Source organism: Cajanus cajan, chromosome 10, assembly GCF_000230855.2.
Source record: "Cajanus cajan strain Asha chromosome 10, NIPB_CcT2T_4, whole genome shotgun sequence".
In the NCBI taxonomy this organism is placed as follows: domain Eukaryota; kingdom Viridiplantae; phylum Streptophyta; class Magnoliopsida; order Fabales; family Fabaceae; genus Cajanus; species Cajanus cajan.
Genome location: NC_138526.1, coordinates 19,320,205 through 19,392,293, shown reverse-complemented (window position 1 = coordinate 19,392,293; position 72,089 = coordinate 19,320,205). Strand labels below are relative to the sequence as shown.

Genomic DNA, 72,089 nt, shown 5'->3' with positions numbered 1-72,089 from the left:
TCCTCAACGCCTATTTGTAGAGGTCAGGAGTGGCCAGAACAACCTATTTCGAATCCGGAACGGCCCGTTCTGGGCTCCTTCATTATGTGAAAAATTCAATTGCAGAACGGCCCATTCTGCCACATCTAGAACGGCTCGTTCCTAAACCAGAACGGCCCATCCTGGAGTTAAATTTAACTCATAATAACCACGTTTGGAACGGCCCATTCCAGTCTAGGATTTTCAGGCTTAATTAGTAGTCTAGAACGGCCCGTTCCAGTTTGAGAACGGCTCGTTCCAGTTTGAGAACGGCCCATTCTAGGCTACTAAATCACCCTTGTTTTAGTAGTTTGGAACGACCCATTCCAATCTTGGAATGCCCCGTTCCAGTCTACTAACTATGTTACAATACCCCCCAAAAAATAGGAATTTTCGTCCCCAAAAATAAACTTACTTGGAAATAAAGAAGGATACTGCTCTCTACACTGCTACTCAATTTTCCCAAGTAGCCTCCTCACCAGTAGCTGCATCCCAAAGAACCTTCACCAATCCAATGGACTTTCCCCTCAACTCCTTCAACTTGAAATCAATCACAGCTATTGGTGTTTTCTCATAAGTCAGGTTCTCCTTGACCTGAATCTCACCCAACTCAACTACATGACTCAGGTCATGGATGTAGACCCCTAAAATTGTCCGGGTCGGAAATAAAGCTTGAAGACTCTCGAAGACTGAAGGAAGATCAGCCAGAAGGACTTCCAGAAGGCCCAAGGAGGGTTCTCTATAGGTCTAGAGGTCTTAGGATAGCTAAAATAAGAAAAGTGGGAGGAATGAAGCCCAATACGGCCTCCCAGAGGTTCAGTACGGCCGTATTGAACATTTTGAACTTCAATACGGCCGCACTGAACTCAATACGGCCGTATTGAAGTTTCTGGACTTCAATACGGCTGCATTGAATTCAATACGGCTGCACTGAACTTCAATACGGCCGCACTGAACTTCAATACGGCCGTATTGAGGTTTTTTGAACTTCAATACGGCCGTATTGAATTCAATACGGCCGTATTAGTTCAAAATTTCAATGTTGACCGTATTGACCCTCATAAACCGTATTGAGCCTCTTCCCTATAAATATGACGTCAATGGGACGTCATTGGACACTTTTACACACAGTTTTAACCCTCTTCTTGAGTATTCTGGGTTTTTTTATTAGCAGTGCTCTGCCTAGAAATCACTCGGAGAGTTGATCCGACGAAGTTTTTGAGTTCTGAGCATTTTGCTTGAGTCTCGAACTAAGTCGAAGGGAAATCCATCGGATTTCCAAGTCAAAAATTATTTTTTAGGAAGGAGCAAGCGGGCTTGTAGAGTGAGGGAACGCCAAAAAGCTTCCCAATTTCTGTTTAAATATATAGAAAAGCACGCTTCAAAGGTTTCCTTCTTAAATCCTTTCTTTTACTGCTTTCTGAGTGTTGCATACTTAAATTATCATCATGTAGATATTTCGCTTATAATCGCTTATAATAAATAAGGGTAATTTAGTAATTTTTGCGCTATTATTTTAGAAATAATCTGTCATAGGGAACCCGAAAGGGGCGCTGTGGGGTGCTAACACCTTCCCCACGCGTAACCGACTCCCTTACCCAACTCTGGTTGTAATGGCCGAAGTTGATTTATAAAAATCAATTGCCTTATCCCTTTTTCCAATGTTTTGAGTAAAACATTGGTGGCGACTCCATGAACCCTTCCTTTTTATGAAAACCGCTAATCTATGGAGGGTCCCGCTTGGGATTAACATGGATTGGTGAGCCTTTTAATAAAATTGCTCGTTTGACGAGGTCTCAGTTTGAGAATAAGTCATTCTAGCAATCCATATTTTTAAACAAACAAAAGAGTCCAACCATCCTTCGCGAATGCCGAAAGCCCGTTTCGGGCCGGTGGCGACAATGGACATACTTCCTCAACTGTGAAACGTGAAACACGTGTTCCCCCTCAACAAACTCCAAAGGCTTTCACCTTTTATCAGCATATGATTTCTGTCTACTCTGGGCAGTCTTCATACTCTCTTGAATCAAATTTACTTTCTCTGTAGTTTGTAGGACTAACTCCGGCCTCACAACCACTGATTCACTATCTTGGTACCAACACAGAGGAGTTCTACACCTCCTACCATACAGGGATTCAAACTGTGCCATCCCGATACTAGCATGAAAGTTATTGTTATACATGAACTCTACCAGTAGTAAGACTTGCTCCCAACTCCCCAAGTAGTCTAGCACACAAGCCTTCAACAAATCCTCCAAGGACTGAATTGTCCTCTCTGATTGACCATCTATCAGTGGATGATAAGCAGAACTTAATATCAACCTCGTGCCTAAGGCTTGGTGTAAACTCAACCAAAAATATAGAAGTGAACCTCGGATCCCTATCTAAAATAATACTGGAAGGCACCCCGTGCATCTGTACTATTTCCTTCACATACAGCTGTGTCAACTTCTCGAAGGATCACTTGACATTGACAGGCAAGAAATGTGCACACTTGGTCAATCTGTCAACCACAACTCAAATAACATCACTATTCCTAGTCGACTTAGGCAACCCGTCAATGAAATCCATAGTGATACTATCCAACTTCCATTACAGGATCTCCATCATCTACAATTAAACCACCAGACTTTTGGTGCCCAACCTTAGCCCTCTAATAGGTCAGATAGGCTGCCATATATTCAACAATGTCTCTCTTCACTCAGAATCTTGAGGTAGGCAAATTCTGCCATTAAATCTCAAATCCCATCTTCACCCATCTCAAAGCCAATTGTTTTCTCTATATTCAACAAATTAAGAACCTTCACAATTTCCGAATCTCGCAACTACTTCATACCAACTTGCTACAAGAACTCACTAGCAATGGTAGTCTTGCCACAACTAATGTGGTCTTGAGCCAACTCCACATACAGATTCAAATCTCTGAATTCCTTAACTAGCTCCAACTCTTTTACCATCAAACTAAACATGTGGATGGACTTCCTACTCAAAGCGTCTGCCGCAACATTGGCCTTCCTAGGGTGATACACCAATTAAAATTCAGTCTTTTAAAATATTCCATCCACCGTCTCTGTCTCATGTTCAGCTCCTTCTGATCAAGCAAGTACTTTAGACTCTTGTAATCACCAAATACGTTGAACCCTACACTATAAAAATAGTGCATCCATACTTTTAAGGCAAAAACAACTTTTGTCAACTCTAAGTCATGAGTAGGGTAATTCCTCTCATGATTCTTCAATTGCCTTAAAGCATATGCAACTACTCTCCTATTCTACATCAACACACACCCTAACCCTTTGTGAGAAACATCACAACACACCTCAAATGGCTCACTAGGATCAGGCAACACCAACATAGGAGAACTAGTCAATCTTTCTCTTCAACTCTTCCACCTGACACTTCAATTTAACCAACTCTATTGGGGCCATCCTATAAGGAGCAACCAACACTGGCTCTACACTAGGGACTAGATCAATGCTAAACTCAATCTTCCTAGTATGAGGTAACCCAGGCACCTCATCCAAAAACACCTTCGGGAATTCCCTCACAACTCCTACCTATTGATCACCTTCTCAGTTTCCCTACTCACAGTAACAACCAGAATACAACACTCTGCTTCATATCTCAACATCACTTCAGTTTGGTTGGCTGAAATCAACAATTCATCCTCCCCCTAAGGGAAAAACCAACTCCCTATTGGCATAATCTATAAGAATGTGATTGGTAGATAACCAATCCATCCCTAAGATTATGTCAATATCTACTAAAGGCAAACAGATCAAGTTCACCTTATACTTCCTATCACACATCTCCAAGGGAAAACCAACATATATCTCAAAGGCAACAACAGAAATAAAAGCATGCATAGACACAGGCAGTCTCAACCCCAAATTGCATATAGGCAAACCCAACTTTTCAGCACATGCATATGAAATAAAAGAATGGGAGGCTCTTGTATCAAACAAAATCATCACATCCTTACTAGTAGCTTTACCCTTCCCCTTCACTAGATCAGATGAAGTGGAAGCTTCAACTCCGGTCAAGGCAAACACCCTCCTAGCTACGGTAGGTCTATCACCCCTCGGAGCACTCCTAGTCTGTCTAGCACTGGCAGGACAACTAGTCGACACGTAACCCATCTGGCCACACCTAAAGCACCTGTTCTCGATATGAGGGCAATCACGGATGAAGTGGGGTCCACCACATCTGTAACATCTAAGAGTAGCAGCTCCACTTTGACCCTACTTCTAGCTGTGTCAGTAGGTTTCCTTGTGACAGGACCCCCTTGTTGTGATTGGGGCTTATCATAAGGCTTCCTTTGACATCCACCTCTCTTAGACCCAACTAGTCCATCAACAGTCTTCACCACATGATTGCCACCTTCCAATCGCTCAACAACTCTCGCCTTCTCAACTAAGGCCGAAAACTCAGTGATGGCCATAGGCATCACCACCCTTTTCAACTCATGCTTAAATCCTTCGGCAAACATCCTACACTTCTAGGCTTCAGAGGTAGCCTGTGAATAAAAACGAGTCAAATGCTCAAACCTCATCGCATAATCTAAAACTGACAAGCTTCCCTGATACAACTTCATGAACTCTACTTCCTTGGCATATCTCACATTCTCAAGGAAATACTCCTCGAGAAACACCCTCTTGAAGCATTCCCAATCAACCACCACTCTTCTAGCAACCAACATCTGATGAGTGCCCCTCCACCAATACTCAGCTTCTCCAACCAACATATAAATGGCATAAGCCAACTTCCTTTCCTGAGAACATCCCAGCACTGTAAATATCTTTTCCATCTCACAGATCCAATGGTCAGCTACCTCTAGGTCTGCCTCACCCTTGAATTATGGAGGATGGCACTTACAGAACTCAGCCAAGTTCCAACTCTCCTGTGACCCAACTGGTGTTGCTACACCAGTTGTAGCTCTCTCAGCATCCATCCTAGCAAAGTAGGCATTCTACTGCTGCATAGCCATAGCTATCATCTCCATGGCATGGGTTATCTACTCATTTTCTTTAAGCATCTTCTACAAAATGAACAACTTAATCAACACCCTACATCTCAACCACTCAACACAAATCAGCACAATATTTAACACAACACAGAGTTCAACACAACAAAAGCCAAAAGGGACCACCCCCATAGAGTGTCCACTAGACTCGAACTACTCTGATACCATAAAAGTGTAACGACCTGCCATGGCCGCCACACTACAGATCCACACTACAGTCTACTAGAATATATATACTAAAATAGTATAATAAAATATTTGCAACACAAGTTACTCATCAAGCAACCAATAACAACCAGCTATATACAACAAAATATGCTACTATAAGGTAGCCTACAAAAAAAAATATCCATCTCCGGCACCTCCTGTGGCCTCTAACAGCTATCTCCCAGCCTATCCCTACCCTCCTCCCATACAACGTATGATCATCGCAGTCCAAACCACATGGAAACATGCAAGGGTAAGCTAGAGACAATAAACAACTCATAATACTTAAATATGAAACAAAACAACTATATAATCATCTCCACATCCGACACGGAAGACAAACAACACATATACTATACATCTTAACATCATTTCAACTTATATTCAACATATCAACATTGATCAATACTTCAACACAACTATTATACAAACCATTGCAATAGTTACCATATGCATCAGAATAGCAACCAACACATGTATTACACATCTCTCAACAACACATGTTTAAAAGCAACTTACAACACCGGTAATCTAGTGACGCTAGAATCATCATTAACTTGTGTACTACCCGTGCCGCCATGCCGAGCTCGAGCTCGGCATGACGGCGTGGAAAATGACCTCGAAACACGCATTTGGAGATCTCAGTCTAGACGAGATCCGCAATCCAACCAGATCATAACTGATCTTAGAAGATCTCGGTCCAGACGAGATCCACTATCTAATTAGATCATAACTGATCTCAGGCCCAAGGCCCAACACAACCCTAACTCACACTAAGGTACGTGCATTACATATACGAGACATCTACTCATACACACCCTAACTTTAGCATCGGAGTCTCTTTTGCAGGTACCACCCCCATCTTAGAGCATCAAACGTACCAGCGAAGGAGGCTCACCAATCTTACTCGACGGATCATCACTATAGCAGATCTCCGATAAGAACATTTGGTGCCCACCGTGGGGCCGATCAAGACAGCTCTTATTGGCCACGCTTATGGTATTCACCCGCAGCCATAGTAGACACGCAATAGACGACGCAAATCACACAACTACCATGGATAACGAAGTGGCATTGAGAAGGCTGATCGAACAGATACGGCAACAACACGACGCCGATCTGCAAAAACGTTCGTGCCAAGCACGAAACTGACCTAGCCACAATGCGGACTGCCAATGAAGCTGACCTAGCGGCGCTACGCGCTGAAAACAAGCGGATTCGTGCCCAGCTCCCTCAACGCCCCTCTGATCATCCTCCTGAAGCGAGCAACTTCCACGAGGAAGAAGGGCATTTGGTCTCTCAGCCCCGAACTACGACTAGGGCACCGACTCCACGACTTGCCACGCATCGGTCTCATGCACCAACGAACAAGTCAGCCCATGAACTCAGCAAGGCCCCTACTCATGTCACAGGGGATCAAGCTACCTTTCGCCGTCACCCTTTCGTGGATGGCATCATGGAGACGCCGCTCCCTCACGGATGGAAACCTCTCCACCTCGACCGTTACGACGGTACGACAGACCCGGATGAGCACATCGACCTGTATACAACACAGGTAAACCTCTACACCAATAACGATGCTATTCTGTGTAGGGTTTTTCTGACCTCGCTCAAGGGGGCCGCACTCAACTAGTACACCCAGCTTCCCGCTGAGTCAATCGACAGTTTCAGCACTTTGGTCAGGCGATTCACGGCGCAATATGCAACGAGCCGACCTCACCACATCACTTTTGCCGCCCTGGCCAGTCTCAGACAGAACGACGATGAGCCACTCCGGGCGTTCATGGAGCGATTTGTCGCCACCTCGGTTAAGATCAGAAGTATGAACCTGAAGTCGCCCTGCATGCCATGCTCATGGCGCTCAAGCCTGGGCCATTCGTCGACAGCCTATGCCGTGAGGCTCCTTGCAACATGGATGAGCTTCGCGCCCGCGCTGTGGGCTACATCCAGATGGAGGAACACTCCGCCTTTCGTGACCAGGTTCGCGGCAAAGGTCTAATGAAACCAGAACAGGGTCACAAGGACAAGATCGAGGTCAACAATGATAGTCAGTTCAAGAAGTCGGCTAGAGCAAATAGAGGGGGGAGATACGACTTCTACACTCTCCTGAACACGTCCCGAGTACATATCCTGGAGGAGGCCAGTAACAGCAACCTGCTCGCCCTACCCCCGCCAGGTCACACCCCAAACAGTGCCGACAAATCCAAGCACTGTCGGTGTCACAGGAATCACGGTCACACCACTGAGGAGTGCCGCACAATCTGAGACCGTAATGAAGATCTCATCCAGGCGGGCCATCTCAGCCAATATATCCAGCGACAACAAGGTCATCGAGGAGGCCATGGTGGACGAGGACGAGGCAGAGGTCATGGTTCAGGAGCTCGCACGAACCAACCCTCTGGCTCTCAGCAAAATACTGGCGAAGCAGTGCAAGCCGAGGTAAGTCAGGAACCAGGGTCAGCTCCCCTACGGCAGTAATCAATACAATTGCAGGTGGTTTCGCAGGGGGAGGCGTCAACAGCTCGGCCCGGAAAAGATACTTGCACAATATCAACAGCATCCATTCCGCTACCTCGGCTTCGCACCAGAGCTCACCGCCGATCACCTTCACCGATAACGACTATGCCGGCGTCAGTCCCAACCAGGATGATCCCATGGTCATAATCGTGGAGGTAGCTAATTGGGAGGTTCACAAGACACTGATTGACCAAGGGAGCTCGGCAGACGTCCTGTATTGGCCAACCTTCCTCAGGTTAGACATCCCCCACTCTCTCATCCAACCTCACATAGAGCCCCTAGTCGATTTTGCAGGAGAGCGAGTACACACTCGGGGATACGTGGACCTGCTGACCACCTTCGGAACCTCTCCAGATACATGGAGAATCATGGTCCGATACCTCCTAGTGGAAGCCAACACCTCCTATAACATCATCATTGGGAGGCCGACGTTGAATCAGCTCGGAGCAGTGGTGTCCACTCCACATCTCACCATGAAATTCCCAGGAAGTGACGGTAAAATCATCTCCGTCAAAGCGAATCAGAAGACGGCTCGGCAGTGCTACACCGAGAGTCTGAAGATCTCCTCATCCGGCGAGCAAAGCACGAAGGATCCCCCCACCGTGGCTCACGTCACCCACGTGGAAATCGCTGATCTCGATCCGAGATCCCACTCCCATGACGAGCGGCCAAGCCCCATTGACGAGCTTGACGACCTCCAAATCGGGAAACTCCCCAGGAAATGCACAAAAATTAGCAGGCAGCTGAGCCTGGAGTTGCGACAGCAGCTCGAGGTTGAGATCCTCAAGAACGCCGACCTCTTCGCCTGGTCCAGTGCCGACATGCCAGGTATAAACGCTGACTTCATCTGTCACAGGTTAGCGATACACAAGGAGGCAAAGCCAGTGGCCCAGAGAAAGAGGAAGGTCGGTGGTGAAAGGCGGGAGGCCATCATTGCCGAGACACAAAAGTTGCTGAATGCCGGCTTCATCCGTGAAGTCAGATACACCACATGGCTGGCAAATGTGGTTCTGGTGAAGAAGAGCTCGGGGAAGTGGCGCATGTGCGTCGACTACACCGACTTGAACAGAGCATGCCCCAAGGACTCATACCCCTTGCCGAGCATTGACAGGCTGGTCGACAGAGCGTCCGGGCAATGCCCTCCTTAGTTTCCTCGACGCCTACTCCGAGTACAACCAGATAATGATGTACCCACCCGACGAGGTGCATACGTCCTTCATCACCGACCACGCCAACTATTGCTACCGGGTGATGCCCTTCGGTCTAAAAAATGCAGGGGCAACTTACCAGCGGCTGATGGATAAGGTTTTCCACCAGCAGATCGGGCGGAACATGGAAGTCTACGTCGACGACATGGTGGTCAAGACCACCTCGGCAACTGACCATGTTACCGACCTCACCGAGGTGTTCACCAAATCAGGAGACACAACATGCGTCTCAACCCGGAGAAATGCGTTTTTAGCGTCCAGGGAGGCAAGTTCCTCGGTTTCATGATCACTAGCAGAGGGATCGAGGCCAACCCCAAGAAGTGTAAAGCCGTCATCTAGATGCAGAGTCCGCAAATGGTGAAAGTGGTCCAACGCCTGGTCGGACGGTTAGTCTCACTGTCCCGTTTCATCCCCAAACTCGCTGAGAAAGCAAGGCCAACCTTCACTCTGCTACGGAAGCCTAAAGACTTTCAGTGGACAGATCAGTGCGAAGAAGCTTTTCGCAATTTCAAAACATTTCTCACGACTCTGCCAATCCTACAGAGGCCAGATCACTAAACTGACCTCCTCCTCTACTTGGCCGTGGCATAAAACGCCATCAGCGCAGTGATAGTGCAGGAACATCAGAAAGTGCAAATGCCAGTCTACTTCATCAACCGAGTCCTCCAAGATGTAGAGAAACGGTACCAAATGATCAAAAATTTGGCACTAGCACTCGTCACCGCAGCTCGACGCCTCCGACCCTACTTCCAGAGTCACTAGGTGGTGGTCAAAACCGACTACCCTATCAAGCAAATTCTGAGAAAGCCCGAGCTCGCCGGACGGATGATTGCGTGGTCAGTAGAATTGTCTGAGTTCGGCATCCAGTACGAAAGTCGCGACGCCCTGAAAGCTCAATGCCTGGCCGACTTCGTGGCTGAGCTCACGCCTACTAGTGCTGAGGAACCCCAGGTATGGACTTTACACGTTGACGGGTCCTCCAACTCTAAGGGTGGTGGTGCAGGTATCATATTGGAAGGGCCAAACCAAGTCACCTTGGAGCAATCCCTCAAGTTCAGCTTCAAGGTGACCAACAACTAGGCGGAGTATGAGGCATTCCTCATAGGACTAAGGCTAGCCCGCGACCTCGGAGCTCGAAGGGTGAGTTGTAACAACGACTCAAAACTCATGGTGGAGCAACTCAATGGGACGTACCAGGCAAAGGAAACTCTTCTACAACGGTACTTCCACATCGCATCCCACCAGATCTCGTCCTTCAACGAGTTCGCCATACAACATGTGCCGCGAGAACAAAACGCCCGAGCTGACCTCCTATCAAAACTCGCCAGCACCAAAAGGCCTGGAAAGCACCGAACTATCATCCAGGAGACCTTGCGCTCACCCAGCTTGGACGACAAGGTCGTCAACGTTAGTGACAGAGAAGACCAGGGGTGGATGACAGGCATCTGGAGTTACTTGAAAAAGGGAATCCTGGCCGAAGATAAGGACGAAGCTCGGAAGATGAGGATGAGATCGACTAAGTTTGTCATTATTGTGGATGAGCTATTCAAGCGTGGAATTTCCACCCCACTGCTCAAGTGCTTAACCGCGCCTCAGGCAGCCTATGTCATCGAGGAAATTCACCGAGGCATATGCGGCATGCATTCCGGAGCACGCTCAATGGCGACCAGAGTACTCCGAGCTGGATACTACTGGCCCACTCTGAAATCGGATTGTTAGGACTACATACAAAAATGCAAGGAATGCCAGCAGTTTGGCCACACATACCGGTAGCCGCCCAAAGCTCTCCACCACATGATGTCAACATGGCCTTTCTCCCAATGGGGAATGGACATCCTCAGGCCTTTCCCCCCTGCGAAAGGTCAGCTCAAGTTCCTCCTAGTGGCGATCGACTACTTCACCAAGTGGATCGAGGCATGCCCACTCGCCAAAATCACCACTAAAAACGTGCAAAGGTTCACCTGGAGGAGTATTATCTGCTGTAGACACCCAATTTCGTCCGGGGGCATACAAACAAGGACATGGACCTCTGTTACGAAGGGAAGGAGCTCCCGAAGCATGCCAACAAGAAGACAGGACTTTAGAGGGCCCAAAAGCACAAATTAAATATTTTTATTGGCCCGGAACGGGCCGTTCCAAAATTAGAATGGGTCGTTCCAAGGTCCAGAACGGGCCGTTCCGAGGCTCCCAAAAGAAGGCACGCAAAAAAAAAAAGAAATTGAAGCAATATAAAAAAAAAAAAAAAGATTTTGCTTCAAAAGAACATAGTTTTGCAAGCTAAAGAAAACTCCCCTGATGAACAAGAAATCATGAATCTAGGGAGTTAAAAAAAAAAATTGATGATAAGCTCCCTTACACCTCCAATTCGTTATCAAATCACTCCAAACTGCATCTTTCTTCTCTACTCATCAACCTCGTCAATAAAGATGAAAATTTTGGCAATCACCAAAATAGTGGTGAACCCGAAGATCCTATTGACAGTTACTTCTGATGGGAAGAGCAAGAAGAGAATCTGAGAAGAAACGAAGGCTAATTGCAAATCAACGCACGAGCAAACATGTCTATAGGGACATCATTCAAGCATTAGCTTCTGTAGCCTTTTACAATATCGTCAAAGTGCACCGAAAGATTTGTACAAAGAATGTTCTCTAAACAAACAAATCAATGAGAATGATATTTGTTGAATTTCTCAATCACCTTTGCATTCTATTTTTCACTTCATATAGATAATATGCCTTCCTTGTAAATAATAAATAAGAATAAAAAGGGAAACCTAACCTGTGCGTGTTAATCAAATAATAAGATCACTGGTAATCAAGTGCAAACTCGATACATCAAATTAGAAGCACTTAAAAACCAGTAATTGTGCAAGAAGACTGGGGGACATAACACACCCAAATTGACGATTCAAACACTGAGAGTTCCCCATGCAAAAATGACAACTGTTGGGATATAAGGAATAAGAATGAATGAATCCTGCTTTTAGGGAATTACAACAAAACCCAATTGAAGAATAAAGACATTGCAGGACAAAACCCGCTAGGACAAAAACCCGTAAAGGGCGTCCTAGGCAAAAATTAGGGTAAAGGAAAAAGAATCAAAATCCCAATAGGATACGTCCTATGCAAAAGTTAGGGATACATAAAAAAAAAAAAAAAAACAATGTCTGCTTGAGTTGAAAATCGAAAGGCGATTTTTGGGTATTCCCTTCAAAAAGCAAGAATTCATAAAGGTTTCACTCCGAAGTCGAAACACTCACATTCAAGCAAGTGGGAATGTATTCCTAACGTAGTTCAACCAATCGTCAACCATGCCTCTCTAGGGGGCAACCTCAGTTAATCTCTCTGTGTACGAATCACGAACTCGGGGTATGCCTGGGCCTCCGAGCTTTGCTAAAAGGGCACGTGTAAATTGGAAATACTGTTTTAAATGTCATAACATTCTTTCATTTCTCTTCTCCCTCTAAATATTTACTCTAGGCCTCATCCATTAACCCTTAATAAACAAGATATATTTGCGACAAAGATGTTACTCAATAATAGCATGGAAAGGATAACAAAGGAACAATCAGGAGTTCAAACATGACTAGGGTTTAATAAAAATAAAGACATCCCATACCTCACGAGCGCTACAAAGAATGAAGGCCCGGCAGGGAACCCACTAAGGGGGCTGCGCAAAAGTTAGGGCAAGATCTGCTAGGAAACCCACAAGCAAAATTGGGTAACCTAGGCAAAAGAAAAGATCAAAAGAAAAATGTCCGCTAGGAAACACATCTCAAGTGACCTAGGCAAAAGTTAGGACGTTAAAGCAGCAACCTGAGTTGAAAACTGAAAGGCAGCTCGGGGAGATCATCTAAACAAAACGCAACCCCAAGTCATCACTCCATTTTCCAAAAGGATGCTATCAATTCAATACTAAAATGGTAGATACAATATGTATACATTTGTGCCAAGACATCACACCACAGTCCATAACTCAATTCCACATCACATACACAATATAGATAAGTCCACACAATATAATGGTTCACATACCCCTCAAGCAATTCACCATGAATACACATATCATCATTATACATATATGAACTAACTCTACAACCTAATATCATACTACTTTAAACAACTTTTCAATTCACATGATAACACCTTAGAACATCAAAATAGCATACGTCTCCCTTTGACAACTGTCAAAGAAAACAACACACAAAGAGTTATAATCATCCAAATAAGCTCAAACCTATCTCAAAAGAAATATAGGAGGATCATCTACAACTCTTTTGAAGACATGAAATTCTAAAAAAAATCATCTACTTAGCTAAAAATGTTAAAAACTGCAACAGATATAATCCACGCTGACAGCTTGATCCCTGTTCACTAAAATAGCCATATCTAGAGTTCTAGACATCCTTTTTGAGTAATTCCAAAGCCACTAAAAACCTAACACCCAAAGCTAAAACGTTTATGAAGAAAACGAAACCTAAAAATGTCTTTAAGGTCACATCACATGGATGACAACACGAAACTTAATCTTTCACGCACCGGAATGGAGATTGAACTTATAACTCGCATAACTCAATCAATTCTTAATATTTTTACACGATTCCAGAGTCTAAATTATAGTCCCAAGTGTCTACTTTCTAACCCAACAAACTAAAATTAATTTGGCTAATCACATAGAAAGATATTACAAAACTACTAAGGTATATTCACAACTAAAATCTCTCAGTTACTCATCAATTCATATAATTAAGGATTTTCATCAATCTACAAGAATCTTAATAAATCCAATCATCACCTAAATAATAAATTTTACCAGATAATATCACAACCAAATTTATAAATCAACATAAAATCTAATTGAATCATCAATTTCATAGAATCTTAACTCAAATAGTAAAACCCTCAATTTTTCCAAAACCTAACTCACAGGCACTTTTCTATAATTTCGTTCTCCCTCCCAGATCATCATTTTTACAAATTGTTTGCATATTCCTAATCCTTAATACATGCAAAATCTAATGGGATCACAAATTCCTCAAATAGAAATAATTATAAAATTACCCATAATCCTACGAGATTCCTCCTCTACCCAATTCTCTCATGTAACTTTGCATACAAATAATCTCTTTTCCCACGTACCTGGTTGTGTAACATCCTATTATTTTATTATTATTATTATTTGGCATTTTCATAATTTTATTAAAGTTATAGGGGTATGTTTGTAACTGGGAACGGGCTGTTCCAAAAGTGGAACGAGCCGTTCAAAGCAACAAAAATAAGCTAAATTTTTAAGTTGGGAACGGGCCTAGAACGGGCTGTTCCAACAAGGAGAACGGGCTGTTCTGATTTTGGAATGGGCCGTTCCAGAGGGAGAACGGGCCGTTCCAAAGGGAGAACGGGTCGTTCTGCTGAGATTGGGAACGGGCCGTTCTGATTTTGGAACGGGCCGTTCCAGTTCAAAAATTTGCGTACATTTGAAGGATCCGGAACGAGCCGTTCCGAATTCAATACGGGTCGTTCCGGGTACCCCAGGTTGCCTATAAATAGGAGGCATGGGGGGTGAAAAATTATAACTGTGAAGGGTGAAAAATTTTAGAGAGAGAGAGAGAGAGAGAAAGAGAGAGAGAGAGAGAAAGAGGAGTGAGAGAAAGAGGAATCTCGAGGAGAAGATTCTGTCCTAGTTCCGGTCCTTGTTTAAGGAGAGAGGTGGAGGTTCTGCCCAAGTTCCTATTTATCCAGGTACAGGGGAAAAAGGGGATTATTTATATGAAGAGTACATGAGGGAATTGGGTAGAGGAAGAATTCCTTAGGATTATGATTTGTTTTATAATTATTTTATTTGGAGTATTATTAGTTCTATTAAAATTATCTGTGTTGAGGTTTATAAATATGCCTAAGTGTAGGAATGATGATCTGGGAAGAAGAATGAATTGTAAAGAAAATGCGGTGAGCTAGATTTTGGAATAATCAGGGATTTTACTGTTTATACTAATTATTCTATTGATTATTATATTAATGAAAGTTATTGCTTTATTACTTGTTAAGAATGAATGATATTGATGTGAATTGCTTGAGGGGTATGTAAACCCTATTTTATTGAGCTTATCTGTTATGTATGTGATATGGAATTGCGTACGTGATATGAATTTGAGTTATAAGATGAGATGATGTATGAATGTGATTTTGATTGTGATTGTGGTGCCTCACATCGATGACTAGGGATGGCACGGCCCTGGGTATGTGGTGCTACAGGGAGGGCGTGACCCTAGCATGGTGTGGGATGAGTAAGACAATTAACACACACCACTTATGTCGTTTATGGCAGTCCTGGCATAGGGTTAATTGCAAGAGATTGTATTGATTGTAATGTGATTGTGTTTCCTCACACCAAATGACTAGGGATGGCACGGCCCCTGGTAAGTGATGCTACAGGGAGGGCGTGACCCTGGTCTGGTGTGGGTTGAGTGAGGCAATTAACCTGTATCACTTGTGTCAAATGTGGCGAGGTCTTGGCATAGTGTTAATTGTTATATTGATGTGAATGAGGAAAGGTAACAATGATAATGTTAAAATCTAAATGGATTGTGATGGATTGATAAATTATGGTACATGCTCGTAAATATTTTATTAAATAAAGAAATATGATGAGATTTTAATATGGTGTGTTTGGATGTACTTTGCATATAGATATCTTCTTTTCTCACCGTATAAATTGTGGATATTTTAGGTGGAGAAAATCCAGCTGCAAATGGCATATAGGATGCCAACAGTTTTATTTTGGGAAATGCTATGATATTGTGATATCGGGGCAGAGGATTTTTAGGACGAAATATTTATGTGAATTTGGTACTGTAATATTATTTTGAAAACAATTTGTAAAAACTCTTGTGTTTTATGTTGATATTTCTATTAATGTGGTTGTCGAAGTTTCTCGTGTGAACCCTTTTACTGTAATTGAAAGATTTATTACAATATATGTGTTGGGGTAGTAAGGGTGTCACAGGTTGCATTAATCAGAATACTCTTGATGCAATTTGAGATTGTTCCTGAGCACCTCGTAAGCACTATTCCTTAAAGCTCTCTGTTTCTCCTCTCTTTCTTTCCTAACCCTTCAAACTGCAAATGAGGCAAATAGGGTTAACTCTGTTTAACTACTTTCTTAAAATAATTCATTGGGTTGGGTCAACTCAACCCATCTTCCTTCTCTTCTGACCGGCTTCTCTTTTTCCTCAAAATAATTAAATAAAATAAATACATATATTATATAAAATAGTTTTCCTCTATAATAATAATAATAATAATAAATTTATGACCAAAAAATATAATAATATAATTTTAGTATTAAAATATCATATAAAATCAACCTTTTAGATTTTATAGTAAAATATATAATTTATCAACTTCCAAATTATCCCTTAAAATAGATAAATAATTATTTAAAATGCTAATAAAAATGCTTATTTAATATGTATAAAATAATTATCCAAAATAATAATTATTTAAAATGTACAAAATAATATTCCTCTATAATTATAAAAATAATTCTGTCCAAATATCATATTATAATAATAATAATAATAATAATAATAATAATAATAATAATAATAATAATAATAATAATAATAATAATAATAACCTTTTTTAAAAAACAAAGTGTTACAACCTCCCTATTCTCTCTTTAAAAATTGACATAAAAAATAGCAAAAGTATTTTTTATAATTATTAAATATTTAAAATTATTTTTTAAATTATGTAATATTATCCGATATTATTTTTAAAAGTAATAGTAAATATTTATAAATTGTCTAATATTTAATTTTATAAATTAAATCTTAAAATTTCAATGCACACATTATTTAAATTCAATTTTACTCATTGTGAAAATTAAATTGGCTTATCCAAGCTAAGAATTTAAATTTTAAAACATTTGAATTGACTAGTTCAAACAAGACATTTAAAAAATGATGAAAATTAAAATTAAAATAATTCAAATTCTAAAAATTTCATGTGCTATGAATTTTTAAAATTTTTTATCCAAACATGATGCATAATTTAAAATTCTCCAAAAAAAATGTAAAAATTTGAAAGTTGACATAAAAAATATTTATTATTTTTTAAAATAATAAATATTATCTAATAGTAATTTTTAAAATTATTAGCTTTATAAAATTAATGTTTATAAAAATTTACTAATATTTAGTTTTATAAAATTTAACTTTAAGGATTTAGTTTTATCCATAATAAAAATTAAATTATCCTATCCAAACTGAAATTTTAACATTTTAAAATTTTTACTTGACTTATTCAAATAAAATATTTTAAAAATGATGAAAATTAAAATTAAAATAATTTAAATTATAAAATTTTTAATCTCTAAAAAAATTTATCCAAACATAAAAATGGAATTGTGCCGGAATTTTCTTTTAGCTTTCTATTAAATAATAGTGGCTACTATACTATTAATACGTAATTTATGGAATCATTCACAAATAATATGTTGCCAGCCTAAAATAGTAAATACCCTAGTACTTTATAGAAATTACGTATTCACAAATAATTGCTTTTCAATTACGTATTAATGGCAGCAGAAGATTCTTTAATGAAAATTACTTTAAATGTATATTATATTAAAGTGAATTCGTCTTTTAATTCACATATTTATCTCTACTTATATAAAGTTGGGTTCTTGGGGAGAGTTTTTCTCGGAAGAAACTAAAAATGTTTAAGTCATGTTTTATTTATTTTGTTTATCAATTAAATAAAAAATACATAATTATGCTAGATAAGATAAATATAACAATTATATATCATAGTATATTAAAAGTATGGTAGTCTACAGTAATTTTTCCGGCCGACTGAAAATAAGGGTAGGTGAGTCATTAAAATTTGTAGGCTATTCAATGTATTTGTTTTATTATTAATGAAGAAAGAGATATATTAAATTAGTAAGTACAAAAACTCATTCAATTCACAAGTCAAGAAGGGTGAAAAAAAGGTAGGTGAGTCTATCTAACTAGGTATGACATTCTAATTTAGCGTCGTAGGCACCCGTTCGAACAACCTCGATTTGAATACATTACAAGAAATGTTACATATAATGACATATAAAAAGTGTCTTTATAGGTACAATATATATATCTATTTGACATATAATTACACACAATTTTAGTGTTGATTTTGAATGAAATTTAACAACATATTTTGTGTGTCACTATAGCTTATACTCACACTTTTTAATAATATACCAACATATACTATAGTTATTATGTGGGTAAAAGTAATTTTTAGTAACATGTATAGTGTCACTATATGACAAAATTCTAGTAGTGATAGGGAAAACTCATATTGACTCGGTTCGGATTCAGGTTCAGATTTTCTCCGATTGGTAAAATTGGAGACTGAGATGTTAATACCCGTCCCGCCTCCGCCTCCGTACCCGCCCCCACTCTTGCCCCACTTAATAATATAATTAAAAAACTATCCATATATATATATATATAAGTAAAAATTAAAAATCTTTATATGCAAAATTTTGTATTATTTTTATTTATTTTAATTTTTTTTCATATTTATTAAAAATAAAAAAAAAGTTCAGAAGTGACAATGGGAGTGAGGTGGGGAAACCCGAACCCCGTCAAAGATGAGAAAGAGTATCTAGATTTTATCTCCAACAAATTTCGAGGAGAAGGACGATTTAAATTGGTCTAACTCATTGTCATACTTATATATATCTAACAATATGATAAATGAGAAGAAAAAGGGAACTAAGGAAAAAAAAATGTGTAAAAGTGAATTATGATAAAAATGTTTGGAAAAAGGGAAAGTAAACATAATAATTAAAATGGGACCAATTAAAATTAAACTTCCGCTTTTATTTGAGGGAGAGTGCATGGAAATTGCAAAAAATATTTATATATTTGCATTTTTTCAAGTATGCAGGAACGAGTGTTGATATGGTTTATACCTTTTTTCATTTGTTTTTTCTTTCATAGTTTTAAATTTTATACTTTTTCTCGATGTTTTTTAGATTTAATTTTTATTTTTTGTTGAAAATTGTAATTTATTATTTTTAGTTGTATTTCGAACGGTTTATTATTCTTTTATGTTCAATAATAATAATAAATACAATAATATTATTAAAAATAAATAATGAATATAATTTTTATTGATTATATATATAACATTAATCTATAACTACCTTATATTTATATGATTTTGATCAATTTAAAAGAAATAATTTAAATATAAATCTAAACAATGTAAATATAATAATAAATAAAAAAAATAATAATTATAAAAATATTAAATAAGTTAAAATATATTAATTTAGTATTTTATTTTATTTAATATAGAATAATTTAAAAAGTATTTTCACTCTATTTCTCACATAATTTTACTTTACCACCCCGATTTGAATAGGAAAAACCCATATTGACTCGGTTCGGATTCGGGTTCAGATTTTCCCCGATAGGTAAAATTGGAGACTGAGATTTTAATACCCATCCCGCCTCCGTACCCGCCCCCACTCCTGCCCCACTTAATAATATAATTAAAAAACTATCCATATATATATATTAGCAAAAATTAGAAATCTTTATATGTAAAATTTGTATTTTTTTTTTTTCATATTTATTACAAGAAAAAAAAAAGTTCAGAAGTGACGATGGGAGTGAGGTGGGGAAACCCGAACCCTGTCAAAGGTGAGAAAGAGTATCTAGGTTTTATCTCCAACAAATTTCGAGGACGAGGACGATTTAAATTGGTCCACCTCATTGCCATACCTATATATATCTAACAATATGGTAAGTGAGAAGAAAAAGGGAACTAAGGGAGACAAAAGAAAATGTGTAAAAGTGAATTATGATAAAATGATGGTAAAATAGAAAGTAAACATAATAATTAAAATGGGACCAAACAAAATTAAACTTCCCCATTTATGTGAGGGAAAGTGCATGGAAATTGCACAAAATATTTATGTATTTGCATTTTTTCAAGTATGCAGGAACGAGTGTTGATATGGTTTATGCCTTTTTTTCATTTGTTTTTTCTTTCATAGTTTTAAATTTTATACTTTTTCTCGATGTTTTTTAGATTTAATTTTTATTTTTTTTTGAAAATTTTAATTTATTATTTTTAGTTGTATTTCGAACGGTTTATTATTTTTTGATGTACAATAATATTATTAAAAATAAATAATGAATATAATTTTTATTGATTATATATATATAACATTAATCTATAACTACCTTATATTTATATGATTTTTATCAATTTAAAATAAATAATTTAAATATAAAGCTAAACAATGTAAATATAATAATAAATAAAAAATAATTATTATTATAAAAATATTAAATAAGTTAAAATATATTAATTTAGTATTTTATTTTATTTAATATAGAATAATTTAAAAAATATTTTCACTCTATTTCTCACATAATTTTACTTTACCACCCCGATTTGAATAGGGAAAGCCCATATTGACTCGGTTCGGATTCGGGTTCAGATTTTCTTCGATAGGTAAAATTGCAGACTGAGATGTTAATACCCATCCCGCCTCCGCCTCCGCCTCCGTACCCGCCCCCACTCCAGCCCCACTAATATAATTATCCATATATATATTAGCAAAAATTTTAAATCTTTATATGTAAAAATTTGTATTATTTTTATTTATTTATTTTTTTCATATTTATTAGAAGAAAAAAAAAGTTCAGAAGTGACAATGGGAGTGAGGTGGGAAAACTCGAACCCTGTCAAAGGTGAGAAAGAGTATCTAGGTTTTATCTCCAACAAATTTCGGGGCCTCATTGTCATACCTATATATATCTAACAATATGGTAAGTGAGAAGAAAAAGTGAACTAAGGGAGACAAAAGAAAATGTGTAAAAGTGAATTATGATAAAATGATGGTAAAATAGAAAGTAAACATAATAATTAAAATGGGACCAATCAAAATTAAACTTCCCCATTTATGTGAGGGAAAGTGCATGGAAATTGCACAAAATATTTATGTATTTGCATTTTTTCAAGTATGCAGGAACGAGTGTTGATATGGTTTATGCCTTTTTTTCATTTGTTTTTTCTTTCATAGTTTTAAATTTTATACTTTTTCTCGATGTTTTTCAGATTTAATTTTTATTTTTTGTTGAAAATTTTAATTTATTATTTTTAGTTGTATTTCGAACGGTTTATTATTTTTTTATGTACAATAATAATAATAAATACAATAATATTATTATAAATAAATAATGAATATAATTTTTATTGATTATATATATAACATTAATCTATAACTACCTTATATTTATATGATTTTTATCAATTTAAAATAAATAATTTAAATATAAAGCTAAACAATGTAAATATAATAATAAATAAAAAATAATAATAATTATAAAAATATTAAATAAGTTAAAATATATTAATTTAGTATTTTATTTTATTTAATATAGAATAATTTAAAAAATATTTTTACTCTATTTCTCACATAATTTTACTTTACCACTCCAATTTGAATAGGGAAAGCCCATATTGACTCGGTTCGGATTGGGATTCAGATCTTTTCCGATAGGTAAAATTGGAGACTGAGATGTTAATACCCATCCCGCCTCCGCCTCCGTACCCGCCCCCACTCCTGCCCCACTAATATAATTAAAAAACTATCCATATATATATATATATAAGCTAAAATTAGAAACTTTTATATCCAAAAATTTGTATTATTTTTATTTATTTTTATTTTTATTTATTTTATTTCCATCAAATTTTGAGGACGAGGACGATTTAAATTGGTCCACCTCATTGCCATACCTATATATATCTAACAATATGGTAAGTGGGAAGAAAAAGGGAACTATGGGAGACAAAAGAAAATGTGTAAAAATGAATTATGATAAAATGTTTGGCAAAAGAGAAAGTAAACATAATAATTAAAATGGGACCAATCAAAATTAAACTTCCCCTTTAAATGTGAGGGAAAGTGCATGGAAATTGCACAAAATATTTATGTATTTGCATTTTTTCAAGAATGCAGGAACGAGTGTTGATATGGTTTATGCCTTTTTTTCATTTGTTTTTCTTTCATAGTTTTAAATTCTATACTTTTTCTCGATGTTTTTTAGATTGAATTTTTATTTTTTGTTGAAAATTTTAATTTATTATTTTTAGTTGTATTTAGAACTATTTATTATTTTTTTTATGTATAATAGTAATAAATAAGATAATATTATTAATAGTAAATAATGAATATAATTTTTATTGATTATATATATAACATTAATCTAGAACTACCTTATATTTGTATGATTTTTATCAATTGAAAATAAATAATTTAAATATAAAGCTAAACAATGTAAATATAATAAAAAATAACAATAATGAAAATATTAAATAAGTTAAAATTTATTAATTTAGTATTTTATTTAATATATATTAATTTAAAAAATATTTTCACTCTATTTCTCACATAATTCTACTTTACCACCTCAATTTGAATAGGGAAAATCCATATTGACTCGGCTCGGATTCAGGTTCAGATTTTCTCCGATTGGTAAAATTGGAGACTGAGATGTTAATACTCGTCCCGCCTTCGCCTCCATACTCGCCCTCACTCCTGCCCCACTTAATAATATAATTAAAAAACTATCCATATATATATATAAGCCAAAATTAGAAATCTTTATATGCAAAAGTTTGTATTATTTTTATTTATTTTAATTTTTTTTCATATTTATTAGAAATAAAAAAAAAAGTTCAGAAGTGACAATGGGAGTGAGGTGGGGAAACCCGAACCCCGTCATAAGTGAGAAAGAGTATCTAGGTTTTATCTCCAACAAATTTCGGGGACAAGGATGATTTAAATTGGTCCACCTCATTGCCATACCTATATGTATCTAACAATATGGTAAGTGAGAAGAAAAAGGGAACTAAGGGAGACAAAAGAAAATGTGTTAAAGTGAATTATGATAAAATGTTTGGTAAAAGAGAAAGTAAACATAATAATTAAAATGGGACCAATCAAAATTAAACTTCAGGGAAAGTGCATGCAAAATTGCACAAAATATTTATGTATTTGCATTTTTTCAAGTATGCAGGAACGAGTGTTGATATGGTTTATGCCTTTTTTTCATTTGTTTTTCTTTCATAGTTTTAAATTCTATACTTTTTCTCGATGTTTTTTAGATTTAATTTTTATTTTTTGTTGAAAATTTTAATTTATTATTTTTAGTTGTATTTCGAACTATTTATTATTATTTTTATGTATAATAATAATAATAAATAAAATAATATTATTAATAATAAATGATGAATATAATTTTTATTGATTATATATATAACATTAATCTAGAACTACCTTATTTTTATATGATTTTTATCAATTGAAAATAAATAATTTAAATATAAAGCTAAACAATGTAAATATAATAAAAAACTAAATAAAAAATAACAATAATGAAAATATTAAATAAGTTAAAATTTATTAATTTAGTATTTTATTTTATTTAATATAGATTAATTTTAAAAATATTTTCACTCTATTTCTCACATAATTCTACTTTACCACCTCGAGTTGAATAGGGAAAACCCATATTGACTCGGCTCGGATTCATCAGGTTCAGATTTTCTCTGATTGGTAAAATTGGAGACATAGATATTAATACTCGTCCCGCCTCCGCCTCCATACCCGCCTCGGCCCACTCTTGTCCCACTTAATAATGAAATAAAAACTATCCATATATATATATATATATATATATATATATATATATATATATAAACCAAAATTAGAAATCTTTATATGCAAAAATTTGTATTATTTTTATTTATTTTAATTTTTTTTCTTCATATTTATAAGAAATAAAAAAAAAGTTCAAAAGTGACAATGGGAGTGAAGTGGGGAAACCCAAACCCCGTTATAGGTGAGAAAGAGTATCTAGGTTTTATCTCCAACAAATTTCGGGGACGAGGACGATTTAAATTGTTCCACCTCATTGCCATACCTATATGTATCTAACAATATTGTAAGTGAGAAGAAAAAGGGAATTAAGGGAGTCAAAAGAAAATGTGTAAAAGTGAATTATGATAAAGTGTTTGATAAAAGAGAAAGTAAACATAATAATTAAAATGGGACCAATCAAAATTAAACTTCCCCTTTGATGTGAGGGAAAGTGCATGGAAATTGCACAAAATATTTATGAATTTGCATTTTTTCAAGTATGCAGGAACGAGTGTTGATATGATTTATTCCTTTTTTTCATTTGTTTTTCTTTCATAGTTTTAAATTTTATACTTTTTCTCGATGTTTTTCAGATTTAATTTTTATTTTTTGTTGAAAATTTTAATTTATTAGTTTTAGTTGTATTTCAAACTGTTTATTATTATTTTATTTATAATAATAATAATAAATAAAATAATATTATTAATAATAAATAATGAATATATATTTTATTGATTATTTATATAACATTAATCTATAACTACCTTATATTTATATGATTTTTATCAATTTAAAATAAATAATTTAAATATAATGCTAAACAATGTAAATATGATAATAAATAATAATAATAATAATAATAATAATATTAAATAAGTTAAAATTTATTAAGTTAGTATTTTATTTTATTTAATATGGATTAATTTAAAAAATATTTTCACTCTATTTCTCACATAATTCTACTTTACCAAACAATTACAAATTTTTCTTTATTCTATTTTATTTCTTACATATTTCTTATTAAACCAATTCTCATGTATTCTCATTCCTTCTATTCCTCCGCCTCCTAAACAAAGCCTAACTAATTACATGGTTTTTCTTGATTTATATATAGATTCAAAAGGAATAACCAATATTTTTGTAGAATTACAAGAGAAGGTGTTAAAATAAAAGAAAATGATTTTAATTTGTATTTGATTGTACTTGTTGTTTTAGTTACGTATTAACGATTAATATATATATATATATATATATATATATATATATATATATATATATATATAATTTAATGATTAGTCTTGATAGAAGTTTACATTACACTAGTATTTTAGTAAGTGCAATATTCAAATTAAATGTTTCTTATACATAACTAAAATTTAAATTAAATTATGTATATAAATAAATATTATATATATAAATAGAAATTAAAATTATATTTAAATAAATAAATATTGTAGATATATAAATAATATTTATATTTATGATAAATAAATTATATTGTAACACAAATTTTGATCATTATTTTAAAATATTAAAATTTATTTCATAAATAATGATGATAAACAAAAATTGAATTAGATAAAAAGTTAAAAAATTCTTAAAAACTTTCTCGCACAAAATAATACTTCATGTTTTACATGAACGGTTGATTATAAATCAGATGATTATTGTGTTTGAATGATCTTTTATGTTTTCAATTACATATTAAAGAGTACTATTAAATTTTAAATTAATCAACTCATATATTAAACAAAAATTACTATCTTTCCGAAAAGTAATTTTAGAGACTTTAATAAGAGAGTTTGTTGAGATTTTTTCAACAACTTATCTAATTTAATTTTTATTTATCATAATTATTTGTAAATTAAATATTAATATTTTAAAATCAATTACTAATAAAATAAATAATTTTATAGGAAATTATTTATCATAAATTTGCATGACTATTATATAGAAATGTAGGTTGTAATTAAATAGAAGGTATAATTGTGTTTTGGTGACTGTCTACAACTATAATATTAATTAGCATTTGACTTTCAAATTCAGATATTTAAAAGGTTCACGTGACAGAGTTTCTTTATATATATATATATATATATATATATATATATATATATATATATATATATATATATATATATATATATATTTGGTGAAGCTGAGTGAGACACAAGTTCGCTGAAAAGTTAGCGTGGATAATGGCTTCTGTGCTTCTTGGCTCTTTCTCTTTAGCTTCTTCCCTTACCGCTGGTAATCCTTTCAAATTCGTCCGTTTTATTTCAGCAATATTACTGCAAATTTATGTTGTTTATGCATTTTTCTAAAAAAAAATTGATGTGAAAAATGTTATATTATTTTATGGCTCCATGGTGTGCATGCTGATAATTTTATTGCTGAGGAAACCTTGTGATATGAGAAGAAGCATATAAATGCATGGGTGTATTGAAGGTGAGGGTGCAAGCCAGGTTGTGTTGAATCGAGTTTGAACTGAATTGAGTTTGAATGAATATGTTATTTGATTCAATCAAAGTTTAATAGATTAAGTTGGGTCAAGTTTGTATAATATATTTTTTGAAATCTAACTTAATTCAACATGATCGTGAGTGGGTTGGATTGTATTGGATCAATTAAGTCTATATAATTAAATTTATTTAGTTTTAATAAGAATTTAAATATTTCAAAATAGATGTAAATTATTTGATATCTTATTGCAAATGTAATATTATCAACCTATAAAATAAATAATGATAGAAACTAAATTCTAAAATAAATTTATTTATTTCGCTACATTGTTATCAACTCAAACAATCAACATTAATATAAAAAAAATTAAATAAGTATGTTATATTGTTACAATGCTTTTAATCCAAAAACAAAAAAACTCATTATTTAACAAGATTGACAAAGACTATTATCCTAAGCAATGATCATCCAAATACTAAGTTATTATTATTATTAATGATAATAATAATAATAATAATAATAATAATAATAATAATAAATTATTATTATTATTATTATTATTATTAAAGCCAGAAAATAGTGGCTAACACAAGGTTAGAAAACAATAGTTAGTTTAAGCTAGATTGATTTCTCAGGTTTCATCACTTAAACTAGGAAGTATGGTACTATGTCAAGGTAGAATAGTTTGGATATGGGTCTACCACAACATTAACTAGCTTAACTAAGTCACTCATGAGATTTGCCCACCAACAACCTTCCAAATACCAAAACCCTCTGATACTAGCTAGGTTAGGGATTTTAACCCCTGACTTCATACTTTACTCGATTGGTCACTTATAATTAGTATAGTTCAACCTTGCTCCTATACTATGATCACTTTATACACGTATGCTCGACCTTACCCACATACTATAACACCCCATTTTTCTTATTTCGATTTTATTTTATTTTAAGGGTATTTTGGTAATTTTATAAAGGTGATAGGGGTGATTTAGTAGCTTGGAACGGGCTGTTCCAGAATTGGAACGGGCCGTTCCAAACTACCAAAAAGCATGTGATTTAGTAGCTCGGAACGGGCCGTTCCAGAATTGGAACGGGCCGTTCCAAACTACCAAGTTGTGTGTGAGTTAATAGCCCAGAACGGGCCGTTCTCAAGATGGAACGGGCCGTTCCGTACTATTAAATATGCCATTAACCCTAATTGGGAACGGGCTTGGAACGGGGCGTGACCGTTGTGGGTAATCAATGCACACCAGAACGGGCCGTTCTGGTTTTGGAACGGGCCGTTCTGGATGTGATTTTTGGCCACGTTTTAATGGTCCGGAACGGGCCGTTTCGGATTTGGAACGGGCCGTTCCGGCGTAAAAAGCCTATAAATAGAGCTGTTTGCCACTCCCAAAAAACACACCTCTCATTTCTGATTTCTTTTCTTCTGCTTTCTCTCTTCTTTCCTCTACTTTCTGCTTCAGACCGAGGGGAACCCAACGAGGGAGATCAACCAGATCTAGTCTAGATTCAGCTTCTACATATCCAGGTACGGGGGAAAAGGGGATTATTTATATGTGGAGTTGCATGAGGGAATTGGGTAGAAGAAGAGCCCTTAGGATTATGAGTAATTTTACAAATTATTAGCATATTTATAATCCTCAACACATACCAAATCTAATGATATAATTAATTCCTCAAACAGGAATAATCCAATTTTTCCAAAACCTACCCTACATGCACTTTTCTATAATTTCGTTCTCTCTCCTAGAGCATCATTTTTACAAACAAATTATATCTTTATTGTCCTAAATATATACAGAATCAAATAATGCCAATAATTCTTCAAACAGAAATAATTGTAAAATTACTCATAATCCTAAGGGCTCTTCTTCTACCCAATTCCCTCATGCAACTCCACATATAAATAATCCCCTTTTCCCCCGTACCTGGATATGTAGAAGCTGAATCTAGACTAGATCTGGTTGATCTCCCTCGTTGGGTTCCCCTCGGTCTGAAGCAGAAAGTAGAGGAAAGAAGAGAGAAAGCAGAAGAAAAGAAATCAGAAATGAGAGGTGTGTTTTTTGGGAGTGGCAAACAGCTCTATTTATAGGCTTTTTACGCCGGAACGGCCCGTTCCAAATCCGAAACGGCCCGTTCCGGACCATTAAAACGTGGCCAAAAATCACATCCAGAACGGCCCGTTCCAAAACCAGAACGGCCCGTTCTGGTGTGCATTGATTGCCCACAACGGTCACGCCCCGTTCCAAGCCCGTTCCCAATTAGGGTTAATGGCATATTTAATAGTACGGAACGGCCCGTTCCATCTTGAGAACGGCCCGTTCTGGGCTATTAACTCACACACAACTTGGTAGTTTGGAACGGCCCGTTCCAATTCTGGAACGGCCCGTTCCGAGCTACTAAATCACATGCTTTTTGGTAGTTTGGAACGGCCCGTTCCAATTCCGGAACAGCCCGTTCCAAGCTACTAAATCACCCCTATCACCCTTATAAAATTACCAAAATACCCTTAAAATAAAATAAAATCGAAATAAGAAAAATGGGGTGTTACACATACGGATACCACATAAAGCCTATAAAAAAAATAAAAAAATAATGTACCCATTTAGAAGCCAACTTACTTATTAAAGGATTCAACACAATGTATATCTACACAATGAGGTATTAAAGTTTGAAAACATCTTTAACTCTTTTGTAGTTTCTATATATCTGAACATAGACATGTATCACAACCACATGCCTAACAACTTAACAACTTATCATCATACATCATTACAATTTAAGCATCATTCATCATACGTCTTAACAATACAACACATAACAACATATCAACTTAATTACTTCTTTACAACTTAATCATCTTTTAACATATATACCAACTCTCAACTTAACGAAAATAATAAACACAACATTGTGTGCTCAGTAACTTTACATTGATAACTCATAAAATCTCAGAACACATCCTTATAGAATTCATAAATAAACAATCCCATTCATTGGAAAATTAAATAAGTGGAGTAGTAATAAACAAATTGTAATTTTAATAAAATACTGAATTAACAAGAAATAATATAACTCCTAAACTACTCTCATCCTCGGTGTCATATTGGCGTCAGAGTTACAAACACCTAGGCCTCCCCTTGCTCCTCCCAAGGTTGAGGGTCCTTGTCTGCAAAACATACCAAAACACGCCAACAAAATTATAGGGAATGGGCCACAACCCTTGGCATCTCATTCCTTCAAGATAAACAAATATAATTACAACAATTAATACTTCAAAATATATATAGTAACAACAATTCATACTTCAATTAAATAACAATCATTCATATACTTCAACTTCAATAACAACATCCATCTCATTCACAAACACACACATATAAATGTAATAATGTGCACATAGACCTACATGCATGGGGTACCCGACCATCATCATCATCATCATCATCATCATCATCATCGTAAATATACAGTTGGTATCTAAGTCTCGAGTTAACCTTAGGCTACCAACACACTAATGTTCCCACCAGAATACCAACATCAAGTTCCGACCAGAATCTCAACATCAGGTTCCCACCAGAACCTCAAATATGCAAGTATGATGCATGTCACCATCATGCAAATGATTCTATACTATCAAATCATGTTCATCGTTTAAATCATCGTTCACCAACATATATATCAATCCGCATCAAGTTTATCTATCAACATGAAAATCACCTATCACAAGGTATGCATGTCGTCATTCATCATCATGTCATCTATCGTTCGTCAACATATATATATATATATATATATATATGAGGAGGGTTATAATAATACCGGTGTAACTTTTATTAAGTATTATACCGCTCAATAACTTTATATTAAATGTGTATTTTGAAAATTCAACTATTAGATTGAAAGCTTATATCTCTTAGATCATAGATACAAAATTTTATATTAATCTCAGATGATTTGATACTTCATTCTTATAAAGCAAAATTGATATAATATATTCATTTCAAAATATACTAAAAGATGAACACTTTGATTACATTCAAGTTGTTGTTGAATTTTAACAAAATTTGATATACACATATAAAGTGATATGAACTTTCAATCTAACGGTTGGATTTACAAAATTCACAATTAATATAAAGTTATTGAGCGGTGTAATACTTAGTAAAAGTTATACCGGTATTATTATAACACACACACTCTCTCACTATATATATATATATATATATATATACACACACACATTCATCATCGTATAAATCAATCATAAACACAAACATCATGAACATCATAAAATATCATTTGACATATCAAAATATGCTTTCTATACTCAAAATCCCAAAACGCAGAAAACACATCCATCATTCAAATCACTTATATCAACAAGAAATTCATTTTCTCTCTATAATAATTAATTTCATCATCCATCATAAATCCTTTAATCAAACATCTAAGAATGGTTTCCATCTAATTCTTCAAATCCTCCCCCTTAGGGTTTTAACCCCCATACAGAGCACTCAATTAATTATCTAAAAACACCTGATTGTCAAATAAATTACATATTTAGAATCTACACACCAAATCACATCAAACGCACATCAAATTTTGTCCAACAGAAAACTTATGGGATTGGGGGTGAATCCTCTAGGCTTCTAACCTTTTCTACAGAGCACTCAATTATATATTCCGAAACATCTGATCATCAAATTAATTACATATTCCAAATATACTTATTGAATCACATCAAATGCACATCAAATATCATCAAACAGAAATATTTTGGAATTGGGGGCCAATCCCTCTAAGGTTCTAACTCCCTTCTACAAAGCACTTAATTCATTATCTAGAAGCATTTGATCATCAATTAAATTACATATTCTGATTCTACTAATCAAACTACATCAAACGCACATCAAAATTTATCAAACAGAAAACTTATGGGATTGGGGGCCAATCCCTCTACCCTTCATGCATACACCCAAATCCCAAGAATGAGTGTTCTCACTCCCCCTTATCTGGAGTGATGCAAAAATATTTGATCTACACTTTTGGCTCCTCTTCAGTGATTCCTCCTCCTTGTTCTCTTGATGTGTCCTCTCTAGAGCACCCGAGTGTCATAGATAATAATAATCGTTCTTCTCCCTTCTCTTCTAATATATAATTTAATAATACCTTATTTCTCTAAAACCCCTCCATTCTCTTAATAATATCTGATTCTCCTCTTAATAATTAAATCTATTAAAATATATGAAATGATAACCATTAATCACAATATAAAATAAAATCATCCTCATTCCCCCTAATTAATAATTATTAAAAAAATAGAAAAATCTTAGGTTGTTACAACAACATTAATCATAACGTAAACAACTTTAAACATCCTCACACATCATCATCCATTTCTACAATGCATCATAAAATAAATTAGGACATCATGTATTACTATATGCTATAGGGGAATTAACACACCATTTTGAACATGTAATTGTCAATTAGCATACAACAATAACTTTCACATAATACAATGCAATTGAAGTCCCACTAGCCCAATCAAACTCATCTTTATCTCATATAAAAGATAAAAAATTATCTACAACTCTCTTAAAGACCTCAGGTTCTAATTCTATCATCTACCATGTTGAAAATCACAAAAATCGTAACAATTTTCCTAAATGCTAACAACTTGACCTTTACTCACTATAAAGGTCACAATTGGAGTTCTAAACCTCCTTTTTAGGTGATTCTAAAGTTATTGTAAAGCTAACATCTAAGGCTACAACTTTCATGTGTACCTCAAGACCAAATTCGGTCATTTACCTTGCCACTGCAGCACTCAATCTAATGCTTCAACATTGGATTTTTGCCAGCTCAGTTTTTTTCTTATGGTTGTACCACTCAACCGTGGTTATAGCGTTGGATCTCTACCATCCCAATTTTTTCCAATGGCTACAACGCTCTACGACTGTAGCGCTGGATCTTAGCCATCCCAAATTTTCCCATTATTGCAACGCTCATCTATGGCTACAATGTTGAGTGTAGAGTTTTTCTACATATTCATAGTTTTCCCTTTATTTCTCACCTGCACTTCACAATTTTTCTTCCTAAACATCACATACAATATCATTTTCACTGATTTATCTTCACCAAAATGACATGCACCCAAATTTACACAAACAAGTTAATGCCTTTGATGGAATGTGGCTTAGTTCCATGCACGCCCTTGATCTTGGTTCAACAAGGAGACTCCAAAATGATGAAGAAAATGGAGGGATGGTTGGCGGAAGCACAAAGGTGAAGGTGAAGAGGGTTTGCTCAAGGTTGTTTCATCCAAGTGTAGGATGAAACCTAAGTAGGGTTTTGCTTTTATGGTGGAGAGGGGAGGAGGTTAGCCAAAGGCAACCTAGTGCTAAGGAAAGGGATGGGTGTTTAGGGTAAAGGAGGTGGCGCAAGGTGAAAGGGAGGTGTTTGGTGGAGGTGTTACTCCTTTTGGGCTAGCTCACTTCACTAGGTTGGTGAAGGCCACCCAAGGTAGGCCTAACTCACTCACTCACGGTGGTGGTAGGAGGAGGAGAAGGAGAGGAGGCCGTGGAGTACCTAAGACTAAGGAGAATGACAAGAGGCAAAATGCTCACTCAATATCATCAATATCCAAAGTGTCTACAAGGAGCTAGACTAGGGGAATATATAGGAAGGCTTGCATTTAGGGTTGCATTTAGGGTGAGTGGCCGAATTTCACTAGGGAGAAATGCACCCTAAATGAAATGCCAAATGCAACCCTAGATGCTACTTGGTGGCCAAGTTTGGCATCTTTAAGGGTTTAGGTTGGCTACAACAAGGTGCATGATAAGTCCATGCATCCTTAGCCCTCCAATTGGGCCTAAGCCTACCTAACACCAAAAAAATGACCAAACAACACCACTAAGTGTGCGTCACCTCCTTAATGGATGCACCCTAGCCTAATTAAAATCCTAAGCATCTAAATTACCCCAAAATACAAGGGCAAAAATGGGAAATTCAAAGAAATAAATCCTAGGACTAAAATACCCCAAAATACAAGGGTAAAAATGGAATAAAGCAATAAATTCTATACTACTCAAATTAGCCATAGTCATGAACCATGTGATGGGTCTCACATGAAGTGAAGTACCAAGGATGGTCCTCCATCATACCCTCCTTCTTGAGAAGGATTTGACCTCAAATCTTTAAGCTCTTCCATTCCATTGATCCTTCAAAAGAAGTGAAACCACAATTAGGGGAGTAAAAATTAAAACTTAACTATGCAATCCTTAGTACATAATTTGTTGAATGAAAGTGCTTAGGGCAAAGGGGAGAGCCAAAGAGGCATCACCAAAATTTTATTGACCCATGCAATTCATTCACCAAATCATCTAACTTAGGATTGGGTGCCTTTTATGCAATGATGGCTTTTTAAAAAAGGTGTTCATCCTCCATTGCCATCTTTCTTTGGCACCAAAAGAAGGAGGATGGCACAAGGGTTAAGGTTCACTTGAACCTAGCCCTTTTTCTTCAAAGGAAAAATTCTTTTTTTCTTTTCTTTTCTTTTTGTTTTTGTTTTTGCTTTTCTCTTCATCATCTTTCTTAGCCTTTAGTTTGAGTTGGTCCTCATTCACTTGAGAGGGTGATAGAGGACACCACACAAACTTCTTACCTAAGTGTTGGAAACTTATTTTATTGGTGAGGCCATCATGGATTATGTGCTTGTCAAATTGCCATGGCCTCCCAAGCAAGACATGACTAACCTCTAATGGCACTATGTCACACAAAACATTTTCTTTATAGTTGCCAATAGAGATTGGTATGCTTGCTTGTTGGTTAACTACAACACCTCTATCCTCATTGATCCATTGCATTTTGTAAGGTTTAGGATGAGGTTTTGTAGTCAAGGCTAACTTATCAACCAATCTAGTACTACAACAATTTGAAGTAGACCCACTATCGACAATGAGAGAACAAGTACTTTCTAAGACATTGCATTTTGTTTGAAACAAGTTCTCTCGTTGTGATTGGTCAATTTCACTAGATTGATTGTTAAGGAGCCTTCTAACCAACAATAAGTCTCCTTCACAAGGTAAAATTTCTTCCTCGGAGTCTATGGCTTCTTCTTCACTAGAGGAAGATGAAGTAGCTTCATCAAGGCTACTATAGTGATCTTGGGCTTTTAAAACCATGGTTTTCTTTGTAGGACATTGAGAAGCAATATGTCCTCTTCCAAGACACTTAAAGCACTTGATTTCACTTGACTTAGACTCTTTGGAAGGGGCTTTAAAAGATGAATTTTCTTTTTCTTTTTCTTCTTTGGGATAAGGTAGGGAAGAGTGGCCCTCCTTCTTAAAACTCTTGGAATAAGAGGGAGTGGAGTCTTTTCGAAAAGGTTTTCTTGTAAGTTGATGCTCCACTCTTGAACAAAGTTGAACAAGTTCATTCAAATCCTTATAAGGTAGAAGTTCAACTTTGTCTCTTATCTCAAGATTAAGACCACTTTGAAATCTAGAGATTGTGGTCCTCTCTTCCTCCCTAATCCCAGCCCTCATCATTAGCAACTCCATAGATTGCCTATATTCTTCCACACTAGAGGACCCTTGTTTCAATTTTTGAAGCTTATCCATAAGCTCTCGGTCATAGTATGGAGGAATATGCCTCCTTCTTAAGGCACTACGGAGCTCATTCCAATATTGGATTGGGGGCTCATGATTTATTCTCCTTTCTTTTTCTAAGGAGGTCCACCAATACATAGCATGCCCTTGGAAGCTAAGGGTTGCTAAAGAAACCTTCCTATCTTCACTTATTCCATGGCAAGAGAAAAGTTGCTCAACTTTCATTTCCCAATCTAAATAATTTTCAACATTATCCTTGCCATGAAATGGGGGAAGATTGATGTTAGGTTCCCTATTGGAGGACTCCCTATTTCTATGATGTCTTGGGGGCCTTTGATAGTAATCATCATTGTGATGACTACTAAAGAAGATATCACTTGGAGGTTGGGTATGATGCCCTTCCTCCTCATGAGCACTTGTATACATGTGCCCCTTTCCTCTTGAGGGTTGAGGAGAAGTGACTTTTGGTCTTGAACCACTAGCCTCTCCTCCCACAACTAATCTTTCTAGCAATCTTTTTATTTCTTCATTATTTCTTTCTTGCTCTTTTTCTTTTCTTCTAATTTCTTCCTCTCTTTTTATATTTTCTTCCTCTTTTCTTCTTAGGTAATCTTTCAATTGCCTAAGCTCATCCCTAACACTAGACCTAGAACTATGCGAATTATGACCATGTACACTAGAATGCTCACTCATCTTTGATCAAAAGGTTTTCAAAAATTTTCACAAAGAGTTAAAAGGGTTTTCACAAAGATTGAGTGATAAAAAGGTTTTCACAAAAAGTTTTGAAGGTGCAAGATAAGTAGAAAAGGCCTAAGTATACAAATTGAACCTTCAAGGGGAGGTGGACTACAAAGAATCACTTAATAACCAAGCCCTTTCAAGTAAAAATTACTAAGCCCTTTTTACCTTTCTTACAAAAACAATTTTGACACTACCAAGTGTGTGTGTGCACGCACCCCTAGTAGGCAAAAGAATTAAGCCTTCTAAACGTTTTGGAAGCAAAAGTAAAAATCCTAGACAATTATACTAGTAAAGCTATAAAGCATGCAATGGAAAGCAATTTAGAACATACACTAGTCGAGGTCCTAGTGAAGGTTTTCAAATCACCTTCTCTACACGCTCTAAAACCCAAGTTGTAGAGGTTTAATAATGGCCAAATACAAACCAAGAGAAAGAAACCAAGGCCAAAAACACAAAGTGGCCGAGAACGAAAAAAAAAAAAATTAAGCAAAGAAAACAAGTAACACAAAATTCAAGTCTTCAAAACTCCTTCACTTGGGTTCCTTCACAAGAAGCAAACGGTTAGCACCTCTCCCCAAAGTGTTTGCTCTCCTTTTGATTTAGTGAAAACCCTTCCAAAGGCTAGGTTGGGTTTTGGTTCACTCCTCCACTCAATCCACCAAAGGATTGCTACTTTGCTAGTTAGGTGCTTCACCTACAAGTCAATGAGAACAACCAAGAGCAAGAGTTCCAAAGAATAAAAACTGAAAAGGCTAATTATAAAAGGCTAAACTCAGATTGATTAAGATGAGACAAACAAAAGAGATCAAAGGAAAGACAAGCAAAAAAATTAAGACTCAATCAATAAAAGCTAGCACTCAAAAGAATTAAACTTAGAATGGCACTAGAATGGTTTGTGTTTAAGTTTCACTTGATTAAGTCCTTTAGTAATTTCGGTCCAGCCAAGGTATAAGTCCCAAAATAAGTCCAAATGTCATATGTCCAACTCCAAATGCAAAGGGAAAGGTCCAAGTCCACAAGTCAAGCAACAAGTCCTTTTTGTCCAAGGTATATATTTTTTTGTTCTTGTTCTCTTTTGGTCACGGCCTTTTACCTTTAAAATGTCCTTGGGTCCAATTTTTTTTTTTTTTTTTTTAATTTTTCAGCCCAAATAGTTGCTTAGGTTTTGCACTTGTGGTGGCACAAAAAATTAGGTCAAAATATATAGCATAGGAGCAAGACAATTGGCGTGAAATTAGAGGTCCTTAGGGAATATTTTGAGTGGATTTTGTTTTGTACTATTTAGGTCAAATTGTTTAGCACAAAAGTCCAGCACCTCTTAGATTCTTTTTAGGGTTCTTGGCAAACAAGGAATAAACTTAAACAAGTGAAAAATGCAAGATAAGGATGGGCGGTTTGTATAGCATGTGCAAGGAGATTCACACATGGAAAATCATGGCAACATGGAACATGCTAGAAGCTAATAGCATGCATGAATGACCTAGATAGGAGTTCTATATGACACGCCCACTTTAAGATGTATGCACCATGGTATTTTTCATGTTTTCATGCAAGGTGTTTGGCACATACATGGAAAATGTGTAAGACAAAATATAGGAAGTAAATTGACAAAACAATAGGTAGATTCAAAAAGAAAAATGCATGATCATGTTATACTCAACCTAACATGGAATATGACAACCCTAAAAACAAGGAAACCTAAGGCATGGAAGGTTCAAGGAAAACAAGCATGAACCACACAAAAAAAATATTCGGTCAAGAGAGGAGAAGAAGAGAAATGACCGAATAGAAAAAAAAGAAAATAACAAGACTCAAATAAAGACAAGGAAAGGAAACTTTTACCCTTGAAGAACCATGGCTCTAGATACCACTTGATGGAATGTGGCTTAGTTCCATGCACGCCCTTGATCTTGGTTCAACAAGGAGACTCCAAAATGATGAAGAAAATGGAGGGATGGTTGGCGGAAGCACAAAGGTGAAGGTGAAGAGGGTTTGCTCAAGGTTGTTTCATCCAAGTGTAGGATGAAACCTAAGTAGGGTTTTGCTTTTATGGTGGAGAGGGGAGGAGGTTAGCCAAAGGCAACCTAGTGCTAAGGAAAGGGATGGGTGTTTAGGGTAAAGGAGGTGGCGCAAGGTGAAAGGGAGGTGTTTGGTGGAGGTGTTACTCCTTTTGGGCTAGCTCACTTCACTAGGTTGGTGAAGGCCACCCAAGGTAGGCCTAACTCACTCACTCACGGTGGTGGTAGGAGGAGGAGAAGGAGAGGAGGCCGTGGAGTACCTAAGACTAAGGAGAATGACAAGAGGCAAAATGCTCACTCAATATCATCAATATCCAAAGTGTCTACAAGGAGCTAGACTAGGGGAATATATAGGAAGGCTTGCATTTAGGGTTGCATTTAGGGTGAGTGGCCGAATTTCACTAGGGAGAAATGCACCCTAAATGAAATGCCAAATGCAACCCTAGATGCTACTTGGTGGCCAAGTTTGGCATCTTTAAGGGTTTAGGTTGGCTACAACAAGGTGCATGATAAGTCCATGCATCCTTAGCCCTCCAATTGGGCCTAAGCCTACCTAACACCAAAAAAATGACCAAACAACACCACTAAGTGTGCGTCACCTCCTTAATGGATGCACCCTAGCCTAATTAAAATCCTAAGCATCTAAATTACCCCAAAATACAAGGGCAAAAATGGGAAATTCAAAGAAATAAATCCTAGGACTAAAATACCCCAAAATACAAGGGTAAAAATGGAATAAAGCAATAAATTCTATACTACTCAAATTAGCCATAGTCATGAACCATGTGATGGGTCTCACATGAAGTGAAGTACCAAGGATGGTCCTCCATCAGCCTTTTGCATTTAAACCCAAAACCTAACTTCAACATGCAACAAATTCAAAACCAGCCACTATAATGAAAACCATCATTTAATCTTCCTCAAAAACAACAAGATGAATCATCCAAGATAATCTACTTAAGATTTAGACAGCACAAGTTTCCCTTACCTCTTGTAAAACCCGATTCGTAAGAGAAGAGAAGTGCAACTCTGTACGTCCCCAAAATTGAATCACAATTTCACTAGCTCTGAATCTTCTAATCAGTAGCCTCGATCAACTCCAAGGGAGAAAGAAAACAACTTCTTAGCCAAAAATAACTTGTATTACAAAATTATTATATAATATATATATATATATATATATATATATATATATATGATATTAAAAATTTGTAGTTGTTCTTTTATATATATATATATATATATAGAAAATCTTTAATTCCATATTTTAAAGTAACTAAATATGCTTATTTTTTTTAAGATTTAGCTGAACTGGTTTTTTTTATCTATTTTTTTCTTAGAATTATAATTACATAATATAATTTTTCTTAATTTTATTAACTTTTTATTTCAATTTTATTAGTTATTTTATACGTAAAATCTGTGATGAACTACTGTCCATGTGGAGGAAACAATTAAAATTTTTAAGTAAAAGTAATGCGAGAATGGAAAACGAAAGAAAAATGTCCTCATAGCCACTAACATTCCACATTTGATATTTTAGGTTCTTTCGTAACAAAAGCTTCATGGTATAAAACTCAAAAAATTCAGAATGAATATCTCATCGTAAGGCATCAGCAACAACATAACCTGAAGCATGATTATAGATACATTGAGGTAGCATCCACAAGTAAAGAACGTGGTAGATGTTATTCTATGAATGCAGGCTCTGGAGAATCATTTGAATATGAACATCAAGATCCTAGTCCAAAAAGCCTTTTGGCCTCTACAAAAGATTCCTTATATACTTTTATCAGGTTTATAAGGCCAATGCCAACGATTGGTATAGTTAAGTCAAGCCTTTTTTGTTTTCTAGCATCAATTTTCAAAATAGTATTAATCGATATATTTTGTATGAACCTCTGTCTCTGATTTTAGTAAAATAAAATATGTAATATTTTGAATCTTTTAAAAATATTTACTTAAATTGTTTGTATTTGTGCAGACAATAAACATAATTTCTGCGTCTCTCCTTGCAGTGGAGAATTTATCTGATATTTCTCCCACATTTTTTATCGGCTTGTTGAAGGTGGAGTCTCAAATTTGTTGGTGGTTTAAGAATGCCCAATGGAGGCTATTTGCCTCATTTACTTAACTTCATTAACACCTGTGAGTCATTCTATGTCAGGCTATAGCAGTTTTCTTGCCCATGCAGATATACAATGTAAGCGTGAATAGTTTAGCCGACTTTGAAATAGATAAGGTACGAAACTTCTTAACGAAAATGAATATTATGTCACGTAATACGTGGCTATTTTTATCTTTTTGAACTTTTGGGTTAATTCAACCAAATTTAAGTTTTGGAAATTAAATTTGCTATAACTTTTATATTTAAATTAGTTCAAACTTAGATAATTGAGCTAATGCAACTCATTTTTGCATAGTATTTCGAAGCTTGTACTTTTATAATTGACACAAATAATTTAAAAGATATTTTTATTCAAATTAATACATGATGACAAAACATGAGAATATATATCTTTATTTGGGCAAGAATGAAGATATTCAACATAGTCCAATTTTGCCTTGTCCTTGTTTCTTTCAACACCGTCTTCAGAAACGCTTTTGGTAACAAATGATGCGAGTTCTATACTTGCTCTTGATGGCTAGAGTAGGAATAGGATAAATCTTTCTCCTCAACATCTTGCACTTTTATAATTGCCGTCTAACATCATACTTGGTGTACCAGTCATGCTCGAACACATTCATGGCCAATGGCTGTAGCCGCAACATCCACTCTCACTTCAACGTCAAGAACCTTTCCAGTTATGCATGTTTTGTGAGAAACTACTTTCCTGTAGAACTTCCTGATGGTTTCTATGTAGATGACCTCGTTAAGGGTGAAGTAATATAAAATCCCACATGTGATGATATTGTCAAGGATGGGTTTAGGGTTCAAACTTTAGAGAAAAATGAGGGATTTGAGAGGTTAAGGACGAGGAGAGTAGGAAGGCAGATTTTGTGAAAGAGAAGTTTTGAGAGGTTATGCATTTAAGTGTTTGAATTTGTTGACATGGATATAGGATTTGACGTATAAAACAATGTTTTAGGCTAACAAGATGCAACTGTGTTGTATTCTGCTTCGCATGTTGCGATAACTATTGTCCTTTGTCTTTTGCTCGTCTAGGAGACTAGGTTACCATCAATGATGTAACAACCTCCACTAGTGTTTTTTTCATTCAATCTGGTCTCTGGCATAATCGACATCACAATATCCTACTAAATGCTAATCTCCTTTTTTTCAAAGAAAAAACCATGATTAGTAATACCTTTTAAATATATGATTATGCGTGAAATTGAAGTTGAGTACTTCCCTTGAGTCAAATTGAAATCTAATGCCCAAGCTGACATTATACATGATATATGGTCTAGATGGTGTGAGATATAAGAGTGATACTATCATTCCTCTATAGGTTGTATGATTCACTTTTTTTTATGCTTCCTCCATGCCTAACACTGATGTTGGAGGCAAGGGTGTGCTCATGGGTTTGGCATCATCCATCTTGAACTTTTTCAAATGTTCTTTTTTGGTGTACTTCATATACTGTATGTAAATTCCTTTTTTGTCTTGTTTTATTGACAATCCAAGGAAGAACTTGAGTTCTCCCATCATATTCATCTTAACTTAAACTCATCCTACATTAACTTAGAAAACTCCTTGTAGAGCATCTTATTAATAGCATTGAATATTATGTCATTCACATAGATTTGAATAACGATAAAGTGTGACTTCATGCTTTAGCAAAACAACATAGTATTTGCCTTTTCTCTTGAAAACCAATTTTCTAAAAGAAATGAACTTAAATTCTCATACCAAGCATAAAGTGTTTGTTTGAGTTCATAAGTAGCCTTGTTTAATGTAGAATCATGAGAGGAAATTTTTTCATTTTCAAAATTAGGAGGTTGTTCCACACATAAACTTCATCGCTAATTATGCCATTAAGAAACACACTCTTAACATCTATTTGATTCAACTTCATTTTACTAAAGGTAGCAAATGACAATAAGATTCAAATGGCTCTTAGACGAGCAATAGAAGTAGAGGTTTTAGTAAAGTATATACCTTATTGTTGTGAGTACCCTTTGACTACAAGTCTAACCTCATTTCTCACAACTTGCTTCATTCAACTTGTTCTTGAAGACCCATTTAGTTTCTATTATTGACTTGTCTTGTTTAAGAGGAACAAGTTTCCAAACATATTTCTCTAGAACTAATCTATCTCTTTTTGTATGGCTTTGATCCATCCTTCACCTTAGAGTGATTCGTCTATAGTTATTGGTTATATCATAAAGATTAGAGTTGTGTTATCTTATTTCTTAAAAATTTATGGAGAATTTTGTTCTCATCACAAAATCTTTGAAAACTTTCATTTTCAAATTCACCCCTATGACCATTTTAGATAGGAAGAACGCATACAACTTTTTATTTTGATCCCTTTTGCAGAGTATATAGAAGAATTTAAAGGACTCAACCTTGTGGGTGAGGAATAGAACTCATTTCTATCTAGTATAGTCGTCGACAACCAATAGTCTTTACCACTAAGGGATGCAATTCTGGTTGGACAAAAAAAGTCAATATGTAGAAGTTCTAAAAGCCTAGAAGTAAAAATAACATTCTTTGAATCAAAGGATGATCTAAATTGATTCCCTTTATAGTAAGACTCACAAAGCTCACTAGAGTTGTAAGATTTAGAAGTCCTCTTACGAAGTTATGCTTCATAATCTTTGAGATTAATCTCAAGCTAGCATGTCCAAGCCTTTTGTCCCATGTCCAATAAAGATTTTCGATTGAAACAAGTCACCAAACATTTTGACTTATTAGTTCGTCTAGCTTAATTTTGTAAAGATTATTCTATATATTTCTAGTATAAAAATTGAGTCCTAAATTGTTATTGATTATACATTTATCTTTATTAAAGGACACACCAAATCCACTATCATGCATGCAATTGACTTATGCTATGTAGGTTGCTTTTGAATTTACCAAGATAAAGCATGTTATCAATAGAAAGGGAAGACGATATACCTATCTTATGATCTTACCTTTGTGATTCCTTTTGAAAGTGACTTGACCATCACCATTGGGTTTATGACTTTGGAAAATACACCTTTCTCTCGTTTTCCACTAAAGTAGTAAAAAAATACAAACTCATCGTGAACAAATTTCTTGACTTTGTATCTGTGACTAGACTTATTATTCATACTCCTGTTGTGTCTAAAGATTTTATCCATATTTTCAATACTTTGGACAAACTAGGATAAATTGATCTTAAGGGAATCCATTTCTTCTTAAGTTTATCAATTTTGTCTAGAGTTGATTTTTTAAGAGATATTTCAAAATATTTACATTTTCATAAAAGCTTTTCATCTCCTTTTTATTAGTTCACACTCTCTTGATAAAGGTATAAAATGTTTCTTACGATCTTTATAAGCACTTGAAATCTTAAAGGAATCAACAAGCTATTGACTATGACACGTGGTTCTCATCATTCAGCTAGTTTCTATTTCTATTAGTTTGTTAGGTCCCTATATATATATGTGTGTGTGTGTGATTCTTTGTAACTAACAAAGAAAGCTAGAACAAGAACTTGAAAGCTAGACTTGCAGCCACAATTGTTGTGATTGTGTTTGGTGATCATCTATTATAATTCTCACATAATCCAAAATCAATATACCATTCATTTTTGTCACCTTTTTAATTCTTCTTTGATTTTTTGTCATTTGTTTTACTCATTCTTTCTCAACACAGGCAATTCATGAAAGCTTCTTGCAAAGCTAAAAATTCATACATGTTTACCTCTTGATCTTATTTTGACTCTTCTCCGAAACAAATAGGATCGTTTACATCAACCATGAGGCATAGGTTGACTTCTTTGTTTGTTTTCTCTTCAAACCACAAGAGATAAAGATCTTCCCATGTAGCCATCAACCCTTTATTTTTTACTTTTTCTCGAAAAAAAAGTAGGTTTTTTCTTACTATTTTTTCCCCATATAATCAAGACATTCAGACTTGAAGTGGCCTAACTTTAGCATTCATAGCATGTCTCTTAAAATCCTCCAACGTTGTCCGTATTTCTCCTTGAGCATGGAATGGATCTTTCTAGAGATATAAAAATATATCATCCTCAAAGTCAACTTCCTCCTCTTCACTTTGTTCTTTGAAAGACTCTTCAACCTTCATGACTTTGGACAAAAACCCTTTTCTTGGCTTCTAGGTGCTAAGTGTAAGAGACTTTCTCTTCTTGCCAACCTCCTCTTATTGAAGTTCCAACTGTGTACCTTTAACAATCCTATCAACTCTTCAAGTGATAGTTTATTTAGGTCTTTGGTTTGAAGGGTTGTAACTTGAGGTTTCCACTATCTGGGTAAACTATGTAAGAGCTTGTCAATGTAATAAAAAGTTATCATAAGTTCAACTTAAGAAGGATAGTTCATTGGAAATAGTTTGAATGTTTCCAAACATGGTTTGAATATTTTCATTATCTTCCATAGTGAAATACTCACACTTAGATGCAAGTAAGCTAAGCTTGTTTCATTTTAGCTCTATGGATTGGTCATATGTTCCAGAGTGTCCTACATCTACTTGGCACTCTTGAAGCTATGTACTTTTGTATATTCATGATTGAGTTGCAAGCCTTTGAGTTAAGAAAATATCTTTTCCATTTTTCATCATTCCAATTGGATTTTGGAATTTCCTTAATGCTTATTTCAAGGGAAATGTATTTTATGTTCTCTTATGACACCCTCTACCCCAACATTAATACACAATAAATGTAAACAAATTTTTTTTCTTAACAACATTTTTCATGGATAAAATAATTGTCTCAATTATCATAAAGTAGAAGATTCACATTCGTAACTCATAAATCATAACAAGTCGACATGTAAGTGTTAAAACTCAAGAAACCATATAAAGGAAAATATAGATTAATTCTAGCAAAGGTGGCAGTGCCTCCTAGTTAGGAATTAATTTATAACTTTCAAAATCATGTAATAAAAATAATATGACAAAGATGTACATTTTGATCTTTTATCAAGAACGTTCAAAATTTCAAAAGAAAAGAAAAGGCTTTTAAAACAATAATATCCCAAAATAAGCCTAACTATGCCCAATGTCACATCCTATCAGAGCATGCCTAACTGAAGCCTTAAGCCTCATCACCAACATCCTCATGATAATGATCACCTGCAACATAATTTAAACATATACAAAAACAACAAGGGAGTGAGAAACATCTCACTCAGTTTCAAGTGCAGAAATAAAGGTTAGATAGCACACACACACACACCACAAATATAAGTCACATGTAAACAATACACATACATAATCAATATCACATATACACTTATTTATCATGCAATGATGTTATGAACTTGACTTATAGATGCATGCATGTGGCGCCATACGGAAGTTTCACATATCATCACTGGTGATCCTAAGGCACACCTGGTTACATCACTGGTGACCCTAAGGTACACCTTGTTAGCATGTTACAACTGTGGGTGACCCTAAGGTACACCTTGTTAGCATCACCGGTATGCGGCCTCAGCGGCACACCTGGAGTCATATATGTATATGATGCATGTCACACATTCATAATTTCATTGACTCAACATTTAACTTATTACAAAATTTCATTTAGTACATCATGTTATCATTTTTCATAGTCTCATAATCATAGCTTGTCTCAATAGTCCATTCTTATGTCTCATGTCATTTGTGCATATTTCACATAGTCATGTCATAATTATTCCTCATAAGGTTCGCATAGGAATCCACAGAGATAGTCATGTCATAATTATTCTTCATAAGGTCCGCACAAGAATCCATAGAGAACATTCTTATTCATATTAAAACTTATTTATTTTTAACATTAATTACATAATCATTTATTATTTCCAACAAGGAACAAAGTAGAGCAAATAGAAAATAAAACAGAACAACAGGCAAGGGATTGGGGGCCAATCCGACAATCAAACTATCCAACAATTATTCCCACACCCCGAGCGAGGTTTCTCACTCCCCCCTAACCTGGATAAGTGGAGTTGAAACTAGAGCAGAACCTCCTCCTCTGGATTCCCTCTTCCTTTCTCTCTCTTTCTTTCTCTTTCTCTCTCTCTTTCTCTCTCTCTCTTTCTCTCTCTCTCTCTCTCTCTCTCTCTCTCTCTCTCTTTCTTTCTCTTTCTAAAATTTTCACTTCTCACTCAGTTATAATTTTTCACCCCCCTGCCTCCTATTTATAGGCATCCAGGTGTACCCGGAACGACCCGTATTGAATTCAGAACGGCCCGTTCCGGAGCCTTCAAATATACGTAAAATTTTTAACTGGAACGGCCCGTTCTAAAATCAGAACGACCCGTTTCTAAAAAGTAGAACGACCCGTTCTAAAATTAGAACGGCCTGTTCTGGGTTTCATTTTTACACACATTGACCATAAGTAGAACGGCCCGTTTCCAACTTAACTTTCTAGGTATTTTTAAAATCTCGGAACGGCCCGTTTCCCTTTGGGAACGACCCGTTCTGGTAAAACCCAAATAGGCCTTTTTACAAATTTGGAACGACCCATTCCACTTTTTGATGGCCCGTTCTGCTACTTCAAAAACAACTTATTTACTTCGTTTGGAACAGCCCGTTCCACTTTTGGAACAGCCCGTTCCGGCGTAAAAAAAAATAGAATTTTATAAAAACTTTCACAAATAATTTAAATTGTTACAAACCTTTAAAATATTTTATAAAAACCCCTTTAATTAACTAAAATAACTATAAAAATAATCTTCATAAATATATAAAAATAGATAATAATTGATATTGTAATAGTAGAAATTCTGGGGTGTTACATCTCTCACTACAAAAAAATATGCAATTTAGCGACCACCAAAATCGGTCACTAAATTGCTAAAATCACTCGCTATTTACCTTAGCGACGAAATTAGCGACCGAATTTAATCAGTCGCTAAGCTGTTTAGCGACGGAAAAATTTTTGGTCGTCGTTATTTAGTGACCGAAAATTTTGGTCGCAAAATGGTTGCAATGATTTTGGTCGCTGAAGTGTATAGGACTAAATTAGTGACCGAATAAATCGGTTGCTAAATCGCTAAATATTTATTTTTTATTTTATTAAATTTTATAAACGTCACAAATTTGTCTCTAACCACTCATATTTGGTCTCTTAAGGATTTTATTTCACAATACTTAACTTTTAAGCATGTTTTGTCCTTAATTACACAATTTATGAAAACTTCCCAGAAAGTCACCCATCCCTATATTACTTCAAGTCAAACACGTTTAACTGTGAAGTTCTGATGAGATAAGCTACCGAAAAATAGATGTATGTTGTTAGTATAAGTAGCACAAATTAATTCATTTAAGTCATCCTCAACTATCCAATCTCATACTTATACTATCTTTGGATTCTTATCATTTTGGTGAATCCGGACCCTTAGAAATATATAATAATATATATAATAATTATATTATGAATAATAATAATTATATTATATTTAATTAATCTTTATTTATATATATACTTACTTTTATAATTAAAAATCTACTTATTTCTATTTAAATTTAATTTTATGATACAATTTAAATTATTTATTATAAATTTAAAAGTTTAAGTAATAATTTATATATTTTAAAATGAGAAGGGTTACAATAACACTGGTATAACTTTTACTAAGTATTACACCGCTCAATAACTTTATATTAAATGTGAATTTTGTAAATCCAACTGTTAGATTGAAAGTTCATATCACTTTATATGTTTATATCAAGTTTTGTTAAAATTGAACAACAACTTGAAAGTAATCAAAGTGCTCATATTTTATTTGAAATGTATATATTACATCAATTTTGTTTTACAAGAATGAAGTATCAAATCATCTTGAATTCATATAAAATTTTGTATATATGATCTAAGAGTAAAAATCTTTCAATCTAACGGTTGAATTTATAAAATTTACATTTAATATAAAGTTATTGAGCGATGTAATTCTTAGTAAAAGTTACACCGATGTTATTATAACCATTCTCTTTTAAAATATTATTTTTATAAATTAAATTTTAACATTTTAAATAAATTATTAATTAACTTAATATATTTATTCATCTTAAATCTAAGATATAAAATTCAAAAAATGTATTTATCCTTGTTTTATTTTTTAATTATCAACCATTAATAAAATACTAATTTAAAATCTTATCTAGTTATATCATAATATTTTCATATCAAGTTTAAAGCCAGATATTAGTTATACAAAAATATCAAAATCATACAGTAAATTATTAATAAGATTCTAGTTAAATAATTTAAAATAATTAATTTTATCACACAACAATAAAGAAATGCTAATAGTTAAGAAAATAAATTTGTACTCTTCCTATTAGAAAGAGAGAGGATGTTATAATTCTTTTCTTCCTTAATTTAAATATAAAAATTTATTTAAAAATAAAGTTATCATAAGTTAGAAATATATATTATAAATATGGATCAAAATAAATAAGAAATTTTAAAAAAATTCATATACTATAATTAAAAAAATGCCTAAAAATCCAATCGTAAAAAGAAAACCTCTAAATATTTGTTCACATAAATAACTATTGATATTAATTATATAGGAGTGCATATAAATATATTTTTTTATTATAAATTAATGTCTTTCTCTTACAAAAAAAGAAAATGGGTTTGATACTCAACAACAATATTATCATCACTTTTAAGCAATTTATAATTTTTTTTTAAGTTTTATTTAGTGACCGAATTGAATTTCCTCGTTAAAAAATCAAAATTTCTTATTTAGATACCGAATTCAATTCCGTTGCTAATTTTAACTAATATTTAGCGATCGAATTCAATTTTGTCACTAATTTTAACTAATATTTAGCTACAAAATTCAATTCCGTCGCTAATTTTAACTAATATTTAGCGATTGAATTCAATTTTGTTGCTAAATAAGAAATTTTGATTTTTTTAGCGATGAAATTGAATTCGGTCGTTAAATATTAGTTAAAATTAGCGACGGAATTGAATTCAGTCTCTAATTTTAACTAGTATTTAGCGACCGAATTCAATTCCGTCACTAATTTTAATTAATATTTAGCGACCGGATTCAATTTCGTCACTGAAAAAAATCAAAATTTCTTATTTAGCGATCGAATTTAATTCAGTCGTAACGTTTTTTACAATTTAGTAGCTAGCGACCGAAATAACGACCAATTTTCTATAAGTTGTCGCTAAATCAGTCACTATTTTGATTATTCAAAATCGGTTGCTAAATCAGTCGCTAAATAGCGACTAATAAATTTCGGTCGCTATTTTGCAATTTTCTAATAATGTCTACTATATCCCACATGTCTATGGGACAGGCATCAAAGAAATATATCATATACTACTTTTAGTAGTCATGCATGAGTTCTCTAAAGAGAGATGGATGACTCATGCTTGTCCTTCTTTTTTTATAGGATCACTTCCTTGCATGATTAGATGCTTAACCCTAGAAGACCACGCTCTAATACTAGCTAAAAGTGGAAAAAAAAAATTCAAAAAGTAGGTTGAATATATGTGATAAGATTTTTTCAAAAACCCTTTTGGAAAGACTCACATTTGAGTTTAAGAACATTTCATCTTAAAACAAGTAAAGACAAAAACAGGAAAAACATTTACCAAAGTTATTTTCTAATTTGCTTAGGCTTAGCTTAAAGCGCAAAAATGTTGAGGCAAGTTTTGGAATTGCATAAACTAGTGGGTGGCTATGTTGGCCTAGCGTATTGGATGTTGGACATAGGCTCTTACTAAATGCTAACAAGTTCAATTTTACATGCTATTTTTACACGTTTGATAAAAATATATTTAATCTAAAATCATTTTGTCTCCATAGTTCTTCTCTTAGATGCATATTTCCTATAACAACTTAGTCAAAGAAGTAGTATATCCTAATTTTGTTATCATCATACTCGGAGCGTTAGACATTTATAAATGTCTTTGGTTCAATATAATTGAGAGAACATCTATAAATTAACTTATATGGAAGAAACTTACTCCATTTTATCTTCATATTTTTCTCACTTATAAGTGTTTATCAAAAAGTTTGTCCAAATATAGTTTTATGCATTTCCACTTATTTTTATAAATATTATCTCACTTATCTTTTAAAAAAAAATATTTTTTATACATAAAATCATTTTAGCTTATTAAAAAATTTTAGTTTTTTTTTTGTACAAAACCATAGTATCGTCTACAAGTATAAATTTTTATTATAAAAGGTGTCACTTTAGACATCAAAATTAATGACTTGTTTTTTTTTGAAAGAAAATTAAAAATGAAAATTGGCACAAAATTTTAGAAAAATTGTATTTATGCAATAGTATTATTACATTTGCATAGTGTATCAAGCATTCAAAAAAACTTCTGCCATGCTATATATTCAAGAAAACAAATAACATTTTATTTTGTACTACTCCCTTTGTTGAGGAAATAATATATTGATTTGTGCTACATGCTGTTGTATTAATTGCAGATAAACAAGCCATATCTTCCAATGGCATCAGGGGAGTATTCTCGTAGGACTGTTATCATTATTGTTGCATCGAGTCTTATTTTGGTATTATACATAAAATTGCCCTTTTCTGAAAACTTTGATGTATATTGTGTCTCATACTTGACTTTTGTTGTTAATTATTAACATAAAATTCTTTTTCTATTTATTTTAGAGAACCAATTAACTATTTATATTATTGCTTTATTTCTTAGTATGAATTTATACATGCAAATATGAATATTTATTTACACAGGTATGTTTTATTTTCTTTTTATTATTTAAAATAGTATGAGAATTAAAAAGCTGTCATAACCCAATATGGTTCTTTTTCTATATGTATATGCTTTAGTGATACTACAAGAGTAGCCTCAGCTAGACACTTTTACAAACTAAGAATTGAAAGTCATTTCATTTTATAAAAAAATCCTTGTTTATATCCTTTGGCTTATGGACTTACCTTTGTTTAACAATCAATTTGTTTTCTCTAAAATGTTGATCTTATCTTTATTAGAAAAAACTAGGCTCTTTTAAAGTTGTCTAATGTAATGGTTATTAAACTATCTTATATCTTTACACTAAATCTTGTCCGCAAAACATTTCATTAAAATAATAAATTTGTTATCCATTCAATGAAAATCTTATGGAGGAAGTTTTACTTCTTAAATTTGGTTGCACATGGCTTCTATGTCGAGTGATTAAACTTACACGACATAGTTTGAGTGGTGATTTATATTTAATGACAAAGTTTGACAACAATAATTTCAATTTTTTGATGTACTTTTTCTCGTTATATATTGTTCAAGATAAGCTTCATTAACAAGGCTGACTAAGGTTAATCATTTTATTTTCCTTTACAGAGTCTTGGGCTTGGATGGATTGTAGGTTCACTACCATTACTTTGGGTTATTTCCTCATATTTTATTTTTTCATCTGCTTATTCAATAAATGTGAGTTCATTTCAATGAAATTTGAACTTCCTTTTTTCCTTGATATTTTTTATGGCATAATTATTAGGGGTCATGATTCAATTTTGTCATTTCAATATCAGTAAAAGCTTTATTAGAGTTGAGGGAACTAGGAAATAAATGTGATATACAATATCGTAGGAGACCTTTACTATACATCTCTATATAACTTCTCAAAAAAATTAAAACTTAATTAATGACCTCATAACTTATTTAACGAAAACATGAAAACATAAAGAGGGGGAAAAAGGTAACTATTGTACCCTAAAAATCTCAAATAACCATAAAAGAATCTTTGGACAAGAAGTATAAAGTCTTGAAACCGCGAAGCTATAAAGGTTATAAGCTATAAGCATGAAAACTCATTCTCCTACTACTTCCTCACTTTTTTACTTTGAAACATGATAGAATAACGAGGGAAATCAATGAATGTCCTTGGGGCACTACAATAACACATAACATACACGTAGGAGTATTCATACTTTAACAATCAACTATAAAAGTAAACCAATAAGACAAAACAACGTAACATTATATTTAATAATGCATTAAAACTTTATATAAATATCATTTTTTCCTTCTTTTTTTTTCATCCTTATAACAAATTTCAACTGAAAATATCAAGGGATATCCCTTTATATTATCATACAACTTTCTCTTATTAAAAGTTGATACTACTTTTGTGATCCGTTTGAGACAAATATTCCTCTCTTATATCAATGGAGATGTTGTTATGTCTTAAATTTCCTTTTAACTTGATCATCCTTTGGGGAATATAGCAAGTATATCACTTGAAATACATGTAACTTTGGCATATAGCAAGTATATATATCACTTGAAATACATTTACAAAAATTCATCACTTTTCATTGTTAGGGACTTCAAATATGAGTGTTCTTTGTGAAGGACGATCATACTCAATTTAAGCCACTGACTGTGAAACCCTTGTACAGGCGATTATGCTTGCTTCCAACATGCTTGGGCTTTGTAGAATGCACTATTAGAATTTCTTTTATTACATGCGACTTTTCCTGCAAATTTTTCATGTTCTTACAAATTTTTTTGCAAAATTTTATCTGCAGATAATACCTTCGTAGATAATATATTTTTGCGAATTTTAAAATTCGCATGAAATTTTCCTGCGAAAAAAATTTGCAGGAAAGTTTCCTGCAGAAACTTTCCTGCAAATTTTTTTGCAATAAATTTTGTAAGAATATTTTTTACGAAAAAAGTTAAAGAAATTACTATAAATTCTATCAATAATTCTTCAACTTTCAAATGCTTACAATGAATTTATCCAAAGCATTTGTTTCCATGCCTCCAACATTACGTGATACATAATCTTTTAAATTCTAAGATTGTAGATTATATGCGTAACACTCAGCCATACATCAACTTGCAAGGTAAGTGTTGTCCCAACTTATATACTCTTTAATTGTTTTATTTTCAATCGATGTGGGACTTGAAATTTTTTTTAAAATATTAAACTTATAAATTTTTTTTTTGTTTTTTCCTGCAGATTAAAATTTGCAGGAAAATCCGCAGGAAAAGTTACCTGCAAAATTTTTCTACCATTTACAAACATTACTTGTGAATTTATTTTTGCAAGAAAATCTGCAAGAAACAAAATAAAATTCTTACAATATTTTCTGCAAATTTTTACCATGGAAAAAATTTTCTATGGTCATTAAAATTGTAGCAAAATTTGCAAAAATTTCTTGTAAATTATTTTTCGTAAAAAAATTTGTAAGAAATATCTATAAATTATTTTTCACAAATAAATTTGTAAACTTTTTTTGCGAAATTATTACTACAAGAAAATTCGTAAAAAATTTATGCGAATATTTTTTGTAGGAAAATTTACAGGAAAATAATATTTTTCTAGTAGTGATGTATTTGAAGCAAAATTCCAAAAATACCTACAGATTGTGCTTCCTTTAGTACAACCGTGCTCATTCTAACATTCTTCAAAAGTAATACTTTATATGAAAATAAACATTTTAATCGATAATAATGATAATATATATTAAATGTGCTTTTGGTCCTTAAATTTTTGACAATTTTTTATTTTATTCCTTGAATAAGTTTTTTTATTTTTTTTTACTAATTTTAGTTCCTTAAATTGTTCAATTTTTACTTTTAGTTCTTAAACTCTTTCTCCTGTTAACTTTTTTTTTACTAATTACCGTCAAAATTATTATTCATGGTGATAAATTTCAGGGACTAAAATCAAATAATATTTGTTTAGGAACTAAAATAAAATTTGACATAAATTCATGGATTAAAAATTTAATCCTAATTCTATACTATATATAAAAGGATACCTCTATTAATTTTCAACATTTATATGTGTTTATTATATATATTAATATTTTTTCCATGATCATATTTCTTAAGGATAAAATTGAAAGAAAAAATATGTATACAAAAATTAATTGTCCACTTTATCAATAACAATTACTCACTTATTTGGTTCCACTTTTTTAAGACTCATCTATATATCCATTTAAAATATTTTAAACTTTTAACTTTATTTGTCATTCTAAGTAGGAACTTTCTTTTAGTAATTGTACATTATTTTCTTTAATAATAACCATTAAATAATTATTTTCTCCTATAAATAAAACCACCACAATCATCATTTTAGTAACTTTTATTATTTTTTTATTTTTAAATAAATATTTAGAGATACAAAATATTTTTTTTTTGTTCTATACTAAATATTATATACCATACTACATATAAAAGGGATAGTGACTGTGTAATTTCTTTTTCGTCTTTACATTTTTTTAGATCATTATACTCATTATAATTATTCCACTCATTGTTATATAACTTCTATTTTATCTCATGTTTTTTAAAATTTCTAATTTTTTAGAATTCTATTTTTAATTTATTTTTATTTATATCTATATTTATATATAATTTATGCCTATTATGTATATAATTATGTATAATCAATAATCTATAATGATATATTTAAATTCAATATCTATTTTATTTAATACCAATCTATATTTATAATCCTAACCTATAGTATATGCCTTTTCCTATCTCTCTCTTTCACTACTCCTATCTATAATGTTAGTTTTTGGAGCCTTCCGAAGTTTGTCAAAGACCTCTTGCTCAAACACTTCAAGCACAATCATCTCTCCAGCTTCGTTTGAGCAAGTTACTTTTTGTTTTTGCACTTTATAATTCTCAATTCTATTATGTTCTACAATTTTAAAATGTTGGTTTTCTATTTCTCTCTCACACTATATGTATCTAAGACATGAATGCTAAGAAAACATAGCATCTCTGTGCTATAGAATAAAACAAACAAACAAATGACCCCAACATATAAATTACTTTTTATTTAAATAAAATATATATAGAGATACGGGTGTATATCTACTAATATATATAAAAGAAATATCTCCTATTTTGGTTTTTACTTTTTGAAGATGATTATACTCGTAATCAATTATAAGAAGAAAAGATATAACTACCCACAAAGACATAACTACCCATTTATTTTGCCTTATTATTATGTTTCAATAAAGGCACATATTGTCTCTTTCCTTACTGGTAATTAACAAAGATTTAGTGAATAACTTAACAAATGTGATATACAATATATGTACTTTTAATTTTCCTTTTATGAAGAAAGTTATGTATATCAGAGGAAGGGTTTAAGAATTGAATGTATGTGATACTAGTTTGTTTTTTCAAAAATTAGACTTCAATTTTAGCTTCTTGAAAGCATTAGTTTGGAAATTTTATTTGATATATAGTGACTATATTAATTTTTGTCTCTAACATTTCTCAGTTGCCTTTGTTGAGATGGAAGAGATCTTCAGTGCTTACAATCATAAACTACATAGTTAAATTTATTATGTTGAACCTTGGATTATTTCTTCACATGCAGGTGATTTTGCCAATCCATTATCTTTCAAACACATGATTGCAACTACAAATATTTCTTCCAATTTGTTGAGTTGCTTTAGTTAAATTCATAATAAACTATTGTAAACCAATTTATTCATGGATTTTAGGGTTTTGCTAAACAATAGTAGTTTACATAACATATTGTCTATTAGATACACCTTAGTTTTCTATACTCTAAAGCAACCTTCCCACCAAGTTTTTTGGTTACTAATATATTTGTGTAAAATCTAATGTGCAGACCTATGTGTTCAAGAGGCCAACTATGTATCCAAAATCATTGGTTATGGCTATAGTATTCGTAAGCATATTTGCTGTAGTTATATCATTGTTCAAGGTAAAAGAATAAAAAATTATTGTTTTTAAAAAATATGCTATTGTTCTAGTTGTGAAAATAAAAATTGCCTTTTGTTGACTTCATCAAGGATCTACCCGACATTGAAGGTGATGAAAAATTTGGCATTCGAACTTTAGCAGTGCGTTTAGGTCCAAAATGGGTATGTTCTTCTCATGTAGCATCTCACATGACTTAGTTGTGCTCTTAATGTATCCAGGATTTTCCCTAAATATATGTCTTCTTTTAAGGTATTTTGGTTTTGTATTTCACTCTTGGAAATGGCTTATGGAGCTGCAATACTTTTTGTGGGAGCAACATCTTCTTCCATTTGGAGCAAATTGATAACGGTGATGTTCTAATTACTTGTATAGATTATCCTATAGTTATGACTTTGTAATATTCTTTGTTGTGCATGTGTTATTAATTTATATAAGTTTCATGTCTAAAGGATTTAATTTTATCTAAGTTCATTCAATAGTGAGTTTCAAGGAATTAACCTTATTTCCTCTTTCCAATATCATGTTGCAATTTATGCAATATGGTTGTTAGTCAATTATCAAAATTTAGCAATTCTTTACTATTTTACAAATTTCAACTTTTTCTTTTTCGAAAAAAAAGGTAGTCATTCAACTAAAGCACACATAGACTCCATCAAGAGCACTATAATAAGGAAATTTCTAACCTTTGTTGCATATAATAGCTTGTCTTTATATCTATATGGATTTTATAAATTGGTAGTTTCAAAATTAGTTGTTTCAAGGTGGCATTATTTGATGAGAAAGCTTAAGTTACTTCATAAATTTTTAAATTGTACTATATTGTTACATAGGTGGATATATAGCTAGTGAATGTGGACATGTTTGATCCTATCAATAAATTTTGACATTTATTTTCATTTTCTATGTGTTAGGGTTTGGGACATGCTTTTCTAGCATCAATCCTATGGTATCATGCCAAGTTTGTAGATGTCAAAAGCAAAACAGAAACATTATTCTTCTATAAATTTATTTGGAAGGTAATACTTAACCTTATAAGTTCTTTTCATCACATGAAATTGAATTTTTTAAAACTAATACATTTTCAGCTTAATAATGAACTTTATAGAACAATTTTTCAAAGAAAATGACCATCTCATTAATTTTGCCTTGTGTTAAGAATTAATAGTTGTTCAAGATCTATTGTGAAATTAACTATGAATGTCATTATTGATCCATTGGCAAGTATACCAACATTGTGACACCTATCTACCCTAAGAATGATACCATTTAAAGATACAAATAACTCCTAACTCTCAATTCATACTAATTAAGTCATGATAAACCCAATTCAATTGAAGAATAAAAATAATAGAATAATGGTAAATAAATTACAACTTGAATGTACTGCATTATATCAAAAGGGATAGCATAATCCCTAACTATTCCCAAACCCTGGTGTCACATTGACATCAAAGTTTGTACACCCACTTAGATCCCTCCCTACTCCTCCAAAGACTGAGGATTCTCATTTGCAAAACATATAAAAATATACCACAAATAATAGAGAGTGAGAACAATCTCACTCTATAGGGAATGGGTCGCAACCCTTGGCATCCCATCCCTTTACGATACAAATATAATAAGAAAATTAATACATCATCTTCTATTGGAAACACCATCAATTACACCACTACAAAAAAACACTTATTATCGACGAACTTTTTCCCACGGATAAATATCCGTCTGAAAAATGACATTACCGACGGGTCTTTTCGACGGATATGTGTCCGTCTGAAATATAAATGATTTTGAGGGATATTACTCACAGATTTTTTCCGTCTGAAATTTCAGATGGATGTTACCCATGAGAAATATATAATTAGTGAAATGATATTGATGCATGATAGTCTAAAATTAAAAGATAATTTCGTACAATTTATAATAATTTTACCAATTTTAAACTATATTATTTTTAATAAAAAAAATTATTATTTAATATAATTTTAAAATAAAATTTTAAAAATATTATCAACAATACTCATGAAATTACCGACGTTATTACCGACAGAAGTATCCGCGGGTAATTATTTTTTATTAATAATTTATTTTAAAAATAATAAAATTAATTCATAAGTAATTATAATAAATAAAAATTAAATTGGATACTTATCCGTGGGTAATTATTTTTATTAATAATTTGTTAAAAATAATAAAATTAATTTATAAGTAATTATGATATAAAAATTAAATTAGATAATTATCCACGAAATTACTCAAGGATAAATCCGTGAGTAATTACCGACGGATAAATCCGTAGGTAATTACCAATGGATAAATCCGTGGGTAATTACCGACAGATAAATTTGTAGGTAATTATTTTTTATTAATAATTTATGTTAAAAATAATAAAATTATTTTATAATTAATTATGATAAATAAAAATTAAATTAGATAATTACCCACAGAATTACCCACGAATGTATCCGTGGGTAATTATTTTTTATTAATAATTTATGTTAAAAATAATAAAATTAATTTATAAGATAATGATAAATAAAAACTAAATTAGATAAAAAAAAATTAAAAATATATAAAATTCTTCTAGTTAAAGAAAAGTATCTAAAAACGCTATGACACAAGAAAGACATTTGTGCTTTATATATAGAAGTTAATTATTCTTTGATTAGTTACTAATTTTTATTTAATATATATTTATACAAATTTTAAATATGATTTATTGATTTAACTATAATATTTATTTTTATATATAACTTGTTATAAATTTTAATTATATATAATAAAAATGTAACTTGTGAAATACACAGACTAAAATATTAATATTTTTTAATTTAGATAAAAATTATTGTATTATATTATATTGTAATTTATGAAATATATTGGAATGAGAGGATCCAAAGATTGTACAAGTATGAGATTGTATAGTTGAAGATGACTTAAAAGAATTAATTTGTACTATTTATACCAATGAGTTGCATTTACTCTTTGGTAGCTTATTCCTTAAGAACTTCACAGTTAAGAGTACTTGACATTAATCTTTGATCCTAAAAGCGGACGAATATCTCAAAAAGGGTTATCCATGGAGGGTTCTAATTGGTGAAGGGTTTTGATCAACGAGGAGTTGCGTGAAGTGTCGTGAGTAGAGTTGCTGAAAGGTCAGATATGAGGGATGTTGCACTAAATAAGGATATTATTTAATATAATTTTGAAATGATTTTTTTAAAATATTATCAACAATACCCACAGATTTTATCCGTGGGTAATTTCGTCAGAAAGTTACCCACGGATTATAATCCGTCGGTAAATGTTTCAGACGAGCAATTTACCGAAGGATTATTGTCCGTCTGTAATCCGTCGAAAATGAAGTGTTACCCACAGATTTTGGTCGTCTGTAATTTCAAAATTTCTTATAGTGCACTCACAAACACATACATAGTAATGTAATGCGATGTGCACCTATAACTAAATACATGGGGTACTGGCTATCATCATCAAGAATATATAGTTGTTACCTAAATCCCAAGTTAACCTTAGGCTACCAGCACAAAAGTGTTCCCACCAAAACACCAACAGGTTCTCACCAGAACCACAGAAACAGGTTCCCACTAGAACCACAGAATCATGAAAGTATGATGCATGTCACAACCATGCAAATGCTTCTATATTAATATGTCATGATCATCATCTAATTCATCGTTTGCCAACATCTATATTCATCCATGACAATGTCATCCATCAAGATAATAATCATCATTCACCAGATACACACACACACATATATAGATAGACACACACATAGTCATGATAGCATAATCAATCATCAACATCATAATAACATCATTCAAAACATCATAAAAGAGCCTCATGATAATCTACTCTGGACTTGGAAACCCACGCCTCACTCTAAACTAAGATAGAGAGCATCCTAATCATCTTATGCTCAGCTTTACCAAGCCACACCCGACTTTAAGCCAAGATAGAGGGCACCCTAGACATCTCACGCCCAACTTCACCAAGCCATGTACGACTTTAAGTCAAGACAGAGGGCACCCTAGGCATCTCGCACTTGGCTTGGACAATTCCCCGCCCGATGCTAGCACGTATAGGAAGTTCCTTCATACGCATGAAGGCATGCTCGACTTGAATATACTGAATTAAATCGAAAAGAATAACATAATCCCTAACTACTCTCGAACCCTGGTGTCACATTGGCATTAGAGTTTCCACACACACCTAGATCTCTCCTTGCTCCTCCAAAGATTGATGATTCTCATCTACAAAACATACAAAAAAATACGACAAACAATAGGGAGTGAGAACAATCTTACTCTATAGGGAATAGGCCACAACCCTCGGCATCCCATCCCTTCACAAAATAAATATAATAACAATAAGTAATACATCATTTTCTATTGCAAACACCATCAATTACACTCATAAACACATACACAGTAATGCAATGTGATGTGCACCTATATATCTAAATGCATGGGGTATCTGACCATCATCATCAAGAATATACAGTTGGTACCTAAGTCCCGGGTTGACTTAGGCTACCAAAATAAAAGTGTTCCCACCAGAACACCAATAAGTTTTCACCAAAACCATAGAAACAGGTTCCCACTAGAACCACAAAATCATGCAAGTAAGATGCATGTCATAACCATGCAAATACTTTTATATTAATATGTCATGATCATCATCTAATTCATCGTTCACCAACATCTATATTCATCAATATCCTAATAGCATTATTTAAAACATCATAAAAAAGCCTCTTGAAAATCTACGTCGAGCTTGAAAACCCACCCCCGACTCTAAACTAAGACAAAGAGCATCCAAATCATCTCATGCCAGGCTTCACCAAGCCACACTCGATTTTAAGCCGAGACAGAGAGCATCCCAATCACCTCATGCCTAGCATCACCAAGCCACACCCGACTTTAAGCCGAGATAGAGGGCATCCTAGACATTTCATGCCTAACTTCACCATGCCACGTCTGTGACACCTTCTATCTCGCATACCATAACACATAATAAAATTTGGAATACCACAGTCTTTCATTTTTAAAAATACCAAACATGTTCAGATAGAGAGCACCACATTCATAACTTAAACATATAACATGATTAGTGGTAATTACAAAAGAAATAAGGTTAAGGTTTTCAAAATAACTTAACAGAAACAACATCCTAATTTAATCCTATGTACGCCCCGATATCACATGTCCTATCAGAGCAAATCCCAACATAGAAGCCTAAGCTTCATCATCAACATCCTCAGCCTCATGTTGATAATCACCTATATGACAGTCAAAGAAAACAACACAAGAGAAAAGGGAGTGAGAAACATCTCACTCTGGCTCACAGTGTAGAAATATACGCCAGATAGCCAAACACAAACAAAATAGGTATAACATAGATAAATTAATAATAACATCATATCTCACTCATCCAAGACATATCAATTTTTCATATAACATTAAAATGCACATGTATGGACACGGACTACATTTTATCATGCATGTGGCGCCAGTAACATTTCACATGGCATATTGCCGCTAGCAATACACCAATAGTAGTCTAGGAGTACATGTCGGGTCACACCCTCTGCGCACTCTCCCTAGAAGAACATACTACCAGAGTCTCGTCGGGATAGCTAAGCCACGCAAGATACATCCCATGCACACAATGGGCGAGATTGGGACTTCCAAACCGAGCTATCCCCAAGAACTAATCCCCAAAGCTTTTACACTAGGGGGCCTTCTCTGGCGGTGTATTCCATATCGTACCCTTAAAAACATTTATGCACATGATGCATGTCAATCAAGACTCTATGCATTCTCATATCACATTATTATCATCACATTTCATCCTCATATTCCATCATCATATTCACATTATCACATTATATTCACAATTCTCACAGAGCACTTTAATCCATATTAAAACTTATCTATTTGCAAAATTAAACACATATTTACACTCTGCAAACATTAAGGAACATAACAAAGCAATCAAAAGGCAAAACAGAAAACATTCATATTTTGCCTGTTTTCTCATAGGCTTTCCTGTAGGAACCCACAGAGCACTCTAATTCATATAAAAACATATTTATTTTCAAAATTAATCACATACTCATGCATCACATCTAACAAGGAATACAACAAAGCAATCAGAAGGCAAAAAAAAAATATTCATATTTTTCCCATTTTCTCATAGGGTTTCCCGTAGGGACCCACAGAAATCTCAAATCATACAATTACAATTTTAAAACTGAAATTAATCATTCATTCAAGAAATTTATACAATTAATTACATACAAGAGGAACAATAGATGAAACAGATACAATTGGGGAAAACCCCTCATACATGAGCATACAACAAACACAGGATTGGAGGCCAATCCCACTACCCAACATACATTCCCACACCCAGAGTAAGGTTTCTCACTCCCCTCTTACCTGGATGAGCAGAAGGCGAATGTTCTTGGTGTGATCTAAGGTCGTTCCTGAGTACTCTTCCTTAGAGCTCTTTGTTTCTCCTCTTTTTTTCCCTAATCCTCTAGAACGCAAATGAGGCAGATAGGGTTAACACTACCTGACTCCTTTCTTAAAATTAATCCATTGGGCTGGGTCAACCCAACCTATTTTCCTTCTCTTCTAACCCACTTCTCTTTTTCCTCAAAATAATTAAATAAAATAAATACATGTATATTATAAAATATTTTTCCTCTATAATAATAATATATTTCTGACCCCAAAATATAATAATATAATATCAATAACAAAATATCATATAAAATCAACCTTCTCTTAAAATATATAAATATTTATTTAAAAAATACTAATAAAAATACTTATTTAATACGTACAAAATAATTGTCCAAAACAATAATTATTTAAAACATACAAAATAATATTCTTCTATAATTATTAAAATAATTATGACTAAATAACATATAATAATAATAATAATAATAATAATAATAATAATAACCTTTTTGAAAACTAGGGTGTTACAACGCCCGACTTTAAGCCGAGAAAGAGGGCACCCTAGGCATCTTGCGCTTGGCATGGACAATTCTCCGCCTGACGCCAACACATCTAGGCAGTGCCTTCGTATGCATGAAGGTACACCCAGCTTCAAGAACTTGAGCCCAGCGTCGCTTGCGATCCAACACCCAAACGTATCATTATCGGAACAATAATTTCAAACAATCATCATGATAAATGATTATACAAAATTCTAAAAATTTAGAACTCATTTTAATCTAGAAAATGTACTATTCAATGTGAATTCATCCAATTAAATGTCTACGACTCCTACCCCTAAAATTCATCAATTTTTGTCCCTTAGGGTTCTAACTCCTTTGCATAGAGTACTCAATTAATTACTATAAAAGTATCAGATCACCAAATAAAATTCATATCAGGAATATACTTGACAAACAACATCAAACACACACAAAACATCATCAAACAGAACACTTGTGGGATTGAGGCCAATCCCTCTACCCTTCATGCATATACCTAATTCCCAGAGATGAGTGTTCTCACTCCCCCCTTACCTAGAGTGATGCAATGTATCAGATCTAAGTCTTCGCCTCCTCTCCGATGATCCCTTCTCCTTGCTCTCCAAATGCATTCTCTTTAGAGCACAAGAGTGTTAGAGAATGTAAAGATGTCAAAAGTGAGCCCTTCTCTGCCTCTCTTCTAATAACTAACTACCTATTTCTCTAAAACTCCTTTATTTTTAATTATTTCTAATTCTTCTTTAATGATTAAATCTATTAAATAAATAAAATAAAAATTATTAATCATAAAATAAAATAAAGTCATCATTATCCTCCTAATTAATTTATTAATTATAAAATGATTTTAGGGTGTTACAAATTTTAACTTGTAATCAGTAGTAAGTATGAGTTGTCATCACATGAACTTGACATACATTGATCAAATTTCACACTTAAGCTAATTAAGTATAGAATTGACATCAACAATTCTATTAACACAAGACACAAATTTTGTATTGTAATTTAGAATCCAAACTAAAAATAAGATGTAAACACATATTAAAATCAGATTTAATTCAATTAATTTAGACTATTCAGACCAAACTTCACCAATCAAGATTCAAGTACTATTTAATCTAACATACATGCTTTGCTCATACTTATTCCACCAACATAATTGATCTAGATTTCTAAACACAAATTTCTCGATATTTAGTTCTAATCATCTTCGTAGATCATCAATCCTTTGCATGACTAATGAAGAAAACTTGCATTAAGTTCAACAATTTTATATATCGAATAAGTTGAACTCTCTATTCCTAACAATCAATTCATTAGGTGATTCAATTCAATTATTGATTCAAGCACCATTTTCCAATCAATCCAAGATGATAAATCATGTCACAAATAATTAAGATGAGACAACCACTAAGTGTAGAAGATAATCACTAAAGGAAGCAAATAAAGATAAGCACATATGTATTGATAAAAACAAATACACGAAGTTGATTATTTACATTTGATCCCTAAAAAGAGAAAGTTAACTACTTATGCTAAGGAGTTCAAACTCAAGATTACAAAATGATTCCATCACTTGATCTAGCTTTCGTTTTTCAAGATTAGGAACAACGGGTGCAAGTCCCCTCCTAGAACCAAGCTTCAATTCCAAAAAGAGAGCAAAATAGTTTTCAAATCTCTTTCTCTCCTTTTATAATAAGGGAAAATGCCCTATTTCGAGTCAAAAATCGCTCAGCCAAGGGAATTTCAGTGGGTGAATTTCAGGTTTCTTCACCTTGAGGCAACAAATTCACAAAGCCAAAATTTTTTCCCTAGCCATTTGATGTTCGAACTAGATGTTGGGACTTACTAGACAAATTTGGCTTGGCCATAAATCATTGGCGTGACCAAATTTTCACCCTTTTATTTCTCCCTCCTATTTTGCCTTCAAAAACTATTCTTATTATAATTTTCTCCCAAGTCATGTTTTTGTACTTGATTTAGGTTGCATCTAACACCAAAAATATAACTGGATTAATTAGCTAAATAATTGTAAATATAAAAAGCACTTTAGTAAATATATTTCTTACAAAAGTAAACTAATTTTGACATCTAAAAAAAGAAAAAAGGCTAGAAAATCAAGTTAGATGTCTTATTTTTAAATAGACAATTCAAGTAAATTTGACATCTAACAATCACTTTTATAGCTAAGTTTTTGGTTATTTAACCAAACCTTTGTTTGAATTTTTATTTCCTTAACATTAAAGAATCTTATCAGTAACTCCCTTAACATGAAGTTTTTTCACAAGAATTAAGAACTATAATTAATAATTTAGATTTTATAATTATTATATAGTTTCCTAGTTTATCTCTTTATCTTTCATATTAATTAGATTTTTTTTCTTTTGTACTATTTTTTATTTTCTACAATAAATGTTGAAGAATAAATTAAAAAATCTATTTAATACTTTATTGATATTTTAAAATGACAATCAAAATGGAAAAATTATATTTTAGTAAAATGTTAAATAAAATGGGTTTGAGGGAGTATCTTCATCTTATTAAGAAGCAATATGAGAAAGAAATATGAGGGAACTATGTAACAACTATATAGGCCATCGAGTATATACAACATTCATCAAAAAAGTCATCTACCTTTGGATTCTCATATATAAGCAATTATTTGATATATATATATATAGTCTATTCACTACGTACAATCCAAGCTATCAAAGTCTCATAATCAACCATACTCGGACAATTCCTTATATAGCTACAAGCCATAGTTCCATCCAACTAATTCTAATTTTCTCTTGTGTTAAAGACATGATCATCAAACAAATAACAAAAGGGAAACCTTGATATCAAAAGTATAAACATATAAAAAAAATGTGCACAACACATATATAAACATTCATACTATTTGAGCCTCAAGACCATACACCACATATCTCTACATAAAGAGAAACATTTGCATATATATAAACACCAAACTATGCAATGCATTCACCTCAACACCTGTCATATGCACCATGCGTTGTAACACATACACAACTCAGAGATCTCCTACATGATCAAATTATTCAGCATCACCTTAAAGAACCATCCTCACACAACCTTCAAGGTATTGTTGAGACAAATTAAGGAGACTTTGGACTACTATTAATAATAAAAAAACTTGGGTATATACCTACAATGGTTGCAAATAGCATGCCTAATAAGGGATTTGGTTGCCTCAAATCTATCACACTCTCTTACCATTAGGTTAAGGTCCCTTCAAGCAATCCACAACTTACATGCCAACTTAACTAGGTCTGAAACATAGACACAACCCTTTTATGAAAAATATGAATCAACTCATTTTATACTATTTTCTCAAAACACATTGAAAGAAAAATCTTTTAAAAGAAAATGCCCACAGTATTAGGTTTTAAGGCCCAAAGCTTTCACAAAGACTTAGTTAATGACAACTCCTAGTGAAAACATTTTTAGCAAAACTTTTTCCACAATGACAAAAAGATTGAAGTTAGCGGAAAAACACATAGAAGGGGGGGGGTTGAATATGTGTGTGTGTTTACGAAGGTATTTTGAAAACGTTTTCACAAGAGTAATGTTCTTCGTCCAGTGCCCTTTTGAATATCAGTCAGTTATGCAGATTTTGCTAAATACAGGGTTACTGCGTCTGAGGGATTTATCATCTGCTGAAGGAAAATGTTTCATATAAAAATAATGATTGAGGTTCTTGTATTTTTCTTTTCAAGATAGTTTCGTTTAAGGATAAGAAGCAGATGAAACTTCCAGTGTGATAAGTTTTTTCAGCAAAGTTAGCGTCTTCGTCTAAAAGTTTTTTAAAGATATATAAACATTGGACGAAGTCTTTCACAAAGGTTTAATCGGTGAGGAAGATTTGTGACTAAGTAAATAAAAGAATGCAATCATTTTATATTGGTTCGTCATCTGAGCTACGTCCAGTCTCCTTCAACTAAAGGGTTCCACTAGATATAAAATGAAGAACATTAAGTATTATCGTCCACTCTTGGACCTGAGTATTCTCGACCACTCCTGGCCTTGAGTATTCTCGACCACTCTTGGCCCGTTGGCTTCACTCACCAACGCTAGTATTCTTTAGCCACTTCTGGTTCTCCAAGTATTCTCGACCACTCCTGGCTGGTCGGCTTCACTCACCAACGCTAGTATTCTTAAACCTCTTCTGGTTTTCCAAGTATTCTCGACCACTCCTAGCCCGTTGGCTTCACTCACCAACGCTAGTATTTTCTTATCAGCCACTTTTGGCTAGCAGTGAGTATTCTTTGACAAACCCCTCCGGGCTTTACAAGTATTCTTTCCCTAGCCTCTTCAGGCTTTACAATGATAGATTTATATTCAGGTTTGAATATTTGGGTTACTCTCACAGAGAGAATTGGGAACTTTGTACACTCGCTAAGGCTTATTACCTTAGTCTTACAGAGACTTGTGTTTGAGTGTTTGGATTACTCTCATGGAGAGGATACATAGCTTTATAACACTCACTAAGGTTTTTCCACAATTGACATATAAAACACCTTATTATATAGAGATACAAATACAATATTACATTGTACAAATGACTAAGAACGCTTATCTCTGGTCTCTGTCTTGTGGGCTTGATATCACTCTTTTTTCTTCTAATCAAAACCCAACCTCTTAAGGTTTGAGGTAGTGATATATATATGGTCTAATGGAAATCTGCCCATTGCTTAATTTTGAATATATTCGTTGGCGCGAAGCTTCCCGTTGCAAGTGTCCGTTGAAGCAGATATATTCATCATGGCTAGTTTGATCCTTTCATTTAATGCATTTGATCTTGCATTAAATGTTGCTTCCTATTTTTAGACATTGTGTGTATTCTTTTTTGTCCTATTTTCAACGGTGTTTGACTTTATCTGAGACCTAGAAGTTGTTTGTCTTTTTCTGATCATGCAGCAATATAGCCGTTGTCCTTTTCAGAAAAAATAATCCACTTTTTCTTACACATGCATGCTTTTGCTTTTGCATGCTTCTCTTCTTCTTCGTTTCTTTATTTAGATCACGCGTTTTATGTTGAGAGCTTCTGTGTGATTGTAGACGATGCCTTGGTTTATCTCTTGAGACTTAATTCTTCATATGCTTTTATGGAAGTCTTCGTCTTTGTCTATTTGTTCTTTGCATCTCAATTTTTACCTTTGTCTCAACGTCTGAGTTTAATGATTTGTCTTTTCTTGATCTGGTCAAGATTGTGGATCGACCTTGTTTTCGTCTGGAGTGTCTTTTACTTTGTGTTGTCCTTTGTCTAATGCATAGTTGACTTTCTTCTGACCTTAGACATATGTCTTATCTGATCTGAGCTTTAGAACAGTTGCACTTGCCACAACCTTGTCTGGTTATCTTGTGATCATGTGGCACGTACATATTCTATTCTAACTATTCATCTTTTGACGCTCATTTTCCTGTCATTTGCTTCATTTGTCTGCATTTGTCTCGACTTATCTGGTCCGTATGACTTGTCTTGCCTTGACTTTTCTTCACGAGCTTCGTTTGATACTTCAGTGTCTCATTCTGGTGGTAGTCCTCTTCCGTCTGTGAGCAGACTTCATTTTTATGCTTGTTTAGCTATCATCTGATTCTTTCATCTAGTTTGTACAGTCTTAATGGATTGTTGTATTTAATGCCTTTGATTTTGAATTAAATGTTTGCTTGCTGAATCTAAGTTCCTCAAGATCTTTTGTACCATTTGTTTGCTTTTGTGACTGATATTATGATGTCTTTGTACTTTCCTGATATTGTTGCTGTAGAGGTAATGTCTTTTCCTGGCTAGTAGGTGTACTTGCACTGACACACATAGTTTTGATCTGTGGATAGGTGCTAGCCTATTGTCCTTTTCTTTTTCTTTCTATTTTGATGACTTCATGTGTTCTTCTGAGAGTATGTATGCTAGGTAGTTCGTCTCGTTGTGTTTTTAGACGCAATCTAGCCTTCTTGGTCTTCGTCTGTATCTTTGAGTCTCCATCTGGTCCACTGTTATCATCCATGGTCTTGTATCATCTGAGGCTTTATTTTTTTCTTTCTTGTGTTGGGCTTGATTTCGTTTGATCTCTTCATCTGACGTCTTGTTAGCTTTTTCCCTTCATCTTGGTTGCTCATGTCCATTCTATTTTTGTGTTTGTGTTTGTGAGTGTCTTCGTCTGATGTATCCCCTTCGTTTGCTCAGCCTTTATCCCATGCTTGACTCATGTCTCTTGATTCTGGTATGGATGTATATTCTCTATTCTTTAGTTTGCTTGTACTTATATCTGAAACACTAACACACTTGTTAGTAATAACATGTATTATATTTGTCTCATTCAAAACCTTGTTGGGAATTGCTTCTGTCTTCGTCCGACTTAACAAAGGTATATATCCTTCAAGCCACCTTTAAAAATATTTTCAAGGAAAACACCAAATAGAAGACTCAACCTCCAAATTCTCAATAACATCATCATGCAACAATGCACACATTGAAATTCATACATGGCTACAAACAAGTCAACATCTTCATATAAGAATCTCTCACATTTATCTACATCTGATTTCCAACCAGTAATAGGTTATCAGGATGTTCCTAACCTCCAAGGTTATAGGGAACACCCCTATAAAAAAACCTCTAGATCATCATCTAGCCAAATAAAAGATTCATTGAGCAAATTCCACCATAGAAAAGAAATTTCTCTCAGTCAAACCCCTTTGCTAAGCGAACTTAAAGAATCCTAAACCAAGGGCCCAAAGTTTTCTAAGCCAAAATATTTGATTAAGCGAACATGAAAACTCAAAATATCACAAGGAAAAAGATTCACTATGAGAATTAAAAAAGCCATATAATAGAGGCCAAGATTTGCTAAGCGAATTTACCACACCTTCATAGAGGCTAAATTTTCTTAGCCAACAGGTTTCACCAAGTGAAACCTAAGGGTCTCAAAGCCCATATAATAAGTTCATGGCTTAGCGAACACTGGTATTCTAAGCCAAAATTCAAATTCTTTATCCTTTTTGCTTAACTTGTCATTTTAAACCTCGACATTCATCCTAAGAAGGCTCTCTAAGAAAAAATCATCACACTGACCAAGAATGCCATGAACATTACACATGTAGAGCTCTCTAGTGATCCAAAAAACTTCCAAATTGGTTTTAAAATGAATAGTTTGAATTTTTTCTTAGGCAAGTGTTCATGTGTAATTCAAAACGTCCAAACCACTTGCTTAGGCAAATGGATGTCCAACCTTGGTGGATTTAAAATGTGTTTGGGCCATCTGAACCCAAATAAGTCCATGGTCTAGTCTAGTCACACCTCCCCTAAACTACTAGTTACACCTCTCAACGAAAATACAAGGAAAACAATTCCTATACTACTTGACCCAAAATACAAGGTAAAAAAATTATCCTATACAATATGTACAATGTATTTACAATAGAGACTAAGAAACTACTAAGAGGAATCATACTCAATGCTCATGTAGAGCATAAGTCTAAGAAGCACCTTCTCTGTAGAAGCCTTCTCTAGCCTCCTAACCATGGACCTAGTTAAAGGTCCAATGGTCTTCATGTGTGCATTGTCCTCTGATAGTCTTCCATCACTGGGCTTGCAGAATGATTAGATGAAGAAAGGAAAATCTTAGTTTTCCTATAACCCTTCTCTTTCATTTATCTCTCTAACTTATATAAAAATGAAACTTATTATGTTTCACTTTTTATTTTTCTATATTAATAAAGAAAATTATGAGCTCAAAATTAGCTAACACTATAATTATAGTGACATATAAAAAATATCACTATAGAGAAAATATATGTAAGTATAATCTTGTTTGACATATAACTACATACAATTTTAATATAAATTTTGAATGAAATTCAATAACATATATTATGTATTATAATAGCTAATACTTGCATCTTTTAATAATATATTAACCTATATTTTATCTATAAAAATAATTTTTAGTAATGACCCTAATAAAAGTGAGAGAGAGAAATTTCAAGGATTAAAAATAACGTCGATTAATTATAATGAGAAGTATTTTGACAGAAAATCAACTCATTCAATTTCCTTTCCACAACCTCTACTTCTTGGAAGCTACTCTGCTTAAAAGAAGAAGAAAAACAAATAAGCAGTTGCTCCTTAGAATTTAAAAAGATGATTTTGTGGATATGAAAAATGGAGAAGATATGAAGTTATTTTTTTCACTAGTTAAAATGAACATCATTAATTTTTAAAAGTTCCTTTGTTTAGCTTCTCTTCAAATAATCACAGTTCAGCAAATTTAATTTAGAATTTTTTTAATTAATAATTAAATTTTATAATTAAAAGCCTCCTATAAACTATGTCCAAATTAGGATTTTTGACGTCATATATTATACATATTAATACCGCACATGCTCTAGCTTTTGTTACTGATACTTATTTAATTTGTTTTCTTTTTTCCAGTTATATATGGCGGAGTCGTTCATCATACCCTTTGTTAGATAAGTATGCAGCGAATGTTTATTCTTAAGAAATGGTAGTCCTTTGGCAATTCTAGACTATTACTTTAATATTAATAGTCATAAAGAAACAATTATGTACGCTGAATCTCAGTTTATTTGCAATTAATTATCGATGTTATCTTTTTAATTAATTGGATTACTTTGTAATATGAAAACTGTGCTTATTTTCTCTTCATAAATATTTACGAATTTCTTTCACAGATTCAATATATTTGAAGAGATAAATTAATTTTATTAATGAATTTTTAATAACACTTAGTTTCTATGTATATTTTTGTACTCTTCCATCTTAAATTTCTAATCTATTTAGTTTAGTAGTTGGGTGGAGAAGAATTAGGATAATTAGAAATATGAAAACTTAGATTCAATCCTTATCTTTAAAAAAAAATAAAAAATTCCTAACCTATAGCCTCTAGATCCAACTCGCTTGAACTTAATTTTTGTGTACCAAAAGAAAAATCTCTAATCCTTTTAGCCTCCCATAATAATTGACATTTAAGAAATTCAAAGTCTAACTAGTACTTTATTTTTTTTCTCAATTATACTATTATATATTTATAAAAAAAATCCACTAACAAGAGCGACTCAATCCTAAATCAACAAAACCTTTATTTTAGACCCTTTAGAAAAAAATTATATATATATATATATATATATATATATATTTAAATTTCTATAACATAGAAATTACTTTTTGCATTCTTACAAATTGTCTCTAAAAGTCTCATTTCCAAAAGATACAAAAATATAATCATTTTTTTTTCATGGCTCATTTCTTAAACAGTTTTACTTTTTATCAAAAGATATTATTATTAAATTTTGTAACATCGTGTGTTTTTGACTTATTTGGTTAATTATATGATTGATTGTTATTAGTTGTTAGTGTGTCGTTTTAGAACTCTAGTGGTCAATGGATTTTGAGAATTAAATTGTCTCTAAGATTTTCTTAGACTGAGTTATGTTGGTTCAACTTAAGAAAAGGTATATAAGAGTTTCTTAAGACGCGAACATCATAAATTCATATTTTAAGAATATTTGGAGAGAAGTTCTTTGGAACTCGAATCTTTCTTCACCCTCATTTCCACTAAAATCCCTTCTTCATGCTTTCTTAAAGTTGAATCAAGGAGATGAAGTTGAGGATTCAAAGCTATCGGAGCTAAGAATCTGAGTTTAGGTGAAGTTATATAGCGAACCTAGAGACTTTAAGTTTCTT

General features: G+C 33.3%; 2 protein-coding genes across 3 annotated transcripts; both read left to right on the top strand.

Annotated features, from left to right (window-relative positions):
• The first annotated feature begins 9,798 nt into the window (after window positions 1–9,798).
• Window positions 9,799–15,731, top strand: LOC145952358 (uncharacterized). Its single transcript, XM_083064708.1, has 3 exons — window positions 9,799–9,924; window positions 10,054–10,600; window positions 15,700–15,731. The coding sequence occupies exons 1-3, from the start codon at window positions 9,799–9,801 to the stop codon at window positions 15,729–15,731; spliced, it is 705 nt and encodes a 234-aa protein (XP_082920834.1).
• A 10,111-nt stretch (window positions 15,732–25,842) lies between these two features.
• On the top strand, window positions 25,843–71,003 carry LOC109792904 (naringenin 8-dimethylallyltransferase 2, chloroplastic-like). Of its 2 annotated transcripts, XM_029270250.2 has the most exons (13): window positions 25,843–25,938; window positions 39,075–39,358; window positions 39,516–39,599; window positions 39,699–39,773; window positions 50,087–50,170; window positions 50,965–51,054; window positions 52,437–52,475; window positions 54,884–54,982; window positions 55,241–55,336; window positions 55,425–55,496; window positions 55,585–55,683; window positions 56,247–56,351; window positions 70,818–71,003. In XM_029270250.2, the coding sequence occupies exons 1-13, from the start codon at window positions 25,887–25,889 to the stop codon at window positions 70,857–70,859; spliced, it is 1,221 nt and encodes a 406-aa protein (XP_029126083.1). In that variant the 5' UTR covers window positions 25,843–25,886; the 3' UTR covers window positions 70,860–71,003. The 2 variants fall into 2 exon arrangements, with proteins under 2 accessions (XP_029126083.1, XP_020207942.1); XM_020352353.3 differs by lacking the exon at window positions 52,437–52,475.
• Window positions 71,004–72,089: the final 1,086 nt, after the last annotated feature.

Excerpts from the sequence above, each read along its gene's own strand:
- LOC145952358 (XM_083064708.1), top strand. The coding sequence starts at position 9,799 with ATGATTGCGTGGTCAGTAGAATTGTCTGAGTTCGGCATCCAGTACGAA. Across the intron at positions 9,925-10,053 it reads CTAGTGCTGAGGAACCCCAG|GCGGAGTATGAGGCATTCCT; the intron begins GTATGGACTTTA and ends ACCAACAACTAG. Across the intron at positions 10,601-15,699 it reads CATCGAGGAAATTCACCGAG|GTGGAGAAAATCCAGCTGCA; the intron begins GCATATGCGGCA and ends TGGATATTTTAG.
- LOC109792904 (XM_029270250.2), top strand. The coding sequence starts at position 25,887 with ATGGCTTCTGTGCTTCTTGGCTCTTTCTCTTTAGCTTCTTCCCTTACC. Across the intron at positions 50,171-50,964 it reads TTGCATCGAGTCTTATTTTG|AGTCTTGGGCTTGGATGGAT; the intron begins GTATTATACATA and ends TTTCCTTTACAG. Across the intron at positions 52,476-54,883 it reads GCCATACATCAACTTGCAAG|TTGCCTTTGTTGAGATGGAA; the intron begins GTAAGTGTTGTC and ends AACATTTCTCAG.